Below are 72,089 nucleotides of genomic sequence, written 5' to 3' on the forward strand. Positions count from 1 at the left end.
TCTTGCCTCAGCTCCTGAGAAGCTGGGACTATAGGCGCCTACGACAACGCCTGGCTAGTTTTTCTATTTTTAGTAGAGAAGGGGTCTCACTCTTGCTCAGCCTAGTCTGGAACTCCTGAGCTCAGGCCATCTGCCTGCCTTGGCCTCCCAAAGTATTAGGATTACAAGCATGGGACTCTGCACCCAGCGTACAACTAGTCTTTAAATTGTCTGAGAAACATAAGATCTGGGGTGAGAAGAAATCAAGAAGCACCAATCTGCGTTAAATGGACTTACATAACAGATATTTACTTATATTCTTTCAACAGACTCAGGTGATAATATAAAATCACTAGGTAGATGAGAAAACATAGAGTCCAATAATAATCTTATTTTCTCAAGGTATCAATCTAGTATGTACCCAAGCCAGAAATCAAGTGAGTATGCTTTGGCCCAGACTCTTATACTTAACGTATGCTATCATTTTTACAATGATATTACTTAGGAGTGTGCCTTCTCCTAATCTTCAACAGGCTCTGCTCTGGTAAATGTCTAACTGTCCACGGGTTTGTTGAATTATTACAGGGAAGAGAAAGCGTAGGAACATTCTGGAATTGGAGTGATGACTGGTTCTACAACCAACGTATGGGTAATATCTTGGGGACCTGGGCTCACTTCAACTACATTAATTTACCATACATGAACAGTTTTTTTCCAAGAACATTACATTTACTCATATTCAGAATTATTTGCTTAAAGGCTTTTTCCCTAAAACATTTCAACATTAGGAGATTCTACATTAACGTTGGCACACTCAAGAAGTGATGCTGTTGCTAACAACAGTGTAATGTATCAAACTGTTAATCAGTGTAATTTTTGGATGTTATAACACAAAGAAAAAACTTTACAAAACGTTTAAGCATTGTGTCATTAATATTTGGCATTCTCTATTTAATTACATGCTGTGATTATGTTGCTCACAAAACCAGGTCAGTTTGATTCTCACTCAGAATTTAGAGATAGCCCTGAAGTCACTTTTTGAAAGCGTTGGAAAAGTTTCACAAACTCATGTCTAAGTTACAGAATCAAGAATCAGGAAAATAAGATGATGTGGAAAGTGCTGATATACATGAAAAGCCTAAAAATACCCACTGTTAGCAATGTCCTTTTCTCTTAAAACACTGCCCCCGAATTAGTCAATCCATGAAATATCTTTTCTGGGTACCTTTTTTTTAAATTTTGTGACTAGGGTCACACATACCTGCCATGAGAAATGATGTACCAAGGTCACTGCAGAGAAGACACGATGTCTGCTTGTTCAGGAAGAACCGGGTCAGAGCATTGGAGCTGAGCTGCATGTCAAGGAATCCTAACGTTGACCGCGAAAAAATTCAACATCGAAAGAGAAAGAAAAGTTTGTGTATTGAAATGATGCTCTTTAGTCATCTACTGGCGACATATGTTGGTATGGCACAGAGAAGCAGCAGCAAAGCAATCAAATTCTAAGTTTCACCTTGTTCCAGGAACTAAATCACAGGAAATCCTCACAGTACGTTTTTTTTTTTTCCACACTGCGTTTTATTGAGCAGGTAGTTGCAGTAGTGTTTCTGAGCTGCCTCACATTCCCCAGTCAGCTGGGGCCTAAGGTGGCTCACAGTACTTTTGTAATATCAACACCTTGGCCAGCACTAAAAAAGGTGAGAGGGAGATTTTTTCTTTTTTTAGTGTTTGAATATCAGAATCATCTTGAAATGTTACGTGAAAAATGGGGAGAAATGAGCAAACCAAAGGGATATTTATTGAGAATAACAAACTTCCACGTGGAATTTTCCTCTTTAAATAGTAACGAATGTTTGTTATCTACCTTGTGAACAACACAATTTAAAGCACTTGGCGTATGTCAGTTTATTTCTTAAAAATGGCTTCAGAATGAAGATGCATGGATGTGGAGGCAGTCTGGTTGAAACAGCTGCCACCCCACTGATCACCTGAGTTTATCTGGCTGACAGGTGTCCCCTTCCTCCCTCAATGCTCCAGGGGCATCCCTCTCGCAGCTGTGCACCTGTGTGCTGAGTGGAAAAGGATGACCTTCCCCAACACAGAATTCCAGACTCAAGTCAAAAACCGAGCACACCCTACACGTACATAAACACAAATGTAGCGCATGTGTAATTCTCTACATATAACCCCTCCCTTTCTTTCTGACCTGCTAAGCCTGGTTGATGCTCTGATTCCTTGTTGTTCCTAGGTAGGCGAATGGGTTTCACATTTCACACACAGTGTCCCTTCCACTCATCGGCGCCCTCAGGCAAGGTCATTATTGCCCTGCCCTTGTCCCTTGAAATACTGGCTGAACTGTGGACAACCAGTATCTGCATCCCTATCTACGGGACATTTTTCTCCTAGAATATTTTGCTTCTATTATACATGGCAGTCAAGAATTCTCTGAATATTGGTCAGCAGGATGGGCCTCTACCAAGGAATCTCAGGATGTAGTACTAGTATAATCCAGCAATTTCAGCCCTACAGGGAGGCAGTTCTAAACATTGTATTCTGCCCTATTTCCCAGAATCACTCAACAATGTTAAGCTCCAGCTGCCTACACTAAGTCAAGAAAACTTCTGTCACATACTGCCTTCCTTTCCCATATTAACACTCCCTTTCCTACCTTCATTCAGTACACATTCCAAACAAACATAACAGTCAAAACCATTCTCAGCATCTGCTTTAGAAACCAACCAGATTATTCCACCACCATGTTCAGCTTCACTTATATAAATTTACTTTTGAAAAGTTAGGTATTCGGGTGGTGCCTGTGGCTCAAGGAGTAGAGCGCCAGCCCCATATACCAGGGGTGGTGGGTTCAAGCCCAGCCCCCCCAAAACTGCAAAAAAAAAAAAAAAAGAAAAGAAAAGTTAGGTATTCATCCAAAAGAACATCTTCTCTTTACAGGGCCTCTCCTCCCACAGTGTCCACTGTGAACAACCACCCTCTTCCTTCCCTGTAATTACCAGTGCTCTTGTTCCAAGCAAGTGATGACTTTAACGGCTAAAACACCTTTTAAAACTGAGCAAAATGCTACAGAAAGAAACCGATATCCACTTAAGATATGAACAGTGAAGTCGTTTTTCTTATCTAGAAATTTGTAACTAAAATGTTGCAGAACATAATAACAATTGTTAATCATAGGTCATATAGGTTTTCCTTTAAAAAATATGGCTTTAAAATAAATAAATGGTAAGTTGCAAAAAAAAAATAAACAAAAAATGAGCTTTGTTACAATATTTTTTAAATAAGGAATCTAAGGTTAGACTTAAAGCCTCTTGAGCAAAGCCAAAGATTTAACTGCCTATAGATACCTATATGAACTGGGTTAATTCATTTTTTCTAGAGGTCCCAAAGTAACTTGTCAGGAAGTGATATTCTACTTACCGCACATCAGGAAATGTTACAGTTGAGGTATCAGGCCATATTATTCAAAGAGCTTTCATTAACCTTATGAAGTCAACCTGGTTCTTTAAAGCAGTTTGTTCCTTCCTGAAAATATACTATTATAGCATCTCCATATAGCATCCTTTTATAAAAAGGATATACAATAATATGATTAGTAATTAATAATATAATAATAAATATAATAATTAACAATACAATAATAGATAATACAATAATATTGTATTGTTAATACAATAATAAAATGTAATTACATTACATTACAGTATAATTACATTATATTGCTACAAAATTATTATTTTTAATTTTTTATCACTCATTCTTTTTTTATTTTATTTTTTTTGTACCGCCCTCGGGTAGAGTGCTGTGGCGTCACAGCTCACAGTAACCTCTAACTCTTGGGCTTATGCGATTCTCTTGCCTCAGCCTCCTGAGCAGCTGGGACTACAGGCACCCGCCACAACGCCCGGCTATTTTTCTGTTGCAGTTTGGCCGGGGCTGGGTTTGAACCCGCCACCCTCGGCATATGCGGCCCGCGCCCTACTCACTGAGCCCCAGGCGCCGCTGCCCACTCATTCTTTTTATTAGCAATCATTGGCATTCTTACCAGTACTGTCCTAATGTAGTCTTTTTTTCTTTCTTTTTTTTTATTGTTAAATCATAGCTGTGTACATTAGTGCAATCGCCTGTACCCATTCTAAGATGCACCATAGATGTGGCCCCACCCATTATGGGGCCCTCCCTTCCTCCACCAAGACCTCCCCCCTCCCTTTTTTTTTTTTTTGTCAAAACAGAATCTCACTTACCGCCCTCTGGTAGAGTGCGGTGGCGTCACACGGCTCAAGGCAACCTCTAACTCCTGGGCTTTCATGATTCTCTTGCCTTAGCCTCCCAGGCAGCTGGAACTACAAGTGCCCACCACAACGCCCGGCTATTTTTTTGTTGCAGTTTGGCTGGGGCTGGGTTTGAACCCGCCACCCTCGGCATATGGGGCCGGCGCCCTACTCACTGAGCCACAGGCGCCACCCGCCACAAAATTATTATTACATTATTACAAAATGTAATAATGATATGTATTAATTGTTCACAAATGTTGGAGAAATCAAGTAAAGGGAAAATTCGTATTTCTAATTGCTTACACGATTATACTTTACTAATTTCTTGTAAGGTGTAAATAGCTCAAAAGAAGGGGAAAAAGTTTTTTGACTTTTGGAAAATGAAATACCAAAAGAATCAGTAATGTTTAAGCAAAAGTCATAAAAATGTAGTTTAGATCCATGTTATTAATTTTTTTTCTACTTGAGGTTGGGTTAGTAATCCTCAGGAATGCATCACCTTTTAAATAAAGTCTTGGAAGTTTTCTTACTTCTCCTGGCATGATATCCTAAATTATTGTCTGCATGTGTATTTAAAGGAAACTGAAAAAGTCTTTTTCTATAAATTGCCTTAAAGGAGCAAATTTTAGATTGTAGTCAGTTAAAAATCACTTTTTCAGAGGAACTGAAGTAAAACAATAATTGTCTGTGGATGAGAAAAGTTTTAGAATTGTCATGGTTAAAGAGAAAACGGACAAAGAAATTTGGTTAAAAATTGGGGCAGGGCTGGAGCAGCACCTGTGGTTTAGTGGGTAGGGCTCCAGCCCCATATACTGAGGGTGGCGAGTTCAAACCCAGCCCTGGCCATACTGCAACAAAAAAATACCTGGGCGTTGTGGTGGGTGCCTATAGTCCTAGCTGCTCAGGAGGCTGAGGCAAGAGAATTGCCTAAGCCCAGGATTTGGAGGTTGCTGTGAGCTGTGACGCCATGACACTCTACCAAGTGCAATAAAATGAGACTCTGTCTCTAAAAAAAAAAAAAAAAATTGGGGGCAGGGCATATAACACTTTAACTTAAAAACCATAATTATTTTTGATAACATACATCAAAACATCATAATTTTAGGATTTCATACAATTTTGGAATACATATTAAAAATATGCTTATATAAACATAACTCAAAAACAATTAAACACCATTTCATATTTGACTATTTCCAATATAGTTTTAACATACCAAATAAGCTGTATATTCCTCTCTTAGACTTTCAATGGCTCTATTTTTTTAAAAAACCTAGTCTGAGGTCAAAAAGACTGAATTTAGAATTTTTATCTAGGGAAGTTTATCAAATATCAAAGGTCTAAACCACTTGTCATAAAACAAGATCATAAGTTTACTAAAAACAAATGTCATTTATTCAACCAAAGTAATAATTTAAATATTTTAAGGGCAAAAATTTTACTCTTTAACTGAGTTCCAGATAAGTAAGACCTCATAAAGACAAACTGAAAACAAACTAATAAAGGAAAAAAGAAAACTATCTCACCCTTTTTTTTTCAGTTTACTCAAAAGGATGAATAAATTTTTTACTATCTCCATTCATCTTACTCAAAAATTTTGTTTAAAAAAGAAAATCAATTTTCATTTTTGCAGTAGTGTATGCAATGTGAAGTCTAATTTTAATAAAAATTTACAAACAAATCCATTCAATCTTCATTAAACCATAGAATGAGATTTGTGTGAAGTTTTACAATTTTTCTCTACTTTTACATCTATTCACTTTTTCTATCATTTTATTCATTTAATTTGAACCTATTTTAAAAACTTCAAATTGGGCAAAATTATTTTTTCAATGAAAACAAATTTTTATGCTTTTGTAACCCTTGTTACCAAAACAAAATTTTATTTTCTTCATATGGTTTGTATATATAATTGTTTCTTGTATATCTAGTAGTTTTAATTACATATGTTAATTACCATGTCGACTCTTAGGAATCCTAATTTTGCTAAAAAAAAATTAGGAGGAAAATAATTTGACCTTCAGACAACCAACAGACTTATTTGAAGTACGTGATCAACAGGTTCAGCTGAAAATGTCTAAATAAAAAAAATTTTTAATTAATTCATTTTTTTATTGTTGAGGATTCATTGAGAGTACAGATAACCAGGTTATACTGATTGCATTCCTTAGGTAAAGTAAATAAAATTCTGAAAATGTTTTTAATCTTATTTTTCCAATGATTTTAAAATTAACTATATTTATTAAAGATTATTAAGGTCACATGAACTTGAAAATCATTGGGGCTAGATTTTTTTGTTTTTTAATGAGTACTCATTTATAAGTTAAGTTGGCCCCATTGAAACTGTTCATGCAGATTGATGAAGGGGTTCAAGGCAACAACTAGAATAAGGGCCACAAAATAACTCTGTACAGGCATAGGCTTAGCTGAAATAATGATAAAAATCTGCCATTGTCCCCTTGTTTACTTGATCACAGTTAGTCACTGTCCCCTTGTTTGCTTCTCTATAATTGCTACTCTAGGGGGCACAGCTGATAGTTACCATTCTTAACTTTTCTTTGTAGATAGCATCACATTTTGAAATGTTAAAGGTCGTTAGTTTACAAGATATTTTCCATGTCCCACATTCTAGTGCATTGGCTAACCTGACCAAGAAACAACCTCTACTTGAATCATGACCCCCACAAACTGAAGCAAAACAAGAAAATGATTTCCACACCACTGTAATTTTATCCCAAATTTAGCCAAATAGAAAATTCATTAATCCCCTGCCTATCAAACTATCCTTAAAAACCCTGTTTCCTGAATTCTTGGAGAGGTGGATGTGAGAAATTGCTCCCATTTCCTCCACTTAGTGCTATGTGGAATAAACTCTTTCTCTGCTGTAAACCTTGGTGTCTCTGGGTATTGGCTTTGTCTCTTGGGCAGTGGGCAGATGAATCTGGCTGGGTGGTAACACCATAAACAAGAGACAAGTATGTATGTATATACAAAGATAGAAACAAACATAATGAAGATTCAATAGTTTTGATTTTAAAACTCTAGCCATGGAAGGAAGTATGGAAAACTCTCAAAGAACTCAAATTAGACCTCCCTTTTGACCCTGCAATCCCATTACTAGGCATCTTATCCAGAAGAAGAAAGATCATTTTATCAGAAGGACATTTGCACTAGACTGTTACACTCAATTTATAGTCACTGAATTGTGGAAACAACCTAAATGCCCACCAACCCAGCAATGGATTAACAAGCTGTGGTATATCATGGAATACTATTCAGCCACTGAAAAAGATGGAGACGTTACATCTTTTATATTAACCTGGATTGAAGGGGAACACTCTTTTTTTTTTTTTTTTTTTTTTTTAGAGAGAGAGCCTCACTATGTAGCCCTGGGTAGAGTGCTGTCGCATCACAGCTCACAGCAACCTCATATTTTTAGGCTTAAGTGATTCTCTTGCCTCAGTCTCCCAAGTAGCTGGGACTACAGGCGCTCACACAACACCTGGCTATTTTTTTTTTTTTATTGCAGTTGTCATTGTTGATTTAGCTGGCCTGGGCTGGGTTCAAACCCGCCAGCCTTAGTGTACGTGGCCAGCACCCTACCCACTGAGCTACAGGCACCGCCAACACATTCTTCTTAGTAAATCATCACAAGAATGGAGAAGCAAGAATCCAGGGTACTTAATTCTGATATGAAGGCAGTAAATGATCTAATACAAAGTGGGGGGCAGAGGAATGAGGGAGCAAGGAGAGGGGGCGGGGAGGGGATGCAGGGTCACAGTATATGGCACACCTCTTGGGGGTGGGACACGATTGTAAAAGGAACTTTAACAAATGCAATCAGTGTAACCTAATTCTTTGTACCCTCAATGAATCCAAACTATAAAAAATAATAATAAAATAAATAAAACTCTAGGCATGAGACTGGCCAAACTCACCAGTCCAAAAGGGCAGCTGCATTGAAACCATGTCTTGAAAATAAAACAATTCAGAATGTACTTGTTTTACATGTAGCTCAAGTTCTTACAGAGAAAGCAGGGTGGCAATCTCTATTTCAAAACAGAGAGAGAGAGAAATCTAAGCCTGTTTATAAAGGAGATTGGGTATGTTAGAAGGAAGACAAAAATGGATGTTAGGAGATGAACTCTTAGTGATACCAGAATTTCGTTCTTCAGTATGTCCTTAGTCTCGGGGATTTGAAGAATGAACCCAAAGACCACAGATCAGTGGTAAGATAGGATTTTTATTGGAAGTTAGAAAGGAATACAGAAGAAGTAAAAAGCACCAGAGCTTCTGGAAGGAGGGAAAAACTAAACTAACTGGGGAGTCTTTATGTGGGCTCTTTTATCTAGGGGTATGAGCTCTTGAGAATTACATTTGGCCAGGACTTAGCAAATAGAAGCACGTTTTCAACGTTAATGAGTGTTATTGACCAAGTCCCTCCAGCTCAGGGCAAAAGGTCAGGGTGTTCCCTTCATGAACTTGCCCAAACCTAAGAAAACTGGGGTGCCCTGTCTAGCCTTGAATGGGGAGAACCCTGTATCAATAGGAATTTATCTTTGGACTTATAAAGAGACCAACTTTGTTTAGACAGGTAACATTGTATCTTGTGCCTCAAAAAGAAAGGGAAAGGGACAGGCAAAGGGAAAAGGAAAAGGAAGGAAGGGGAAGGGAGGGGAGGGCAGTGGAAGGGAAGGGAAGGGAAGAGAAGGGAAGGGAAGGGAAGGCAGTGGAAGGGAAGGGAAGGGAAGGGAGGGCAGTGGAAGGGAAGGGAGATGCCATGGGATCTCATCATGCAATGCTTTTGTAACATATTTTTTCACAAAGACATTACTCTAAGTATTTAAAACAGATATTATTTATGTATTTATTTATTTATTTGAGACAGAGTCTCACCATGTCGCCCTCAGTAGAGTGCCATGGCGTCACAGCTCACAGCAACCTCAAACTCTCGGGCTTAAGCAATTCTCTTGCCTCAGCCTCTCTAGTAGCTGGGACTACAACAACAGGTATTCACAACAATGCCTGGCTATTTTTTATTCCAATTGTCACTGTTGCTTTTTTAGCAGCCCCAACTACAGCTGCCTGCCACAATACCTGGCTACTTTTTTGTTGTAGTTGTCATTGTTGTTTAGCAGGCCTGGGCGGGTTTCGAAGCCACAACCCTCAGTGTATGTGGCTGGCACCATAATCACTGTGCTACAGGTGCCAAGCCAAAACACATCTTTTATATCCAGATGCACACAAAAAATAAACAATCCTCTACAGTTAAAACCATCTGCCATAAACAACTCTTGTTAATTGCCTTTAAAACTACATGGCTTTATTGGCGAATGTCTCCTCCAGCTTTTTTACAGTGAAACTGAAAGCACATGCAGTGAGAATAAGATGGAGTCAGGCAGGGCTAGGGCAGACATGACACAGCTGGTCAGGTGCTATAGGTCCTGCCTGACCTTCACCCCTGTCTCCTGTTCTCACTGTTTTGTAAATACAGCTCCGACCCTGAAGATGCCTTTGTTGAGTAGGTTAGGTGAATTGATTTAGGAGATTAACCATTGAATTGGAATGTTGTGATAGGTCACTGAAGTATGCAGATTATTATCTGGAATAAAGATTGGTGTGATCTTTGCTTTGAACTTTTAGGTATAAAACTGTAGTTCTGGGTTTAGCGCTCATAGCACAATGGTTATGGCGCCAGCCCCATACACCAAGGCTGATGGGTTTGAACCCCGCCTGGGCCAGATAAACAACAATGACAACTGCAACAACAACAAAAAATAGCCAGAACAGTTTGATGAGAATATTTCAGATTGTATATGAAACCAGCACGTTGTACCCCTTGATTGCACTAATGTACACAGCTATGATTTAACAATAAAAATAAAAATAAAAAATAAAAAAGTAGCTGGGCATTGTGGCAGGCACCTGTAGTTCCAGTTACTTGGGAGGCTGAGGCAAGAGAATTGCTTAAGCCCAAGAGTTTGAGGTTGCTGTGAGCTGTGACACCATGGCACTCTACCGAGACTGTGAGACTGTGTCAAAAAAAAAAAAAAAAGTTATTGGAATTGTGCTTTCTACCTCCCATCCCATCAAGGCTTGGTGGGCAAGAGGGTTCTATTCAGTCCTTAGGGGACTTAGGATTTTATTCTTAGTTTCACATAACATACATTCCAACAGCCCTAAATGCGTAATTTATTTTGATCCCACTGCTGGAAAATATGTGCATTCCCTGAGTGGAAAGAAAATAGCTAATATCATGCTGTAAATAAGTCCCTTTTTAAAAGAAAGAGAAGGCTCCCTGAACAAAAAAAAGAAAAGGATTTTGACCTGGTAAAATCTACCAGGAAATAGGCTAATAACAAATCTACTAGCAAACCCTTATGGGTTTTGCTTGCCAAAATCCTTTACGTATGGAATATTTTTAGTGAGATGTATTAGATTGTCTAATTTATTTAAGGTAAAAACAAAAAGTAACACCAGAATCTATTGCTTTACTGGGTAAATCTTCCTAAAAATGTCACATAAGGTATGTAATCATCTGAGTATAAAATGGAGATGTGTCATGACCAAACATATTTTTTTGTGTAAGCGATGCTGCCACAAACATCATTTAGAGACCTCATATGTTAATCTATTAATCTTGGCCAGAGCATGTCCTAACACAGTGGTTCTCAACCTTTCTAATGCCGCAGCACTTTCATACAGTTCCTGCGGGTCTTGACCCACAGGTTGAGAACCACTGTCCTAAGGGGAAATGAAGGAGACTGGAGTAACAGCCAAGGCAGGCCTGGACTTTTCACTGGTTTTGCTCTATTTTGCAATAACTGCAGCACAGAGATTATTAGCAAAGCCTGATACTGGGTGAAATCCCTGAAGATGTTTGTGAATCTGATTTGACGATTCGATTTGTGATAAATACTGGACAAACTGGTAAGTTTTGTGCACATGTATAATGAGAGGTATGCATACAGTGGCACATGTACTATCAAATCACTCAAACATATGAAAAACCTGTGTCTCGACTTACAGCAGGAGTTGCCAGTGCCCCTCTCATGCCCCTAGAAACCTCTGTTGTCCTTGGGCAAATTTCTGCACCTCTGTGACTGAGACCTTCTTATCCTCCTAGGGCTGATGGAAGCCTGGCTGCCCTCACATCACTGAATCTCAGGACTTGATATATAAATATCTCAGCTTCTTTTGCTTTTCTAATATGCAAGGGCTATTTGAGACCACTTCTTTAAAAAACGGAGGGCACCGTTGTAGCGCAGAACATGCCACTCCAAGACTGTAGGAAACCAGAACATGCCATCCCAAAATACTCTTCTTTGGCACATTTCAAGCTGCTTTATTGTGAGACACTATGGCACAGGGGCAGCTCATTTAAAAAAACTGCCTTACATGTATAAGATAAATCTACCTTGGCAAAATTATCTGAATCCCCAAGGGGGCTTCTCCTAGACAAATTTTATGGCCTACGAGATTCTTGCCTGCAAGAAAAAGGAAACCTTCATTCCCCGCGCATTTCCTGCCCTCCCCCTTCCACCCCTCGTCTCCCTTCCACTATTCCTCTCAGTAGCTCAGGATGCCTTAGAAACTTTAGCCCTTCTTGGAACCTCATGTTTCTGTGGGACCCTTGTGAGTACACACACATGATCAAACAGGCTTTCTTGCTGTTGATCTGCTTTATGCCAAAGAATAAGGAGAAGCCATTTCTTCTCCATGAGAAGCCATTTCTCTCTCCCTTACAATGTGAAAAGGTCGTTTCTCATCCCCAAGACTAGGAAAAACTCCGCTGATATGAGGGAAAGGAGAATAAGTATAAAAGCGTAATGGTGGCTGAGGGGCGTCAGGTAAAAGAGACGTCAGAGAAGCAGGACTGAGAGCCTCTGACAGAAAGGAACGTGCTGTGAGAAGAGAGGAGCCTTGGACGACGCATCTGCCACTCACACTGGGATTCCCTCCGCACTGTCCTGAATCACTGTGGGAGCTGAGTAACCAACTGAAGACCACCCAGCTCCAGACTATACGGATAAGCAGAGGCACACCTTGCTCTTTTGCACACCTCGCTCTGTTGCACACCTGGCTCTATTACACTCCACTTTGTTGAGCTTTGCACATAGAGTGTTTTTTACAAATTGAAGGTTGGGGTAACCCCGTTTGGAGCAAGTCTATAGATGCCATTTTCCTAATAACATCTGTTCACTTCATGTCTCTCTGTCACATTTGTAATTCTCACATTATTTCAGATGTTTTCATTGTTGCATCTGCTCTGGAGATCTGTGTGAAATTATACCCCCAGCCCACAGAAACAGTGGACTCGCTGGGACTAACCGAGGTGCTCAGTGTTTAAACAGAAGGAAGTGGCCATGGCTGGGTGAGAAAGTGGTCACTCACTCTGTGTTCTCAGAGAGATGCTGCAAAAGTTTCACAGGACCTCCCTTTCTACAACCAAGCCAAACTGGTTCCTGTTATTGGTTGACTGTAACTGGAAATTCCCCAAGCAACCACCAACAGACCACCTGGGGCCAAACAACCCACCATTTGGAACAAGCCAATTAAGAGTGACTGGTAAATTGGAGCTTTAATGTCATCCAGTCAGGACTCTGTTCCTCAGTCCCGACTCCCCTCTCCCTCCTATAATTTTCACCTTAGTAAACTCTAACTCAACAACTCCCTGGTGGAGAGCACATTTGTTTTACATGGAAGGCTGTGCCTCCCCAGTTTGCAGATTCCTTTTAGCTAATAAAGTTCCCTTTTGCCTCCGCAAATCTCACTCATCTTTTTTTTATTTATTTTTTATTAAGATTAAATCATAGTTGTGTACATTAATGCGATCATGGGGTACCATACACTGGTTTTATTAACAGTTTTTCACATGTTCATCACACTGGTTAACATAGCCTTCCTGGCATTTTCTTAGTTATTGTGTTAGACAATTATATTCTGCATTTACTGAGTTTCACATGTATCCTTGTAAGATGCACCGCAGGTGTAATCCCACCAATCACCCTCCTTCTGCCCATCTTCTCCCCTCCCTCCCCTCCCTCTGCCCCTTCCACATATTCTTAGTTTATAACTGGGTTATAACTTTCATATGAAAGTCATAAATTAGTTTCATAGTAGGGCTGAGTACATTGGATACTTTTTCTTCCATTCTTGAGATATTTTACTAAGAAGAATATGTTCCAGCTCCATCCATGTAAACATGAAAGAGGTAAAGTCTCCATCTTTCTTTTTTTTTTCTTATTAAATAATAGCTGTGTACATTGATATGATCATGGGGCATCATACACTAGTTTCATAGACCGTTTGACACATTTTTACCACAATGGTTAACATAGACTTCCTGGCATTTTCTTAATTATTGTGCTAAGACATTTACATTCCACATTTACTAAGTTTCGCATATAACCTTGTAAGATGCACCACAGATGTAATCCCACCAATCCCCCTCCCTCTACCCACCTGCCACCTTCCTCCCCTCCCCTTCCCCCTTCCCCCTATTCTTAGGTTGTAACTGGGTTATAGCTTTCATGTGAAAGCCATAAATAAGTTTCATAGTAGGGCTGAGTACATTGGGTACTTTTTCTTCCATTCTTGAGATACTTTACTAAGAAGAATATGTTCCAGCTTCATCCATGTAAACATGAAAGAGGTAAAGTCTCCATCTTTCTTTAAGGCTTCATAATATTCCATGGTGTACATATACCACAATTTATTGATCCGTTAGTGGATCGATGGGCACTTGGGCTTTTTCCATGACTTAGAAATTATGAATTGGGCTGCAATAAACATTCTGGTGCAAATATCTTTGTTATAATGTGATTTTTGGTCTTCTGGGTATATACCTATTAGAGGAATTATAGGATTGAATGGCAGATCTATTTTTAGATCTCTAAGTGTTCTCTGAACATCTTTCCAAAAGGAATGTATTAATTTGCATTCCCACCAGCAGTGTAGAAGTGTTCCCTTTTCTCCACATCACTGGTCTTTTGTTGACATCTGTAATCAGTGATCTTCGTAATTTGCTATTGTAATTGTTTTGAGATGCCACGAACGATACCCATAGAAGACGGTGCTGTGGATGTTCTGGCCTCTCCACTCACTGATCATTTCCCACCTCTCTCCTCCTCCTCAGGCCTGCCTATTCCCTGAGACACAGCAAGATTGAAATTAAGCCATGTAATAACCCTACAATGCCCTCTAGATATAGAAGTGAAAGAAAGAGTCACAAATTTTTAACTTTAAAGCAAAAGCTAGAAGTGACTAATCTTAGTGAGGAAGGCGAGTTAAAAACCTAGATAGGTTGAAAACTAGGCCCTTGGCACAAAACAACTAGCCATGTTGTAAATGTAAAATTCTTGAAGGAAATTGGAAGTGCTGTAATAAAGGCAAAAATGATAAGAAAGGAACACAGCTTCATTGTTGAGGTAGAGAAAGTTTTAATGGTCTGGAGGAATGATCAAACCAGATCAAAACAAGGCCCTAACGCTTCCATTTCCTGAAGGCTGAGAGAGGTGAGGAATCTGCAGAAGAAAGGCTGGAAGCTGGCAGAGGTTGGTGGTTCACAAGGTTTAAGGAAAAGAAGCATCTCCATAGCGTGCAAGTGAAGAGTGGAGCAGCAAGTGCTGAGAAGAGAATTGGAGCAAGTTACCCAGAAGATCTACTCCAATCATAGATAAAGGTGTCTACACTAAACAACACATCTGCAGTGTAGACCAAACAGCCTAAAACAGGAGAAGATGCCATCTAAGACTTTTCGTAGCTAGAGAGGAGAAATCAATGCCAGGCTTCAAAGCTGCAAAGGACACACTGACTCTCCTTTTAGGGGCTAATGCAACTGCTGACATAGGTTGAAGCCAATGCTCATTGACCACTCTTAAAATCCTAGGGCCTTACAAATTATGAGAAATATATTCTCCCTGTGTTCTGTAAATGGAACAACAAAGCCTGGATGACAGTTTAGCTGTTTACAGGAGGATTTACTAAATATTTAAGATCAATATTTAGACCTAGTGCTCAGGAAAAAAAAATATTTATTTTAAAATACTGTTGCTTATTTTTTATTGGTATTTTTAAATATATAAAGAAATGTATCATATCTAAATCTATGCATCAACATATAATAATTAATATGTAGATATTTATGCAAAAAACTATATTACTCCTAATGATTCACTTGGCCATCCATGAGGTCTAATCTCCATGGTATCTATAAGACATTAATGTTGTTACATGTGCTACCGCAACATTCACGCTGCAGCCCATGGGACAAGGATGTGTTTCACCTTCCAACTCATCATTTAATAAATACATGTTATAAGACTATAGCTGCCAGAGATAATTGATTCTTCAGATAGATCTAGGCAAAGTAAATTTTTTTTTTTTTTTTTTTTTTACTTTTAATCCCGGACCACATTAATTTGTTACATTCACTTCCCCAGCTTAAGGTATAGACAGTCCCCGAGTTACAAACAGGCAAAGTAAATTTAAAATCTTCTGGAAAGTTTTTACTGTTCTAGATGCCTTTAAGAATACTTGTAATTGGCTGAATGCCAGTATCTCACTGAGTAGGGTGCCAGCCATATACACCAAGGCTGGCAGTTTCAACCCTGGCCCATGCCTGCTATACAACAAGAACAACAACAACAACAAGAACAAAAGCTGGGCATTAGGACAGGCGCCTGTAGTCCCAGCTACTCGGGAGGCTGAGGCAAGAGAATCTCTTAAGCTTAAGAGTTTGAGGTTGCTCTTTCTGGAAGGAAGTATGGAGAAACCTCAAAGCACTCAAGCTAGAACTCCCGTTTGATCCTGCAATCCCATTACTGGGCATCTACCCAGAAGGAAAAAAATCCTTTTATCATAAGAACACTTGTACTAGAATATTTATTGCAGCTCAATTTACAATCGCCAAAATGTGGAAAGAGCCTAAATGCCCACCAACCCAGGAATGGATTAACAAGCTGTGGTATATGTATACCATGGAATACTATTCAGTTATTAAAAAAAATGGAGAGGGCGGCGCCTGTGGCTCAGTGAGTAGGGCGCCGGCCCCATATACCGAGGGTGGCGGGTTCGGACCCAGCCCCGGCCAAACTGCAACAGAAAAATAGCCGGGCGTTGTGGCGGGCGCCTGTAGTCCCAGCTGCTCGGGAGGCTGAGGCAGGAGAATCGCGTAAGCCCAAGAGTTAGAGGTTGCTGTGAGACATGTGACGCCACGGCACTCTACCCGAGGGTGGTACAATGAGACTCTGTCTCTACAAAAAAAAAAAAAAAAAAAATGGAGACTTCACATCCTTCGCATTAACCTGGATGGACATGGAAGACATTATTCTTAGTAAAGCATCACAAGAATGGAGAAGCATGAATCCTATGTACTCAATTTTGATATGAGAACAATTAATGACAATTAAGGTTATGGGGAGGGGGAGGAAAAGCAGAAAGAGGGACGGAGGGAGGGAGATGGGGCCTTGGTGTGTGTCACACATTATGGGGGCAAGACATGATTGCAAGAGGGACTTTACCTAACAATTGCAATCAGTGTAACCTGGATTATTGTACCCTCAATGAATCCCCAACAATAAAAAATAAAATAAAATAAAAAAGAGAGTTTGAGGTTGCTGTGAGCTGTGACACCACAGCATTCTACCAAGGGTGACATAGTGAGACTCTGTCTCAAAAAAAAAAAAAGAATACTTGTAATTCATGGGAAAAAATGAAAATACAAGTTGGAATAAGTTGATCTCAACCCTTATGAATGACTTTCAGGGGTTCAAGATTTCATGGAAGAAGTAAAATCAGATGTGGTGGAAATAGCAAGAAAACTACAATTAGAAGTGGAGCCTGAAGATGTGACTGAATTGCTGTAATCCCATGATAAAACTTGAATGAATGAGGAGTTGCTTTCTATGGATAAGCAAAGAGAGTGGTTTCTTAGCATGGAATCTACTGCTGAAGGTGCTGTGAATATTGTTAAAGTGACGGCAAAGAATTTAGTACATCACGTAAATTTAGTTAATAGCAGCATGGCTTGAGAGGACTGACTCCAATTTTGAAAAAGTTCTACTGTGGGTAAAATGCTATCAAATAGCATCACATGCTACAAAGAAATCTTTTGTGAAAAAGGAGATCATTGATGTGGTAAGCTTTATTGTTTTTTATTTTAAGAAATTGCTACACCCTCCCCTACCTTCAGTAGCTAAAACTTGCTCACTCAGCCACCATCGATACTGAAGCAAAACGCCCCACCAACAAAATAATTAAGATCTGCTGAACACTCATCTGATGTTAGCCTTTTTTGCTATTAAGTATTTTTAATTAAAGTATGTACATTGGTTCTGTTCTGTTAAGATGGAGTCTCACTTTGTTGCTCAGGCTAGAGTGCCATGACATCACCCTAGCTCACAGCAACCTCAAACTCCTGAGTTCAAGGGATCCTTCTGCCTCAGTCTCCCGAGTAGCTGAGACTACAGGCATGCGCCAAAATGCCTGGCTAATTTTTCTTTTCTCTCTCTCTTTTTTTTTTTTTTTACTAGCTATGGGGTCTCACTCTTACTCAAGAGGAATTTGAACTCCTGAACCCCTGGCTTCCTAGAGTGTTAAGATTACAGGCATGAGCCACTGTTCCGGCCTTGTCCTTTGGTTTTTTAATACATATGCTATTGTACATTTGTCCATAAAATAGTATAAATATAACTTTATGTACACTGGGAAACCAAAAAAAAAATTTGTTACTCACTTCATTTCAATAGTAGCTTTATTGCAATGTTCCACATCAGAGCCTGCAATATCTGTATGCCTGCGTTTTACATAAATAGAGTAGAATATCAAAACCAAGAAATTTGGCACTGTACGTAGAACTTAACATAGATTTCACTAGTTTCATAGGTATGCATTTACTTGTATGTGTTTACATTTGTTTATGTATGTAATTGTATGCAATGTATCACAGGTATAAGTTTACATAGCTCTCACCACATAACTTCTTAATTAACTTCTAGAAAATAATTGTCACAAATTATTTCATTACTCTGAAGTATGGTTATTAAAGAATGGGCAAGATAAATACTGAAACTTTTCATTTATTTACCAATTTTCCTTTTCACAAGTTTGTTCACTGGGGGAGAAATTTAACATTCACTGAGCACACATTACAATTCTAGTTATAGATATGTATGTCTCCTTTCAATATATGTATGAAGTGTGTATATCAGAAATTCTGTTATGTCTAATATTTTCTTAATGGTAAATAAGATCATCCAAATATACCTAGCAATGGGAACCATTTAGAGTTAAAGATCATGACATCATTTTAACTTAAGTATCCAGCTACTTACTGGTCATTCATTCCACCCATAGAACTTTTCTAAGAGTTGACTTTATGAATACTGCTCTGGCCTTTTCTAAGGAGTAGCAAGAACCACCTTACAGCTCTAATCCACGTGAGAAAACCTTTGCCATGGCAAAAAAGTTGACCTGCAGCTCTAATTCATCACACTGTTTTAGTTTGATCTGTGATATGTTATCCTATGTCTTTGCACTTGTATCGTGGGCTTTGAACATGGCCTTGTTGTTCTCACAAATGGTATCATTTTACAGTTGCAAATACAACTGATCTATGAGTGAGTTTGTAACTTTTGACAAGACAAAATTCCCCTTTTCTGCATCTGCATCAAGTTAAAAGTACCAAGAGTTGGCTCGGCGCCTATAGCACAGTGGTTATGGTGCCAGCCACGTACACCAAGGCTGGTGGGTTCGAACTCGGCCTGGGCCAGCTAAACAACAATGACAACTGCAACAAAAGAATAGCTGGGGATTGTGGTGGGCGCCTGTAGTCCCAGTTACTTGGGAGGCTGAGGCAAGAGAATTGCTTAAACCCAAGAGTTGGAGGTTGCTGTGAGCTGTGACGCCATGGCACTGTACCGAGAGTGACACAGTGAGGCGCCACTTAAAAAAAAAAAAAAGTACCAGGAGAACTACTTCTTATCAAAAGAAATAAACAGATAAGCAAACAATAAAACCAAAGTGGCAACAAATTCTGCATGTGGTTCAGAAATTGCTTATTCAGGCTCAAAAAGAAACAAGTGTGTTATGAATACACCTTACACATACATCTTTCATGGTACCTGACAATGTCTAATAATTATTTTACAAAACAGAGATGTCTACAATAAAAGAAGTGTCTGAAATGGTGGTGACATAGTGGTATCATATATTTTTAACAGATTTGGCAAACTGATTGTTTAAGGTCAAAAGAGGTTTGTAAAGCCAGATGGAAAAAAACATATAACTTGCTTCAAAGTTTCTTAATTTCAGCCCTTCCTGGACATCTTTTCTGAATAACAGGTTAATGCATCACATGGGATCTAAGCAAGGTGTAGGAACCTCATGAAAGCTCTGCAAAGAGCTCAGAGAGAGCTGTGGCTTGTAGCCGCAAACAGTTTCTGTGTGGTGAGCTGCTGGGTGGCCAGTGGGTTCTTATTCTAAAATAACATAGCAAAGGTGACAGATTGGTCACTTCTTGAAGTCCAAAGCCTGGGTAGCTTCACTAAAGGGCACTGAGGCTCTTTCTTGGCCTTTAGGCAAAACTATATGCATTGCAAAGCTCTGTGGTCAAAACCGGCTCCTATAATTTAGTATAAAGAAAAAGAGATGAAAGAAGTAAAAGGATGCTGTAATAACAATAAGACACATCAGTGCCCAGGCAGATGAAGAGTCAAAACAGTTAAAATCATCAGTCTAACCTACGCACCTTTTAGCTTCCATGACTGGTCTCTCATTTAGTGTGTATTAAACAATTTACACATTCCCAAGCCTTAGTAGCCTTAAAGAATCCTGAGAAAAAGAGTCATACACATGATCGTTGTTCCCTTTAATTCTTATTCATTTATTTATTTATTTATTTATTTATTTTTTAGAGATAGAGTCTTACTTTGTCACCCTTGGTAGAGTATCATGGCGTCACAGCTCACAGCAACCTCCAGCTTTTGGGCTTAAGCGATTCTCTTGCCTCAGTTTCCCCAGTAGCTGGGACTGCAGGCACCGGCCACAATGCCCAGCCTTTTTTTTTTTTTTTTTTTCTTTTTGGTTGCAGTTTGGCTGGGGCCAGTTTCGAACCTGCCATCCTCGGTATATGGGGCCGGCGCCTACTCACTGAACAACAGGCACCACCCATGTTTGATTATTTTGTAAGCTTTACCTCATCTAATCTTCTTAGCCACACAACATTGATATATCGTTTCTTAAATTTCATAGTTGAAGACACAGAGGATTATCAAGGAAACATGCTTAAAGCTAGCAATGACTGAGCTGAGTCTCACTGACCTCTGTCTACCTCTAATGGATTAAAATGTAGAGAGTCATTTTGCACAAGTGTAAGAAATTGCATGTTACTGTCTCCATTATCTTGGAAATTTTTAGTCTAATTAAATTTAGACACATAAATTACTACAGGTGTATTGAATATTTATTATACAGAATGGCCATAAAGTTCTTGTGCAATTTTAATTGCACACCATTTTAAATTGCACATGAACCTGATGGCCACCCTATATAATAAGAGCATGTATTTGTATATGTATACATATATAGGTATATATATATATATATATATACATGCACACACGCTTGACTGTGTACTATCTGATCTTTCTTACTGAAATACAATCCAGATTTAGACATATAATTAAGCTATGTTGTCACCATAATTTTGTATAATCTAGGGGTGGTTTTTAAAGCCCTAGTAAGTTTTTAGTTATATATTTTATTTCTTGGTTTCCCCTGTTCTCATGCCTTTTATCTTCTGAGAAGCATAATTTCATTTTTAAAAGTATCTGTCTATATGTACCAATATCTCTTTGTAAATTTTATGATACTTCTGGATATAAAACGATTTACTTGAAGAGGATATTGGAACCAAGGTAGATGGTCCTTTATAGAATTTAGAATTTAGAACTTCTTAGAATTTGTTTGAAGTTAGGTTTCATGAAGGAAAGTCACTCTGCCTTGCCCCTTCTTTTTATTATGTGTTTGTGTGTGTGGTGGAAGAAATGAGAAATCTTTAACCAAGAAAAGCAAATAAACATTACAATGGGACTGTAACCACTGAAGCATGTTTACTATTCATGTGGTTATGTTCACAATGTTCTAGGCAGACAATAAGGGATCGACTGACATGAATAAATGTTATCCCTTATTTTAAGATCTCTGTCTAATGAAAAAGTTTATTACATTTAAATTTATTAGCAACGTAAAGGAGAATACACACAACACGGTCACATTCCAAGACAGTAGAGTCCGGTACCGTGAGCCAGCTTCATGAGTTGAGAAAAACTTTGTCATTCTAAGTTTTATTTTATCCTGTTACCTTAGGATAGCCAAAAAAGTACATCCTAATGTGTGATTATTCTTCTTGGTTACCGGACTCTTCAGAGTCCTGACAAGTGAAAAAAGAATGAAAGGGAGGAGGAGGGAAATGGCCTGTCTCCTGTTTACTTTCTCCCACGTCTTAAATGTAGTCGGCTTTTTTACTCTTTCCAGAGACTTTCATGAGACAAAATGAGTTTGGCGTGATGTTATTCCACTATGGAAAACTGCAAGAATGTTTATCAACATGTGGAAGCCCCAAAGAAGGGTATCACATCTTTGCAATTTACTTGCTCCTGTCTCAAAAAAAAAAAAAAAAAAAGTAAAATGAAATACATAAATAAATAAAAATGATCTGAAGTCAGAATCAACACAACTGTCTCAGCAGTGCAATGACTATGTGGTCGGTGAGGGACTCTAATGAGGACCAAGCACACAGAAAACAAGAAAAATAGTAGCACAAATCAGTTTAAAATGATGATTCAAAGATAGGCTCTTTCGCATTCAAAACTAATTTCTAACCGGTTTTATCAGGTGATCATTTTTTTTCCCTTCCCCAACCTACTACATGCAAAGTGTCAAAACTTGGTAGTTTCAAGTATTTGATTCTGCTTATAGAAGATCTATAAATTGAAGTAGGTTACATAAGTGATTCATTTATATCACTGTAAAAAGGTAAAAATCTAACTAGTTTATTGGAAATATGTTGTGAAAATGGTTTAACGTTGTTTAACACCTAATGAATGCTCAAAAACGTGTCTGCATGTGTGTATGTGCGTGAATGTATGTGTGTTTTGGGGTTTTAGGGTATGGGTCATTAGTTATAGTAAATTTGGTGACTAAACTTTACACTTTAATAGAAATCTCTGGATCCTGACATGACCCCTGCCCACAGTTTGGTCACATCTCATCAGCTCAGTGCACTCTGTGTGTAAAAGTGTGGCTGACACATCACACTGTACAGTACAGAATTTCCAAGAACAGACTGGCTGCTCTTGAAATATCAGTTAACACCCACGCTAGCCCTGATGTGACCTCACCATGTTGAAGTAGGTGGGTAATGGGCAGAGGAGCAGTGTGTCTGATGAAAAGAAGGTGCTAAGACACTAGCACAGAGGATATTGAAAGTTAAAGCAGAAACAGAAGTTACAGCTTCAGGAGGAGAGGAGGCAACCAGCCCTGAGGTTTACAAGCATTATTTTTGTTATTCTGGCCAGCGTGACCACAGGAAACGACAGTAAACTCAGAGCCCTGGTGATATTTATCTATGAAGAGAAGGGAACAGAGAGGAAAGAGTCAAACATGAAGAAAAATAACATGAAGATCATAAAGCATTGACTGGACTACACACACTAGAACCATGTTTTCCATGAGATTATTTTTATCTAGGACTTTAGATTTAGGACTGATAGAGTACTTAACATATTTTGTAGATGAAAATGAACAGATAAAGACACAAAAGAAAAAACCCTTACTCTGCCATGGAGAAAGATGCCAAATAAGAATCATGGTGCCAATTGATACACAATGGCCTTTAAAAAAAAAAAAAAAACAGTTTGACCCTGAGCTGCTCTTAAGCCCTTATTATGAGAAAACAGTGATTGTAATGGAAAGCTATCAGAGTAGACAAAAAAATAATTCACATGAAGAAAAAGACAGCTAGCATAAGGCAAAAATAATTTTGACCTAAACAGCCATGACTTTTCAGAATGTTTTTAAAAGAAGCAATCATTCTTATCAGTAGCAAGACTCTGAATTTAAATGTCAGTTTTGGCATGAACACAATCTAAAGGGAAGAACTTATTGTACAAGTAGTAGTAAAGTATTTTTGAAAATAACGAAATAGAATTCTAATCCAGGTTAAAATGAGGCAATGCTAGCACAGTTCACTGGCAACACCAATGGAGACAGATCATGAAGAGAAATCAAACAAGTCCTAGGTTGTTCCTCTGTAAACAGTATTTTCTCATCATTCTTTGAAAAATTAAGAACTGAAAATTAAGTGATGTATAAGATACACATAGAATCCCTAATTCCTTATCTAAAATCTGTTTAGAGGTGGTGCCTGTAGCTCAGTGGGTAGGGCACCGGCTACATACACTGAGTCTGATGGATTTGAATCTGGCCCAGACCAGGTAAAACAACAATGACAACTGTAACAACAACAACAACAACAACAACAAAAATAGCCGGGTGTTCTGGCGGCCTCCTGTAGGCCCAGGTACTTGGGAGGCTGAGGCAAGAGAATTGCTTAAGCCCAAAAGTTTGAGGTTGCTGTGAGCTGTGACACCAGGGCACTCTTCCCAGGGTGACAGCTTGAGACTCTATCTCAAAAAAAAATTAAAAATAAATAAATAAAATCTGTTTGGAGATTTGTATGTATGTATATGAATATATTTAAAATATATTTCTACTGTATGTATATGAATATGTAAATATAAATACTAATGAATACTAATGAATACTATTCATATTCATATACATACAGTAGAACCTCTGTAAGTTGGCCACCCAAGGAACTGGAACAGAATAGTCAACATATGGAGGTGGTCAACATAAAGAACTAGGCCTACTAGGTCCATGAAAATAAGGTCAACTTCAGGAGGTGGTTAGGTAGGGTGGAGGCCAACTATAGAGGTTCTACTGTGTATGAATTAACAGTCTTCAGGGAATTTTATTATTCATCCTATAACTAAGCACTTTAATATTTCCACAGCAAAATGTGTAAAACAAAAGCTATAATCAGCTTAGTTCAGGTTTGGAACAAAATGAAAACATTTTGTTTATAGGTATTTTGTTTTCAGCATGTGGATAAGCAGTTGGGGACTTTTCCCATGTCACTATGTGGATTAGGTATACTTAATTCTTTTTTTTGTTTGTTTGTTTTGTTTTTTTGTTTTGTTATTTTATTTATTTATTTATTTATTTTTATTGTTGGGGATTCATTGAGGGTAGAATAAGCCAGGTTACACTGATTGCAATTGTTAGGTAAAGTCCCTCTTGCAATCATGTCTTGCCCCCATAAAGTGTGACACACACCAAGGCCCCACCCACCTCCCTCCTTCCCTCTTTCTGTTTCACCCCCATAAACATAATTGTCATTAATTGTCCTCATATCAAAATTGAGTACATAGGATTCATGCTTCTCCATTCTTGTGATGCTTTACTAAGAATAATGTCTTCCATGTCCATCCAGGTTAATACGAAGGATGTAAAGTCTCCATTTTTTTAATGGCTGAATAGTATTCCATGGTATACATATACCACAGCTTGTTAATCCATTCCTGGGTTGGTGGACATTTAGGCTGTTTCCACATTTTGGCAATTGTAAATTGAGCTGCAATAAACAGTCTAGTACAAGTGTCCTTATGATAAAAGGATTTCTTTCCTTCTGGGTAGATGCCCAGTAATGGGATTGCAGGATCAAATGGGAGGTCTAGCTTGAGTGCTTTGAGGTTTCTCCATACTTCCTTCCAGAAAGGTTGTACTAGTTTGCAGTCCCACCAGCAGTGTAAAAGTGTTCCCTTCTCTCCACATCCACGCCAGCATCTGCAGTTTTGAGATTTTGTGATGTGGGCCATTCTCACTGGGGTTAGATGATATCTCAGGGTTGTTTTGATTTGCATTTCTCTAATATATAGAGATGATGAACATTTTTTCATGTGTTTGTTAGCCATTCGTCTGTCGTCTTTAGAGAAAGTTCTATTCATGTCTCTTGCCCATTGATATAAGGGATGGTTGGCTTTTTTCATGTGGATTAATTTGAGTTCTCTATAGATCCTAGTTATCAAGCTTTTGTCTGATTGAAAATATGCAAATATCCTTTCCCATTGTGTAGGTTGTCTCTTTGCTTTGGTTATTGTCTCCTTAGCTGTACAGAAGCTTTTCAGTTTAATGAAGTCCCATTTGTTTATTTTTGTTGTTGTTGCAATTGCCATGGCAGTCTTCTTCATGAAGTCTTTCCCCAGGCCAAAATCTTCCAGTGTTTTTCCTATGCTTTCTTGGAGGATTTTTATTGTTTCATGCCTTAAGTTTAAGTCCTTTATCCATCTTGAATCAATTTTTGTGAGTGGGAAAAGTGTGGGTCCAGTTTCAGTCTTTTACATGGAGACATCCAGTTCTCCCAACACCATTTATTGAATAGGAAGTCTTTCCCCCAAGGTATGTTCTTGTTTGGTTTATCAAAGATTCGGTGGTTGTAAAATGTTAGTTTCATTTCTTGGTTTTCAATTCAATTCCAAGTGTCTATGTCTCTGTTTTTGTGCCAGTACCATGCTGTCTTGACCACTATGGCTTTGTAGTACAGACTAAAATCTGGTAGGCTGATGCCCCCAGCTTTATTTTTGTTACAGAGAACTGCCTTAGCTATACGGGGTTTTTTCCGGTTCCATACAAAACGCAGAATCATTTTTTCCAAATCTTGAAAGTATGATGTTGGTATTTTGATAGGAATGGCATTGAATAGGTAGATTGCTTTGGGAAGTATAGACATTTTAACAATGTTGATTCTTCCCGTCCATGAGCATGGTATGTTCTTCCATTTGTTAATATCCTCTGCTATTTCCTTTCTGAGGAGTTCATAGTTTTCTTTATAGAGGTCCTTCACCTCCTTCGTTAGGTATATTCCTAGGTATTTCATTTTCTTTGAGACTATGGTGAAGGGAGTTGTGTCCTTAATTAGCTTCTCATCTTGACTGTTATTGGTGTACAAAAAGGCTACTGACTTGTGGACATTGATTTTATATCCTGAAACATTACTGTATTTTTTGATGACTTCTCGGAGTCTTCTGGTTGAGTCTTTGGGGTTCTCTAAGTATAAGATCATGTCGTCAGCAAAGAGGGAGTTTGACCTCCTCTGCTCCCATTTGGATTCCCTTTATTTCCTTGTCTTGCCTAATTGTATTGGCTAGAACTTCCAGCACTATGTTGAATAGTAAAGGTGACAGAGGACAACCTTGTCTGGTTCCAGTTCTAAGAGGAAAAGCTTTCAGTTTTACTCCATTCAGTAAAATATTGGCTGTGGGTTTGTCATAGATAGCTTCAATCAGTTTTAGAAATGTGCCACCTATGCCTGTACTCCTCAGTGTTCTAATTAGAAAAGGATGCTGGATTTTATCAAATGCTTTTTCTGCATCTATTGAGAGGATCATGTGATCTTTATTTTTGCCTCTGTTAATATGGTGGATAACGTTTATAGACTTACGTATGTTAAACCAGCCTTGCATCCCTGGGATGAAGCCTACTTGATCATGATGAATGACTTTTTTGATGATAAGCTGTAATCTATTGGCTAGGATTTTATTGAGAATTTTTGCGTCTATGTTCATGAGTGAGATTGGTCTGAAATTCTCCTTTTTGTTTGGGTCCTTTCCTGGTTTTGGTATCAGGGTGATGTTTGCTTCATAGAATGTGTTGGGGAAGATTCCTTCTTCCTCAATTTTTTGGAATAATTTCTGCAATGGAGGAATAAGCTCTTCCTTGAAGGTTTGATAGAATTCTGGAGTGAAGCCATCTGGACCAGGGCATTTTTTGGTTGGAAGATTTTTTATTGTTTCTTTGATCTCAGTGCTTGAAATTGGTCTGTTCAGGAGCTCTGTTTCTTCCTGGCTGAGTCTAGGGAGAGGGTGTGATTCCAAATATTGATCCATTTCTTTCACATTGTCAAATTCTGGGCATAGAGTTTCTGGTAGTATTCAGAGATGATCTCTTGTATCTCTGTGGGATCAGTTGTTAGTTCCCCTTTATCATTTCTGATTGAGGTTACTACAGATTTTACTTTTCTATTCCTCGTTAGTCTGGCCAATGGTTTATCTATTTTATTTATTTTTTCAAAAAACCAATTCCTTGTTTCATTAATTTTCTGAATGATTCTTTTATTTTCAATTTCATTGATCTCTGATTTGATTTTGGATATTTCTTTTCTTCTACTGAGTTTAGGCTTAGATTGTTCTTCTTTTTCCAATTCCATAAGATCTCTTGTGACATTGTTGATGTGCTCTCTTTCTGTTTTTCGAATGTAGGCATCTAAATTTTCCTCTCAAAACTGCTTTTGCAGTATCCCACAGGTTTTGGTAGCTTATGTCTTCATTGTTGTTATGCTCAAGGAAGTTAATGATTTCCTGTTTTATTTCTTCCTTCACCCATCTGTTATTCAACAGAAGATTGTTTAGTTTCCATGCCTTTGGGTGGGGTCGAGCATTTTTGTTAGAGTTGAGTTCCACCTTTAGTGCCTTATGGTCTGAGAAGATAAAAGGTAAAATTTCAATTCTTTTGATTCTGTTGATATTCGTTTTGTGTCCCAGGATATGATCAATTTTGGAGAATGTTCCATGGGGTGATGAGAAGAATGTATATTCTTTATCTTTGGGATGGAGTGTTCTATATGCGTCTATCAAGCACAGTTGTTCTAGGGTCTCATTTAAGTCTCTTATATCCTTGTTTAATTTCTGTTTAGAGGATCTGTCCAGCTCTGTAAGAGGAGTGTTAAAGTCCCCTGTTATTATGGTATTATCAGATATCATATTGCTCAGACTGAGTAAGGTCTGTTTCAAGAAACTGGGAGCATTTAAATTGGGTGCATAGATATTTAGAATTGAAATGTCTTCTTATTGTATTTTTCCCTTGACCAATATAAAGTGACCATCTTTGTCTTTTTTGACTTTAGTTGCTTTAAATCCACATGTATCTGAAAATAAGATTGCAACTCTTCTTTTCTTCTGAATTCCATTTGCCTGAAAAATTGTCTTCCAACCCTTGACTCGGAGCTTTAATTTGTCTTTTGAAACCAGGTGTGTTTCTTGCAGACAGCAAATGGATGGCTTGTGTTTTTTAATCCAGTCAACCAATGTATGTCTCTTCAGTGGGGAATTCAAGCCATTAACATTTATTGAGATAATTGATAAGTGTGGTAGTATTCTATTCGTCTTATTTTGTGAGAGTCCATTGCTTAGTTTTATCTTTTGCATCAGTGTGGAGGTTTGGTTCTGTCCTTTGATTTCTGAGTTCTTACTTTGCTGCTGATCCATTGTGGTGGTCAGTGTGCAGAACAGGTTGAAGTATTTCCTGTAGAGCTGGTCTTGTTGTGGCAAATTTCCTCAATGTTTGTATATCCGTAAATGATTTGATTTCTCCATCAATTTTGAAGCTTAGCTTAGCAGGGTACAGAATTCTGGGCTGAAAATTGTTCTGTTTAAGTAGATTAAAGGTAGATGACCATTGTATTCTTGCTTGGAAAGTTTCATTAGAGAAATCTGCGGTCACTCTGATGGATTTGCCCCTGTAGGTCAACTGGCGCTTACTCCTGGCAGCTTGCAGAATCTTTTCTTTTGTCTTGACTTTGGACAGGTTCATCACAATGTGTCTTGGAGAAGCTCGGTTAGAGTTGAGGCGACCTGGGGTCCGATAGCCCTCTGAAAGCAGTGTGTCAGAATCCTTGGTGATATTTGGGAAATTTTCTTTTATAATATTCTCTAGTATGGCTTCCATTCCTCTAGGGCATTCTTCTTCCCCTTCTGGAATTCCTATAACTCGTATGTTGGAACGCTTCATAAAGTCCCATAATTCTGACAGTGAACGTTCTACTTTCTCTCTCTTCTTTTCTGCCTCTTTTACTATCTGAGTTATCTCAAAAACTTTGTCTTCTACCTCTGAAATTCTTTCTTCTGCATGGTCTAACCTGTTGCTGATACTTTCCATTGCATCTTTAAGTTCCCTGATTGACTGTTTCATTTCCTTCAGCTCTGCTCTCTGCTATATCCTTTTTATATTCTTCATATCGTTCATCTCTGATTTGATTCTGTTTTTGGATTTCCTTTTGGTTATTTTCCACTTTATTAGCAGTTTCCTTCATTGTTTCCATCATTTCTTTCATTGTTTTCAACATGTGTATTCTAAATTCCCTTTCTGTCATTCCTAACATTTCTGTATAGGTGGAATCCTCTGCAGTAGCTACCTCATGGTCCCTGGCGGGGTTGTTCTGGACTGGTTCTTCATGTTGCCTGGAGTTTTCTGCTGATTCTTCCTCATGGGTGATTTCTTTTATCTGTTTCCTTGCCCTAATTTTCCTTTCACTTCCTCTTGCTCTTTAAGTTCTCGTGCCTGTGGAAGTTGCAGGTGGATTTAGACGGATTGAACACACTCGACCACTTGCCGGTTTTCCACTGTTTTAGTCCTCCTCTTGGGGTCCAGAAGTCTCTCGCTGACTCCCTGTATCCTCTCAGGGGTGATGATAGGCAGATGCCACCAGCCAGAGATGCCTGGAGTCCTATATCTCCAGACTCACGGTGCCCAGATGCAAGGAAGCTGTTACTCGGCTGCCATCTTGCTCCACCTCCTCCTCTGTCTCGGTATATTTAATTCTTTCTTCAAAACACTTTTTTTTTCTAGAATCCCTTTCCCCTTTATTGAACGTTTCCATATGTAGCTCCATATTGATAATCTATTTAAGTATCTTACATGCTTAAAGGGATTGGACAAGATAAATTGAATTGCTTCACAGAATATTGTGTTATCAAATCTTGCCTCTGATTTGCCTTGGTAGATTTGGTTTCTTCCACTCTGGTCCACCCTTTCCCTTTATGGTGCCTGATCTTCCCCTTCTCATGTCTATGCCAGCAGCTGTTGTTTGGGGCCTTTTGATAAGAGCCATTCTCACTGGAGTTAGGTGCTATCTCATTTGATTTGCATTTCTCTAAGGACTAGAGATGCTGAACATTTTTAAATCTATTTTATGGCTATTTTCATTGGAAAAGTTTTTCTTCATATCTTTTGCCCATGCTTTAATGGGGTTGTTTGATTTCTTTTTTCCTTGCTGATTCACTTGAGTTCTTTGTAGATTCTGGTTATCAGCCCTTTATCTGATGCGTAACGTGCAAATATTTTCTCCCATTTTGTAGGTTGTCTATTTACTCTATTCATTGTTTCCTTGGCTGTACGGAAGCTTTTCAGTTTGACCTTTTTTCACTTCTCCTCCCCACGTCCATTCTCCACACTGGTTTGCTGCATCCTGCACCCCTGCAAGCTGAACTTTAACAACTATTTCATCACTCTCTACATACTTTTGAGACTGAACTCTAACAACTATTCCTATTTATTTATTTTTATTAACTCATAACTGTGTACATTGATGCATTTATGGGTTTCAGTGTACTGATTTGATATACAATGTGAAATGCTTACATTGAACTAAGTAGCACATCCATCACAATTATACTCTTTTCTTAATAGTTTTGAAATGTACCATTGCATCATGAACGTTAGGTGAGGTCCCCCCCACATCTCCCCTCTCTCTCATCTCCCCTTCTACTTTCTGGACTATAGTTATGTTTTACCATTCATATGAATGTGGGTAGGTCATTATATATTGATTTCATAGTGTATTGAGTACATTGGATACTTTTTTTCCCATTCTTGAGATACTTTACTAAGAAGGATATGTTCCAGTTCCATCCAGGTAAACATAAAAGATGTGAAGTCTCCATGTATTTTATGGCTGCATAGTATTCCATGGTGTAGGTATACCACAATTTGTTAATCCATTCACAGGCCAATGGGCACTTGGGATGTTTCCATGTCTTGCAATTATGAATTGGGCTGCAATAAACATTCTGGTGCAAATGTCTTTGTTGTAAAATAATTTTTGATCATGTGAGTATGTACGTAGTAGAGGAATTGCAGGATTGAATGGTAGATCTATCTTTAGTTCCTTGAGTATTCTCCAAACTTCTTTCCAAAAAGGCCAAGAAGTGTTCCCTTCTCTCCACATCCATGCCAACATCTGTAGTTTGGGGATTTTGTGATGTGGGCTAATCTTACAGGAGTTAGATAATATCTCAAAGTAGTTTTGATTTGCATTTCTCTGATGTTTAAGGATGATGAGCAGTTTTTCATGTGCTCATAGGCCATGTGCTCTGCTCTGTCCTCATCAGAGAAGTTTATGTTCAAGTCCCTTGCCCACATAGAAATGGGGTTATTTGTTCTTTTCTTATTGATTAGTTTGAGTTCTCTGTGGATTCTAGTTATCAGAACTTTCTCAGAAGCATTACCTGAAATAAATCTCCTCCCATTCTGAGGGTTGTCTATTTGCTTTACTTACTGTGCTCTTGACTGTGCAAAAGCTTTTTAGTTTGATCAAATTCCAGTAATGTACTTTTAGTGTGGCTTTAATTGCCTGGGGGTGTCCTCCTCATAAAATATTCTCCCAGGCCAATTTCTTCAAGTGTTTTCCCTGCACTCTCTTCTAGTATTTTTATAGTTTCATATCTAGGTTTAAATCTTTTATCCAGGGAGAATCAATTTTTGTTAATGGTGAAAAGTGGGGGTCTGGTTTCAGTCTTCTACAGGTCACCAGCCAGTTCACCCAGCACCATTTGTTAAATAGGGAGTCTTTCCCCCACTGAATATTTTTGATAAGCTTATCAAAGATCAGATGATGATAAGTAACTGGGTTCATCTCTTGGTTATCTATTCTCTTCCATAAATCTACCTTTCTGTTTTTGTGTCAGTACCAGGCTGTTTTGATCACTATAGATTTATAGTATAGTCTGAAGTCTGGTAACATGATACCTCCTGATTTGTTTTTATTACTGAGTAACTGATTTGCTATTTGAGTTTTTTTTCTGATTCCACATAGAATGAAGCACTATTTTTTCAAGCTCTTTAAAGTATTACCATGGAGAGAGATCGCATTAAATCTGTAGATTGCTTTGGGTAGTATGAACATTTTAACAATGTTGATTCTTCCCACCCATGAGCATGGTATGTTTTTCCATTTGTTAACATCCTCAGCTATTTCTTTTCTCAGAGTTCCATAGTTCTCTTTGTAGAGATATTTCACATCCTTTGTTAGGTAAATTCCCAGATATTTAATCTTCTTTGGCACTACTGTAAAGGGAATAGAATCCTTGACTATTTTCAGTTTGACTATTTTTGGCGTATATAAACACTACTGATCTGTAAGTATTGATTTTTGTATCCTGAGATGCTGCTATATTCCTTGATCACTTCTAAGAGTTTTATAGTTGAATCCCTGGGATTTTCTACATATAGGATCATATCATCAGCAAAGAGTGAGAGTTTGATCTCCTCTGACCCTATTTAGATATCCTTGATTGTCGTTTCTTGCCTGTGATGGCTAAGTCTTTCATTACTATGTTGAATAGCAGTGGAGACAGTGGGTATCTTTGCCTTGTTCCTGATCTGAGTGGAAATGTTTTCAATTGTGCACCATTCAATATGATATTGGCTGTGGGTTTGCTATAGATGGCCTCTATCAGTTTAAGAAATGTCCCTTGCATGCCAATTTTCTTAAGTGTTCTGATCATGAAAAGATGGTGGATATTATCAAAAGTTTTTTCTGCATCAATTGAGAGAATCATATGGTCTTTGTTTTATTTTATTCATGTGATGTATTATCTTTATAGATTTGTTTTATTTTATTGATGCGATGTATTATCTTTATTTGTTGAATCAACCATATAAACCTGGAATAAAACCAACCAACTTGGTCATGGAGTATAACTTTTTGGATGTGTTGTTGAATTCTGTTTGCTAAGATCTTATTGAATATTTTTGCATCAATATTCACTAAAGATATTGTTCTATAATTTTCTTTCTTTGTTGGATCCTTTCCTGGTTTGGGGATCAGGGTAACATTTGCTTCATAAAATGTGTTGGAAAGTAATCCTTCTTTTTCTATGCTTTGGAAAAGGTTGTATAATATAGACTAGTTCCTCTCAAAAGGTTTGATAGAATTCGGATGTGAAGCCATCTTGTCCCAGACTTTTCTTTTTTGGGAGATTTTGTATTGTTGATGCTATTTCAGTGATTGATATAGGTCTATTCAAGATTTCTAATTCTTTCTGGTTGAGTCTAGGAAGGTGGCGTGCTCCAGGTATTGGTCCATTTACTTCAGATTTTCATATTTCTGGGAATAGAGTTTTTGATAGTAATCGTTGAGGATTTTTTTAATTTCTGAGGTGTTTGTTGTTATTTCTCCTTTATCATGTCCGATATATGATATTAGAGATTTTACTGTTCTGTTTCTGGTTAGGTTGGGCAAAGTTTATCAATTTTATTAACCTTTTCAAAAAACCAACTTTTTGTTTTGTTGATCTTCTGAATAATACTTTAGTTTTCCAATTCATTTAATTCTGCCCTCATTTTGGTTATTTCTTTTCTTCTGCTGGGTTTGGGATTGGAATTTTCTTCCTTTTTCAGTTGCTTGAGATGATCCATTAAGTTGTTGGATTCCTCTCTTTCTGCTTTCTTGATGAAGGCTTCCAATGCTATAAATATCCCTCTTAGGACTGCCTTTGCAGTATCCCACAGGTTTTGATAATTTGTGTCTTCATTATTATTTCATTCCAAAAATTTGGTGATTTCCTTCTTAATCTTGTCTTTGACCCAGCTATCATTCAGCTTAAGATTATTTCGTTTCCATGACTTTTTTGAGTATGAAGATTCCTGTTGCTTTTGAGTTCAACTTTTATTTCATGGTGGTCTGAGATGATACAAGGAGTAATTTCTATTCTTTCAAATTTGCTGAGGTTAGACTCATGTCCTAAGATGTGATCAATTTTGGAGGATGATCCATGGGCTGATGAGAAGAATTTATTACATTGGCATGTTTTGTAGAGATCTGTTAAGTCCATTCGTTCTAGGGTAAATTTGAAGACTAATATTTCTTTGTTCAGTTTCTTCTTGGAGGATCTATCCAAGACTGTCAAAGGGGTGTTAATATCTCCCACTATGGTATGGGAACATATAAAGTATGTTCATATCCATTAGGGTTTGCTTTATAAATTGATGAGCATTCTGGTAGGGTGCATAAATGTTAATTATCAGAATCTCTTCATGTGGAGTGTTTCCCTTGACAAATATGTAGTAACCATTCTTATCTTTGTTGATATAAATCCAATTGTATCTGCAACTAAAATTTCAACCCCTGCTTTTTTCTGGTTTCCATTTGCCTGTATTATAGAAGTCCATCCCTTCATCCTGAATCTATATTTATCCTTTATGTAAGGTGAGATTTTTTTTTTTTTAACAAATCATCTCTCTTTTTTAGTTTAAAAAACTAAACTCATCAGTAGAGAGTAGAATGGTGATTACCAGGGGCTGGGGAAATGTTGATCAAAGAACACAAAATTTCAGTTAGATACAGAGGAGAAATAAGTTCAGGAGCGCTATTGTGTAACACGGTGATTATAGTTAATAATAATGTATTGTAATTCTTGAAAATCACTAAGAGAGTAGATCTTCAGTGTTTATATTTCAGACCATGAGAAAATGATATGTGAGTTAATGACTATGTTAATTAACTCAATGTGGCCACTCCATAATATATACATATTTCAAACCATCACATCAAGTTATGCATGATAAATATATGCAAATGTTACTTGTCAATTTAAAAATTAAATTACAAATATTATAGGATAACTTCCGCCTCTAAAATCCTTTGATTTGGACATAAAAACCTGCCCAAGATCTTCTCTCAGTTGGCAATTCTGTCCTCTAGGTTGGCAGTGGGTGTGTGGCTCCTCCTGTGTGATTACTTGGTTGTCTACAGTCAGGACTTCTCGACTAGGAGCTTCCTGATATTGGGGTGACATTGTATCCACTTTTACCTCCAGCACCTAGCTCATGCTTAAGGACTAAATAATTGCTTTTCTCTTACTCTAGTTTAAATAATTCCATCTCGATTGATAGAGGAAAATATCACTTGAAATTTGCTTCATTCCCCATTGTTTCCAAGTGGCTTATTTCTAGCTTGATAAACACAAAAAATTCATGTCCATCAGGATTTAGGTTGGAATCCCTTGTTGGAATGTTGCTAAAAGGGCTTCATAATTATTACATATCTATCCTTTCTTTTTTTTAATTTTTATTTATTTATTTTTTTATTGTTGGGGATTCATTGAGGGTACAATAAGCCAGTTACACTGATTGCAATTGTTAGGCAAAGTCGTAAGGTGAGATTCTTGTATTCATCAAACATTTGGTCTGCGTTTATGTTGCATGACCAGAGACGCAAAGGAACAGCAGCTTTGCCATGGGTGTAAACTCGCTCCTGTAATTATTAAGTCAAGAAACAGACTACATGTGATGAGATGGTGTGTAGTGAAGATCTTTATTTAGGGGGTTGATTTTATACCTTTCTAGTCATATACACCCTTAATCTATTATCTATTAGTTTCACTATTACCTCAATTTACCTATCTGAAATCAACTAAAAAGGAAATATCCTGTTACCACATCAACACAATCACTTTTGCAGTAAACATCTTCTTCTAAACACTGACTAATCTCTGGGCAGGTAAGTAAACAAAATCATAAAGAAGAAAGTAGCCACAGGAGAGTTAATGGAAGAATATCTTCAAGCATTCACTTAGTTTACTCAGTATGAAGTAATGACTGTGTCTTTTCTCAGGGCAGAGCACCTATAGACCTCTGGCAATATGTTGTTAACATACATCAACCCTCTGGCCCGTATCTCTGAGGAAGGGTGGCATGCCCTTTGATCTCAGACTTCACTAGGTGCACAGCTTCAGAGAAATGGCTTATGGAATTAACTCCAGGGAAGCCAACTCTGCGTGTATCCCAGGGGGGCCAGGTCCCTTAAGCCTCTGGAAGAAAAGCAAGTCATTTTAAACTCAAACTGAGTTCACTTTGTGTGCTTGAGGTAGGATATGTTTATTTCTAAATATTATCCTATGGTTTATGTATCCAGTCAGCCAAGCTGTGACACTTTAGAGGACAGTTTAAATCATTCACATGAATTGAAAGGATTCATAAGCCTGGTAGTGTTTTGGGTGTCATATTTTTCAAAAGTCTAGTGGACATTTTTAATCCTTTCACCACTGTGGAAGTTGGGTTTTGTTCAAAAATTTCTGAGTGAGTCTTCTTTGGTGGTAGAGCATTGTGCTGGTCATAGAGGAGGATGGGTCTGAAAATATCCTGGAGAGTGGAATTTAGTTATGAAAAATTTCTTCAACATGTATATGTTATTAAAATATTTCCTTTCTCCATCACAAATGAAACTCAGTTTTGCTGCATACACGATCCTGGATGTAAAGTTGTATTGTTTTAGGAGATTGATGGTCGATGACCATCCTCTTCTGTCTTGAAACATTTTGGCTGAGAGATCTGCAGTCATTCTGATATTTCTCCCTTTGTAAGTGAAGCTTTTCTTGTGTCTGACCACTTGTAGAAGATTTTCTTATGTCTGACCACTTGTAGAAGCTTTTCTTATGTCTGACCACTTGTAGAATTAACTCTTTCATCTTAACTTTGGCAAAGTTAATCACAATGTGTCTAGGAGATGCTTTATTTGGATTGAGTTTTGCTGGGGTTCAAAAGCTGTCTACTACCTGGATTTCTGTATCTCTTCCCATGCTTGGGGAACTCTCCTCCATAATCTCCTGGAATAGAGCATCTATACCTTTAGGACCATCCTCTTCTCCTTTAGGAATCCCTATTAGATGAATGCTTGACCTTTTGGAGTGATCCCACAACTCTCTTGGGGAATGATGGGTTTTGCTCTCCATTTGTCTGTCTCTTTGAGCATTTGGGAATGTTCAAAAGCTTTGTCTTCAATTTTAGAGATTCTTTCTTCTGCCTGGTCAACTCTATTACTGAGGGATTCTACTGTACTTTGGAGCTCCTTGAATAACTTTTTCATTGCCTTGAGCTCTGCTATCTCTTTTCTCATTATGTCCATATCTTTGGTGACTTTGTCTTTGAATTCATTAATTTCTTGAGACAACTTTAGAACTACGCTTTGGAATTCAATTTCTATCTTTTCTTCCATTCTATTTATCTTATTTACCATCCATATTCTGAATTCGATTTCTGACATTTCAGCCCTTTGTCTATGCATGGAATCTTCAGATGTATCTTCTTTGTCATTTTTGGGGGTGGTGGATTGATCTACTCTGATTATTCACATTGCCAGAGTTCTTCAGTTGGTTCCACCCCATGTTTATTTCCAAAAGTTTTGTTATTAGAACTGGTAGGATGAAATTGAGTTGGGGTTGCCAGGTAGTAGATATAATCAGCCCCTACCCAAAGTGCTAAGGTTTGTAACTGTGGCTTATCCCCTACCACTTTACAAAGGCCCCTTTCAGAGCTTTTGCCAGAGACTCTGAGGACCTACTTGGTGAGCTAGCACGAACTGGCTCTGTTTTAAAATCATCCAACCTCTACCCTATCCTAAGAAGCCATGGTATTAGGTTTAAATCTTGGCTGTGGAGAGGTACAGACAGCTGTGGCCCCCCACCCCTACTCTTCAGTTCTTTTCTGCTGCATAACTTCCACGGTCAACCTCAGATTGTCCCTGGGTGGACAACCCCAAATGCAAGTTCCAATCAAACTGTCTTGGGCAGTATAAACCCTGCTCAACACAGAGGGAACCAAGGGTCTCCAACAGCTCAGTTGGAGCCAGGGGTCCACAAGTTGGAAGATCTTAACAGCATGAAACTTAGTGAAAGAAAGCCAAACTCATACGAGGATTCTATGTATATAACTTCCTCAAAATGACAAAACTATAGAACTGGAGGACCGATTAGTGATTGCTAGCAGGGGCCCGGTAGAAGTCAGGATGGTGAAACACTCTACAGTAGTGATGGTAGCGATTACACCATAGTACACATGAGGTCAAACTGCAGAGAACACACACACACACAAAATGAATACATGTCAAAAATTTGAAAACTGAATAAGGTCTATAGTCTAGCAATAGTGCTCAGTGCCAATTCCATGGTTTTGATAATGTATTGCTGTTATATGAGGTGTCACCAATAGGAAAAGTTGAGTGGAAGACTCACCAACAGACTCTTTCTGCTTTTTACAACTTTAGGTGAATCTAGAATCATTTCAAATAAAAAGTTAAGAAGAAAAGTAGCAGCAAAAGATTGGAAACAGCCCAACATCTACCTATAGGGCGAGTCACTGAACCATAATACATCCCACTTTGCCCTGGTGGCAACCATGTAAACATAATAAGGACTGTGTCTATGTGGTTAAGGTTCCAGGCACTGGAGAGAAGGTACTTCCTACTATCTCAGAAAGAAGAGAAACAAGAACAGACCATAAACATGTATTTGCTTCTTTTTATAGTAAAAACAGGAAGGACAACTCAGAAGCTAAGGCAAATGGTTATCTCTACGGAATGAGTGGGAAGTTAAGAGACTAGATAAGAGAAAGACTGCATTGAGAAAGACTGGTTTTAAGTTCTTAACTGTGTAAATCCTGACATTATCAAAATCTTCAATTAAATTAAAAGAACAGAAACTCTAAAATGTAACACAAATAAATCTGAAGTATATCAATTTGATACTATAAACACACAGGAGATAATTAACTAACTTACAAACAAAATACTTTGACTATATTAATCGGTGATCTCTATCCTGACCGCCAAAACAAGTCCAAAGAAAACTGAATTTTCATATGATAATGGAGGAGCAGGATACTCAAGAGAAAGGCAAAGTATCACATTGAAATTTGCATACGGTCAGTCAAATTCATGAAAACACAACCCAATTTAAAAGTGGGCAAATTACTGAAACCTGCATCTTACCCCTAGGAGTCAAGCACTTTATAAATGTTCTCACTCACTTATCAACACAACTGTATAAGCCAGGCACTATTTTCATTCCATTTTCTCAGAGAAGAGTGAGGCAGAGGGTGGGTAAATGAATTCCCAAGGCCACACAGCTAAGGACAGAACCACGCAGTGCAGGGTGTGGAGTCTACCCACAGGTAGAACTCCTGTTCTTCTCACCTCTGACTACTCTGCAGAAACAGAGGGGAAGTGAGGAGAAGGTGGCCCAGCCCTGGGTGAAGGAAGAAGGAAGGGAGAAAGTCAGGCTGTTTAGATACTAGACCTGATCACCTTCCCTCAAAGCCCTACACCCAAGCTTCATCCTTCTTTCTGCCTCTTCTCCAATCCCAGACTGTTCTGTTCCCAACTGTTTGATTCTTGCTTCAAGGTTTTTGTTGTTGTTGTTGTTATTGTTATTTTTTCATTTCTGGTCTTTTTTATGATTGTGTTAGCATGTTAACTTCAATTTGCAGTGATTATCGCAGTCCTCATCAGTTTTATGGTTATTTCATTCTTGAGTGCGCACATTGTATAGCAAAACATATTTTTTTACATTCACTGAATTTTTAACAAGGTTTCATGTAGAGTGTATTGTTTTTTTCCTACTCTCATTTTTTCTTGTGGACAAGGTTTCTAGCTCGAGAGCTCCCGCTTCTGTCCATTCTGCCCAGTTTTGTGCAGATTCCTAAATAGGTGGTTTTGATGGTGGCTGAAGGATGTGGCAAAGGGTTGGAATGCCTTTATTCTCTTTGCTTTCTGCAAGATTCTTAAGTTCTTTAATTATTTGCTTTCATAGTTGCATTTCTTTTTTTCTTTTTTTTGTTTTTGTTCATAGTCGCATTTCTAAGAGGTGCCATCTCTCTTTATTATCTGCTTCTCCCACAAAAACAATTTTTTGGCAAGTTTCCCACATTTGATCTTACATTTTCAATGTTTTCCCAGTGTTGTGAACTACCAAGTCCTAAACCGTGTTCAGCATTCTGGCATTTATCGTTGCAGTTTTAGATTTATGTCTGAGTCAATTGATGCCCTTTATTCTTTTCTTTTTTCTTCTTTTTTTTAGAGACAGCATTTCATTTTGTCACCCTTGGTACATGCCATGGTATCACAACTCACAGCAACCTCCAGCTCCTCGGCTTAAACGACTCTGTTTCCTCAGCCTCCCGAGTAGCTGGGACTACAGGTGCCCGCCACAATGCCCTGCTATTTTTTGTTGCAGTTTGGCCGGGGCGGGGTTTGAACCCGCCACCCTCTGTGTATGGGGCCAGCTATCTACTCACTGAGCCACAGGCGCCGCCCCTATTCTTTTCTTTCTCACAGATGTTTTAAGGACTAATATCCTATCCTGCACCAGAAGTATTCAATGGTAGGCTGAAGCAAGAGTTCTGTTGAATTTTTTTTTGCCTCTATGTACAGGTAATTTGAGGTTTATGGTGCTCTGTGTCTCCTGGAGATGCTGAAAGCGCAGAGTATTGTGTGTATATACATAATGGAAAGTTATTCGGCCTTAAAAAATAAAATCCTAAAATACATAACAACACGGATGAACCTCAAGTTCGTTATGTTAAATGAAATTATCAAGTCACACGAGGATAAACACTGCATGATACCACTTATACAAGGTATATAAAGTTGTCAAGTTTGTGGAATTATAGCACAGAATGATGATCTGTTGAGGAGAGGTGAAAAATGGGAAGTAGCTAGACAAAAGGCATAAAGTCTCGATTATGCAAGCTAAACAAAATTTAAAGATCTATCATAATACATTGCACCTATCATTAATAATACTTATTCTATACTTCAAAATTATTAAGAGGGCAGTTTTCATGTTAAATGTTCTTACTATAATATAACTATTTTAAAATAGCCAATTGGGTGCAAAAATACATAAAAAGGACACATATCATGAACAACTGACATTTATCCCGATAATGGTTACTCAACATTAGAAAGTAAATCAACATATTTATAAACCATGGCAGTGAAAGGATGGGATCTCAATAGAGACAGAATAAAGCATTTGGTATAAATATATATCTACCCCGATAATATTTTCCATCAAATTATAAATAGAAGGAGTAGAGTGCCGCCCCCATATGCCGAGGGTGGCGGGTTCAAACCCAGCCCCAGCCTAGCTGCAACAAAAAAAATAGCCAGGCGTTGTGGCGGGCGCCTATAGTCCCAGCTGCTCAGGAGGTTGAGGCAAGAGAATCGCGTAAGCCCAAGAGTTAGAGGTTGCTGTGAGCCATGTGATGTCATGGCACTCTACCCGAGGGCGGTGCAGTGAGACTCTGTCTCTACAAAAAAAAAAAAAAAAGAAAAGAAATAGAAGAAGAAGAAAATAATAGAGCTAAGATTAAGTACAAAGATGACAAATTGCGTATTTATGCTATAAGATAAGTAGCAACACAAAGATGTCTGCGATTAAAATTGATATTCAAATTTCTATTGAATGTTCTAGTGACTGTGATTAGGCAAGAAAAAGAAAGAAAGGCATTCAGTTTTTTAAAAAAGGAAACAAAGCAGAGAATTCTCATCTTTGCAGAGAATCCAGTGGAATCTAAAATAAGTGAGTTTAGACAGGTTGCAAGATTAAAGATGTATAGGAAATCAATTGTAATTGCAAATAAAAAATTGAAACTGGAAATATGATTTATAATAACTAAAAAAATAGAATACTTGAGGAAATCTCATAAAAATGTAAACCTGAATACTAAAACCTGTAAAATATTGCTGAGTGTAATTTAAATATATTGAGGTACAAGACATATACTTTGGTTAAGGATAGAAAGACTCAGAAATAAAAAGGAATTAACTAGTTAATACACTTAACATGGATGAATATGAAAATAATTATGTCAAGTGAAAAATCCAAATGACAGATGTACACACTGTGTGACTTTGTATAAAACAGTAGAAAATAGGCAGCTATAGTAATAGAATACAGTGTACTACTTATCTATGGGTAATGAGGGAGCAAGAAGAAAGTATTACACAGAGGCAAAATGACACTTTGGGAAGTGACGTATGTTCTCCATATTGTTGAGGTGGTGGTTTCACATATAGGTAGATAAGGAATATCCCATATTTATCTTTTTTATTTATTTATTATTTTTTTTTTTTTTGCAGTTTTTGGCCGGGGCGTGGTTTGAACGCACCTCCTCTTATATATGGGGCTGGTACCCTACTCCTTTGAGCCATAGCACCGCCCCATATTTCTCTTTTTGTAGGAAACAGGGTCATGCTCTGTTCCCCAGGCTGAGGTGCAGTGGCACCATCATAGCTCACTGAAAGCTCCTTCTCCTGGGCTCAAGCACTCCTCCTGCTTCAACCTTCTAAGCAGCAGGGACTACAGGTGCACACCACCACGCCCAGCTAATTTTTCTTATTTCTTTCTTTATTTGTTTTCGAAATGTTGCTCTGTTGCCCAGGCTGACCTCTAATGATCCTCCCACATTGGCCCCCCAGAGTACTGGGATTACAGGCATAAGCTACCACATTCAGTGGTAGCTGAATGTAACTTTATTGTATGTCAGTTACACCACAACAAAGCTATTAAAAATAAATAATGTCTAAAAATCATAAAAACAAGCCCTACAGAGGAGAGGATATGAAAAATGAAGAAACAACAGGGAGAAGTATCATTAATCAGTAGAGAAATGGAAAATTAAATGCACAAATCCATACCATCTAGAAGGTCTTTAGACAAAAATAAACAATAATAATGTGTGCCGGGCAAGGATGTGTACTAACACACTCATATAAACCACTGGTGAGATTATAAACAAATTCTATATCTAAATTTTTTAAATTTTTAAATTATTATCTAAAGCAGTGGTTCTCAACCTGTGGGTCGCCACCCATAGGAACTGTATTAAAGAGTCGTGGCACTAGGAATGTTGAGAACCACTGATCTAAAGGAACTAAATATACTCCCACCTATGACTTAGAAATTCAACCCTTAGCTTCTGAACAGCTAACGACACAGTCAGCAAAGCAAACAGACAACCTTCAAAATGGGAGAAAATATTCACATGTTATACATTGGACAAGGGGGTAGTGATGAGAATATACAAAATTCAAGCAAATCAACAGTAAAAGAGCAAACAGCCCCATCAATCAATGGGCAAGCTGCATGAACAGAGCCTTTTTCCTAAAGACAGATGAATGGCCAACAAACAAATGAAAAAACATTCATCTCTAAAAATCAGAGAAATGCAAAGCAAAACCACTTTCAGCTATCACTTAACACCAATGCAAATAACCCACATCACAAGGTCCCAAAGCTGTAGATGTTGGCAGAGGAGTGGAGAGAGGGGTGTATTTACGTACTGTTGGTGGGATTGCAAACTAGTACAGCCTTTGGAAATAAGTATGGAGAAGTACAGAAAATATTAAAAGAACTAAAAGTGGACTTCCCATTTGATCCTGTAATCCCATTACTAGGTGAAGAAAAGAAAATCATTTTACCATAAAGTCATTTGCACCAGAATGTTTGTAGCAGCTCAGTTCACAATTGCAAAGATTGTGGAAACAACCAAGTGCCCATAAACCCTTCAGTGAATCAAAAACTGTGATATATGTATACCATGGAATACTTTTCAGTCATGGTAAATACTGGATGGATTTGGAGATCATTCTCCTAAGTCAAGCGTCTCAAGAATGGAAAAGCAAGGGTCCCATGTACTCAGTTCTAATCTGAAAATAGTAGATTAACAACTACAGGCCCACACAAGAGAAAAACACAATTAAAGTCAAGCAAGGGGAAGTGGGGAAGAGGGCTCCATAAGTTCCCCCCTATCAGGTAAAATGTAGGGTTATATAGCACACTTCCTGGATGAAGGACACAGCAGCAACTTAAACTTTGGACTATACCCTGCAACACAGATTATGTACCCTAATCATATGTACCTTGATACTAACCAGAAATTTAAAAAAAGAAAAGGTTTGAGGGCATGTTTCCAACAATGAGATATTAAAAAATGTTCATATTATTCTTATTAATAATAGTCAAAAAGTGGAAACAAACCAAATGTTGAACAACATGAGGATGGATAAGCAAACTGTGCTATGGTCATATGAATTCTACATGACAATAAAAATAATGAGCTACTGCTACATACAAAAAAATATGATGAATCTCAAAGACATACCCCCTAGTTTAGAAGCCATAGGCCAGGAGCAGTGGTTCATGCCTAAAATTCTAGCATACTGGGAGGCCAAAGAAGGAGGATAACTTGAGCCCAGCTGTTCAATATCAGCCTAAGAAAAAGTTGAAGGATTCACTGAATATGATGGTACACATCTGTTGTTTCAGCTACATAGAAAGGTGAGGCAGGAGGATCATTTGAGCCCAGGATTTTGAGGTTGTTGTGAGCTATGATGACACCATTGCATCCTAGACTGAGCAAAAGAGCAAGACCATTCCACACACACAAACACAAAAAATAGAAGCCACAAATATATATGCTAACCTTCCATTATACAAATTCAAAAACAAGCAAAACAAACTTATGTGAGTGGGGGTTTTCTTGGAAAAGGGAGACAGTGTCAATGAGAAAGAGCATGAGAGAGTCTTGGTGGACGTAGATGGTCTTTCAGTCTGGTGGTTATTGTATCAGTGTAGACATAGGTTAAAAATTAGATGTAAATTTCAGATAAGTATACTGTATTGTGTTTTCTCTCAATTATAAATATATAAAGAGATAAGCTATAACCAATGTTATATAAAGTTACATTATAATGTAACTTTAGGAGATGAATGAAGAGTAATTTCATGAGAATAGTTTATGAACCAGTCCAGTGAGGAGCCAGTTCAATAATAGCAGGTGGATAGAGGCCCCTGGAAGGATATTTTAAAGCAAAACAAAAATGACACCTATGGATTATACAATAGGATTGAGGACTTAAAAAAAAAACCTTCAATTTGACAGAAGAATTTGCTTTTTATTTCATAGTTGCAATAACAATAGAAACTCAAAGAAGGACATATAATTCTACTTTACCATTGGACTTTAAGACATCCTCTATTCATAGGGTCATGAAAATAAAATATCTTATATTGCCTAATTATCATACATAACAAATCAGTCTCAAATTTATTAACTGAAAACAACAAATATTTACCACATCACCCAATTTCTGAGGGTCAGGAAGTAGGAACAGGTGAGCAGGTGTTTGGGCTGAGGATTGCTCACCAGGTTGCCATCAAAATGTGAATTTGGGTTGTAGTTACCTGAAGGCTAAACCCTGGCTGGGAAGTCTGCTTCCAAGAAGGCTCACTCACATGTCTGTTGACTGCCTCAGGACAAGGCAACTTCTGGGAGGTGAGGTCATCTCAGGTCTATAATCACAAGAAACTAAATTCTGTAAACAACCTGAATATAAGATTGGAAGATGGACTTGAGTTTTGAATGAGAATGCAGCCTGGCCAAGACCTGATTCCCATCTTGTGAGACCCTACACAAAGAAACAGACCTACGCTATTACAGATTCTTGACCACTGAACCTGTGAGATAATGAACATGTGTTATTTTAAATCTGTAACTGTATGGTAATATGTTATGTAACAATACATAGAAACTATTGTATATATTTAGAATAATACATTCAAGTCTCAAGGTGAAATTAAGGAACTATAAACTGACTCTTGGTTATGTTTCTTGCTGATTTGCTCAAGTTCTTTGTAGATTCTGGTTATCATTTCTTTATCAGATATTTTCTCCCATTCTGTGGGTTGTCTATTTGCCCTTTTGTTTTGTCTCCTTGGCTTTGCAAAATCCAAATGGGACTTTGATCAGGTCCCATTTGCTTATTTTTGCTGTTGCTGAAATGCTTTTGGGGTCTTCACGAATTCTTCGCATAGGCTGATAGCTATAAGAGTTTTTCTAATATATTCTTCTAGGATTCTCATAGTTTCCCGACTTACATTTAAGTCTTTTATCCGTGGTGAGTTAATTTTTGTGAGTGGTGAGAGATGTGGATCCTGTTTAAGTCTTACATGTGGCTATCTAGTTTTCCTAGCACCATTTGTTGAACAGGGATTCTTTTTCTCACTGTAGGTTTTTATCTGTTTTGTCAAAAATCGGATGTTAATATGAGGATTATTTCACCTTAGGGTTCTCTGTTCTGATCCATAGGGGACAAAAGACATGAGCAGAAAATATCATTATGTCAGATGACATAGGATCAGAAAGGTTTTAAAAAGTACCAAACAACAGATGTGGGTAAGGATGTGGAAAGAAAAGAACTCTTATACACTGTTGGTGGGACGGCAAACAAGCGCAACATCTAGGCGGAGACCTCAGAGAACTTAAAGTAGACCTACAATTGGATAAACAATACCACTGCTAGATATATACCCAAAGGAAAAAATGTCATTCTATGAAAAGGGTACCTGCACTTGAATGTTTATAGCAGCACAATTCACAATAGAGACACATGGAAACAGCCCAAGCACCCACCAACACATGAAAGGATTAATGAAACGTGATATACGCAGCCTACAGACATATGAAAAAATGCTCATCATCTTTAATCATCAGAGAAATGCTATTCAAAACTACTTGAGATATCATCTAACTCCAGTAAGATTAGCCTATATCACAAAATCCCAAGACCAAAGATGTTGGCGTGGATGTGGAGAAAAGGGAACACTTCTACACTGCTGGTGGGAATGCAAATTAATACATTCCTTTTGGAAAGATGTTTGGAGAACACTTAGAGATCTAAAAATAGATCTGCCATTCAATCCTATAATTCCTCTACTAGGCATATACCCAGAAGACCAAAAATCACATCATAACAAAGATATTTGTACCAGAATGTTTATTGCAGCCCTATTCATAATTGCTAAGTCATGGAAAAATCCCAAGTGCCCATGGATCCACGAATGGATTAATAAATTCTGGTATATGTACACCATGGAATATGATGCAGCCTTAAAGAAAGATGGAGACTTTACCTCTTTCATGTTTGCGTGCTTGGAGCTGGAACATATTCTTCTTAGTAAAGTATCTCAAGAATGGAAGAAAAAGTATCCAATGTACTTAGCCCTACTATGAAACTAATTTATGGCTTTCACATGAAAACTATAACCCAGTTAGAACCTAAGAATAGGGGGAAGGAGGAAGGATGGGGAGGGAAGGGGGAGGGGAGCAGAGGGAGGGGGATTGGTGGGATTACACCTGAGGTGCCTTTTACAACGGTATATTGAAACTTAGTAAATGTGGAAAGTAAATGCCTTAGCACAATAACTAAGAAAATGCCAGGAAGGCTATGTTAACCAATGTGATGAAAATGTGTCAAACGTTCTATGAAACCAGTGTATGGTGCTCCATGATCACATTAATGTACACAGCTCTGATTTAACAAAAAATAAATAAATAAATAAATAAAATGTTATATATGTGTACTGTGGAGACTACACAACTATCCATAAAAAGAAAAATGGGGCTCAGTGCCTATAGCACAGTGATTATGGTGCTGGCCACATGCACTGGGGCTGATGGGTTTGAACTTAGGCCAGGCCAGCTAAACAACAATAACAACTGCAACAAAAAAATACCTGGGCATTGTGACAAGTGCCTGTAGTCCAGCTACTTTGGAGGCTGAGGCAAGAGAATCACTTAAGCCTAAGAGTTTGGGGTTGCTGTGAGCTGTGACATCACAGCACTTTACCCAGAGCAACCTAGTGAAATTCTGTCTCGATAAACTAAAAAAAAGGAAAAAAGAAAAATGGTGATCTAGTATTTTTTGTGGTAACCCAGAGGGAAGTGAAAAATCATTCTTCTAAGTGAAACGTCACAAGAATAGAGAAACAAACACATGTACTCAATACCAAGTTGGAACTAATTGATCAACACTTAAGTCCACATATGGAAGTAAATCTCAATGAATATCATTGAGAGGGAATAGGGTAGGAAGGATGGGTAAATTCACACCTATTGGGTGCACACTGGGTGAAGGGCATACCTGTAACTTTGACTCAATCTGTACAAAAACAAAGCATGTAAACAAAACATGTGTACCCCTAATACATTGAATTTCTTTATTGTTGGGGATTCATTGATGATACAAAGAATCAGGTTACATTGATTGCATTTGTAAGATAAAGACCTTCTTATAATTATGTCCCACCCCAAAAGGTATACTTTTAAAAATAGATTTTTTTAAAGTAAAAAAGTACAAAAATTAAGAATACATAAAAAAGGAAACGTAAATTGACTCTTGACATAACTATTTTGCTATTGTGTTGTATATTTACTTTTCCTTTCCTGTTCTATATCCAACATATAGGGTGTCATTCAACTAGATTCTTCCATGTGCATTAGCTAATTTCAGAAAGCAATAGAAAATTAATGTGTCTATCCCCAGAGAATATTTGGTACAAAGTCTTACAGATGAAAAAAAGTCTTTCCCATCCCCAAAACTACAAAGACATTTGCAGGATGAAGAAAGGCAGAATGCAGGTAAGACTGGGAGTGAGAATACTAAAAATGAAACAGATCAGAAGGGCCTGGACTGAGTGTGAATAATGGGTGGTACCAGGCTGTGAGAAAGACACAGCCTTGGATCACAGTATCCTCCATGCAAGCCGACACGTGTCAAAATGCCCTTAAATTATGTAGGAACTGAAAAATAACATATGGACTATAATTGGGAGGCAACAGAAATTTTATTCTCCCAATGGAAAATATTCTTGACCTAAATTTCTCTCCAAAATTAGACATCATTCATAATACTTAACACCTCCTGTTTGCTCCATACTCTTGAAACTGTAATCAATAGTTTCGAGTTAACAAGGGGAAAGGGGAAAATTGGACCCTGGAAGCCTCATGGGCTAATGATGTAAAAAATAGCAAATAGAACCTATCTATAGTTGTATGTATCTAAATGAAAATAGCTGAGATTCATTGTTGGCAAAAATGATAGAAGTTGAACAGCTTTGGTTCATTACAGAGAAAACCACTCCAAGTGTCAAAACCCAGACAGAAGAAATTCCCTTACAGGCAGAAAATAGGGAGACGAGCTAGGTGGTACCAAAAATTATTGATTTTCATTACAAACGTATCTATTATGTTTAAATTTTAATTAAAAATATATTATTTTTGTAATCACATGAAAAACAAAACCAAAGCATATCAAGTCTCCAGAAAGGGCAGCACGAAATGTCTTAGTCCTAGTTAAACACTTCAAAGTTATGTTCTATCCTGTATATTTCAGTATGTAACGTAAGCGCGTTTTTTCCTAAGTCAATCTTCATACAAGAATGTGAAGTGTTCAGTTCATAGTCCTATTTATATTTTGATAAATAAAATTTAGAAGGGCTTCTCCTCTTCTGGGTCTTTGTATGTTAAATATATATGAAACAGTTATAAAAGTTGATAGCTGTGAGGGCAGGAAAACCCCATCCGAGTAACAGGTAACCGTTGGAACTCATGGTTGTCCCTATCCCTCTTTCACAGGTTCCAAACCCCCTCAGTGAAGTCTAGTGCCCCCTCCCTCTATGAAAGGAATTTTTCAGTAGTAAACACATAACTTTTAGAAACAGAATGAGATCATTTTTGTACATGTCAATGACCCTTTTACTGATGCACAAGCTTACAAATGTGTTCCCCTCTGAAGCAAGATGATACAAGGAAATCGTCATCTGGCACTTTCAGTTCTGTATAAAAACATAGAGATATCAATAAAGAACATTAGCATTCCAGAAAGATAACTTCTGCAATTGCAACTTCCCAATTGAGTATGCCACACTAAGGACTGAAGTGAGGTTGATACATATTATTTACTGTGAATAAAATTTTATTTAAATTTTTGCCAAAAGAATTTTTATAAGAATGTAAGCAAAATCTCATAAATATGCAATAAAACTACACTGAATTTTATGTTAACCATATGCCTTACATCCAAATATTCATAAAATTCTTTATACTTTATAATTTCAGGTTTAGGTATACAAATTTCATCAATTTTTAAATAAATGCCTTCAAATGTATGAAAATGGTAGGAAAAGACAGTATGAAGCATTTTTACAGAGCTAAGAAATAGACAATTAGTAGTAATATGATGTAAAAGTACCATTCTTAGTAATCCTGGATCCCTAGTCCCCACTCTGTCTCAAGAAACAAATAAGCTGTCGTTTACAGATATAAAGATTTTCCACTTCACAAGACTCATCCATACCACTGTTTGTTGCACTATATATTATGCATTTCTTTGGATTTGGGCTTTTAATCAATGGAAATCTGTAATGCAGAAGAAGATATTCACATAAGGGAAAAGGAAGTGAGAATGCTCAGGGACTTTTTATTCTTATTAAAGCATAGAACCTTTTTCTTTTCGAGACAGGGTTTCATTATGTCACCCTTGGTAGAGTGCTGTGATATCGCAGCTCACAGCAACCTCAAACACTTGGACTTAAGTGATTCTCTTGCCTAAGCCTCCTGAGTATCTGGGACTACAGGCACATGCCACAACGCCCGGCTATTTTCTTTTTCTTTTTTTTTTTTTGGTTGGAGTTGTTGTTGTTTAGCAGGCCCAGGCCGGGCTCGAACCCGCCAGCCTCAGTGTATGTGGCTGGTGCCCTACTCACTGAGCTATGGGCACCGAGCCAAAGTATAGAACTTTTAAAAGCACTTAAATGAGATACTAACATATTGAGTTTTATTGTTCTTTCAATAACCACAATTTTCATGGTGCCAAGAATAAAATATTCCAAAACACTCCATTATTCCCTTACTAATCAGTAGCACTGAGGCCAGGGATTGTTTTAGTTTCACTGTTGTCATTAATGGTATTGATGTGTGCAATGCTTCATTTTCATTTTATTTAACATGTAGGAAAACAATCAGAGCATAAACTCTGATATTGTGTGATGCTGAATATCTCACATTTATGAGTGAAAATGAGATTCAGTCCGGGCACAGGGGCTCACGCCTGTAATCATAGGACTCTGGGAGGCTGAGGCAATTGGATGACTTGAGCTCATGAGTTGAAGACCAGCCTGATTAAAAGCAAGACCCTGTCTGTATTAAAAAGTAGAGAAGCTGAGGCAAGAGGATTGCCCGAGCCTGAGGTTGCTGTGAGCTATGATGCCACAACACTCTACCCAGGGTGACAGCTTGAGACTCTTGTCTCAAAAAATAAAACAGGAAAGAAAAGAAAATGAGATTTAAATATCATAAAAATATAGAAAATAAGCCCATAATATTTAACTGGGATGCTGAGAGGATCTGAGGATGCTGAGAATATTGTGCTCCAGAATAAAATATAATGGACATACCATTTTCTCTGGACTGCCCCTATGCTCGTGAGCACCTGTCTGTACATGCACATGTATCTCCAAGTGTTTTACTAAGACAAAACTAAAACTTATGTCGAAAGTTCTTTTATGATCACAACCACACTCATTTTCATGTCCTTGAACATAAACTTAGATATTATAGGGGAGCAAAAATCGTTCTCTGTTGCACCTTCTCTTTTTTCTGTATGCTCATGCACTAGGCAGGTAATTTTAGTTTCAGTGCTCCTAGATGCTACCTTCACTAGTCAAATCTAGAAATAAATTTCCAAAGGTCAAAAAAGCCCTTGACTATCAGAAACTTACAAATCCCGTGATAAAGGAGAGCCATCCTCCCAAAACCAGGCAGCACGTTCTTCATTGTAAGAGAGTCCAGTCCAGTAAAAGTGTTCATTGGAGGGCATAAAAGCCTGTTTAGAATCAGAGACAACCATATTAGCTGATTTGAATATTTTCTGGGTACAACGTCTTTTTAAGGACATCAGTGTTCAGAATAAGATTCAGCTTGTCCATCATACAAATTACTTTTAATTGCCAATTTAGAAAGTATAATCAGATGCCTGAAATTGCTCATTTATCAGGCTCATTTATTTATGGGAAAAAATACCATAAACTCTTATTTCTTGAAGGAATAAAAAACCTTAAAGGAAGATAGTTTTCATGGTAGCTTCCTTCACAGGGGATCCATGATCAAATTTGATCCCAAATTAACACTATCATGAAGGATGAATCCCATGGTTATAACCTACTCAACCCCAACTCAGCACAGACACTATATGAAACTGAAGACATTTTTCACTTTTTCTTAAGAAGTGGGTAATTTTTATGATTATCCTTTTTACACTTGTTACATAGAAGCTAGAAAAATGCCAAAAGGTATACAGTTACAAAAGAAATTATAAATTCTGTTAAAAAAACTAAAATTTGCAAAGTCCAAAATAATGACCTGCTGTTTCTTCTTTGAATTTTCCCTGAAAAGTTTCTCACACTTTATCTGTTACTTATCTTAATCTCTATCTCTAAGATGTAAATCTTTGAGGAATTTTATGTAGGTTTTACAAGGATCGTTTTAAGGTACATGGAATTGATAGGTCATTAGTTCTGTTTACTACAGAGAGTCCCTGAGCTACAAACATCCCGCTGACGTGCGGCTCACTTACAAATGGGGGTAATTGGTACCTGTTCCAACTTGCAACGGGTTCAACTAAGAACAAACTAACAGAACCTGTCTCGTTCATAACCTAGAGACCGCCTATAATATGACTAAAGACTTGAGTCAAAGAGTTTAACTTATTTAGATACTTTGATATCCAGATCAAAGAAAATACAGGAAGCTAGAATCAAGTACATGCCAGTTCATCTTTGTTTCGAAGCTGAAGCAAACTGGAATTCTGAGAAACGCAGAATTTCCTACTTTCTTCCCAAGTTTTCTCTTCAGTAGAAATGAAGTAACAGTTGCGTTGGTACCCAACCCACTTCTCTGGGCAATGACAGCAGTCAGAGGCTAAGAGAAAAAAAATCACAAATAATATTGGATATTTCAATTTTTATTAATATTTAATTATTTAAAAATAATTTTCTATTTATTTACTATTTCTATAATATTCTTTGAGAATCTACTATATATACTACTGTTCAGGCTTTTTTCCCTTTCTTCTTTTTTTTTTTTGGAGAGACAGAGTCTCACTTTATCGCCCTTTCATAGAGTGCTGTGGTGTCACACAGCTCACAGCAACCTCCAACTCCTGGACTTAGGCGATTCTCTTGCTTCAGCCTCCTGAGTAGCTGGAATACAGGTGCCCTCCACAACACCTGGCTATTTTTTTGTTGCCATTTGGCTAGAGCTGGGTTTGAATCCGCCACCCTCGGTATATGGGGCCGGCACCCTACCCACTGAGCCACAGGTGCCACCCTGTTCAGGCTCTTAATATGAACAGATTATATGATACTTTCTCCTCATGAAGATTATGTTTCAAGGATAGATTCAAAATTATATAATTTCCAATTATTTGTTAACTTAATTATAATGTAATTTAGGTGAGTTTACAAAAAATCGGTATGTTAAAACAGCACATGGTAGCATATCCAATAGGGGCATTTGAGGAAACTTTTTTGAAAGAAATGACCCAAAGCTGAGCACTGTCCTATAAATAGGAGTTAAACAAATGAAAGAAAGATTTAAAGGAGGAAAATATTTTAGAATAGTTCCTGTGTCAGAAAAGAATATTGTACAATGGAAGAATTCTGATACAGATTTGGACATTTTACTATTAAAAAAAAAGATAAGCCAATTAATCAGCTTAAGGTCTGATTTGACACTTTATCAGTGATGTCTTCATCACTACTTGTCCAGTGATACTAGCCATGACACTTGGCAGTCACTCAAATCTTTGCCTTGTAAGTGTTTGTGAGGTGTTGAGGTAAGATAAAAAATATAAATGAAGTTCTGTGGGGTCACCGAAGATGGTGAGAAAACATGTGGAGGATTGGGGGAAAATATACTTTAAAAATTGCACTTTGAGTTGCATTCACTGGATAAGAAAGGCTTAGAATTGCAGAAATCTGTGCATTGTATTCTGAGTCATTAAAGAAGCAAAAGAAAGTTAAAGAGATATGAAAGCAGAGGTTATACGCAGGTAATTAGGATAAGCTGTAATATTTACTGTAGATTTTTGTTTCTTAATCATGAGCACTTATATAGGAAACATAGCTGTCATTTCAGGCTACTTTTTTCTTATTAATTATATATTAATAATTATTTCCTTATTAATATATAAATGATGCACATTCAATGTAGTGTAATCATTCTTACAGTAGAAAACAATAAAATGAGGTTAATAGGAAAATGTATATTACCAAGTATAATATTTATTTCATCTTGCTCTTTCATGTAAAACACAAAAGACTATCAAACCTACCTTCCTGGAGTTCTTTGTTGGAGCCTGGAGACACGGTTGACTCATTATGTGGTTCAGTAAATGCTGTAGAAATGATGAGAAATTTTCTTAATTAGGTATATGTTTACGAAATAATAAAATAGTACATACTTAGTATTAATAAAGTGAAATTTTTATTATTAAATTATATCCTTAAACTTTAGATTTTTGCATAGACTTCTCTAGAAAAACTTACAATTGAACAAAATTCCCAAAGTAGCCACCAACAAAAGACATATTAGTCCTAAGGTCCCAGAAATCAACCTCCACGGAGTGGTCTGAAACACTGTAGAGAAAGACAAACAGAACAATGAATTAAAGGACAAACACAGGGGTGAAGTTCTCAAAAGCAGAACTCAGTGAGTAGCATCCAAAAAGTTCTTGCATTTGATAATAGCTATCTCATCAATAAAACTCTACAACATGAAGACGTTCCATCAGGACTTCACCCACTATCAACATTTTTCTGCCGTGTACCTTGTTCTTCAGTGTGATGATCCATACACTTTCTTCTGTCTCAGGCCTGCCTCAATAATGTAGATTTACCAACTTTCTTTTTTCTGAGACAGAATCGCACTCAGTTACCCTTGTACAGTGTCGTGGCCTCACATCTCACAGCAACCTCAAAATCTTGGGCTCAAGAGATCCTCTTGCCTCAGCTTCTGAGAAGCTGGGACTATAGGCGCCTAAGACAACACCTGGCTAGTTTTTCTATTTTTAGTAGAGAAGGGGTCTCACTCTTGCTCAGCCTAGTCTGGAACTCCTGAGCTCAGGCCATCTGCCTGCCTTGGCCTCCCAAAGTGCTAGGATTACAAGCATAGGCCTCTGTACCCAGCGTACAACTAGTTTTTAAATTGTCTGAGAAACATAAGATCTGGGGTGAGAAGAAATCAAGAAGCACCAATCTGCATTAAATGGACTTACATAACAGATATTTACTTATATTCTTTCAACAGAATCAGATGATAGTATAAAACCACTAGGTAGATGAGAACATAGAGTCCAATAATAATCTTATTTTCTCAAGGTATCAATCTAGTATGTATCCAAGCCAGAAATCAAGTGAGTATGCTTTGGCCCAGACTCTTACACTTAACATATGCTATCATTTTTACAATGATATTACTTAGGAGTGTGCCTTCTCCCAATCTTCAACAGGCTCTGCTCTGGTAAATGTCTAGCTGCCCAAGGGTTTGTTGAATTATTACAGGGAAGAGAAAGCGTAGGAACATTCTGGAATTGGAGTGATGACTGGTTCTACAACCAATGTATGGGTAATATCTTGGGGACCTGGGCTCACTTCAGACTACATTAACTTACGATACATAAACAGTTTTTTTCCAAGAACATTACATTTACTCATATTCAGAATTATTTGCTTAAAGGCTTTTTCCCTAAAACATTTCGACATTAGGAGATTCTACATTAACGTTAGCACACTCAAGAAGTGATGCTGTTGCTAACAACAGTGTAATGTATCAAACTGTTAATCAGTGTAATTTTTGGATGTCATAACAAAGAAAAAACTTTACAAAACTTTTAAGCATTGTGTCATTAATATTCGGCATTCTCTATTTATTTACATGCCGTGATTATGTTGCTCACAAAACCAGGTCACTTTGATTCTCACTCAGAATTTAGAGATAGCCCTGAAGTCACTTTTTGAAAGCGTTGGAAAAGTCTCACAAACTCATGTCTAACTTACAGAATCAAGAATCAGGAAAATAAGATGAATGTGGAAAGTGCTGATACACATGAAAAGCCTAAAAATACCCACTGTTAGCAATGTCCTTTTCTCTTAAAACACTGCCCCCGAATTAGTCAATCCATGAAATATCTTTTCTGGTTAACTTTTTTTAAATTTTGTGACTAGGGTCACACATACCTGCCATGAGAAATGATGTACCAAGGTCACTGCAGAGAAGACACGATGTCTGCTTGTTCAGGAAGAACCGGGTCAGAGCATTGGAGCTGAGCTGGATGTTAAGGAATCCTAACGTTGACCGCGAAAAAATTCAACATCGAAAGAGAAAGAAAAGTTTGTGTATTTAAATGATGCTCTTTAGTCATCTATTGGCGACATATGTTGGTATGGCACAGAGAAGCAGCAGCAAAGCAATCAAATTATAAGTTTCACCTTGTTCCAGGAACTAAATCACAGGAAATCCTCACAGTACGTTTTTTTTTTTTTTTTCCACACTGCGTTTTATTGAGCAGGTAGTTGCAGTAGTGTTTCTGAGCTGCCTCACATTCCCCAGTCAGCTGGGGCCTAAGGTGGCTCACAGTACTTTTGTAATATTAACACCTTGGGCAGCACTAAAAAAGGTGAGAGGGAGATTTTTTTTTTTTTAGTGTTTGAATATCAGAGTCATCTTGAAATGTTACGTGAAAAATGGGGAGAAATGAGCAAACCAAAGGTATATTTAATTAGTATAACAAACTTCCACGCGGAATTTTCCTCTTTAAATAGTAACGAATGTTTATTATCTACCTTGTGAACAACACAATTTAAAGCACTTGGCGTATGTCAGTTTATTTCTTAAAAATGGCTTCAGAATGAAGATGCATGGATGTGGAGGCAGTCTGGTTGAAACAGCTGCCACCCCACTGATCACCTGAGTTTATCTGGCTGACAGGTGTCCCCTGCCTCCCTCAATGCTCCAGGGGCATCCCTCTCGCAGCTGTGCACCTGTGCGCTCAGTGGAAAAGGACGACCTTCCCCAACACAGAATTCCAGACTCAAGTCAAAAACCGAGCACACCCGACACATACATAAACACAAATGTAGTGCATGTGTAATTCTCTACATATAACCCCTCCCTTTCTTTCTGAACTGCTAAGCCTGGTTGATGCTCTGATTCCTTTTTGTTCCTAGGTAGGCGAATGGGTTTCACATTTCACACACAGCGTCCCTTCCACTCATCTGCACCCTCAGGCAAGGTCATTATTGCCCTGACCTTGTCCCTTGAAATACTGGCTGAACTGTGGACAACCAGTATCTGCATCCCTATCTACGGGACATTTTTCTCCTAGAATATTTTGTTTCTATTATACATGGCAGTCAAGAATTCTCTGAATATTGGTCAGCAGGATGGGCCTCTACCAAGGAATCTCAGGATGTAGTACTAGTATAATCCAGCAATTTCAGCCCTACAGGGAGGCAGTTCTAAACATTGTATTCTGCCCTATTTCCCAGAATCACTCAACAATGTTAAGCTCCAGCTGCCTACACTAAGTCAAGAAAACTTCTGTCACATACTGCCTTCCTTTCCCATATTAACACTCCCTTTCCTACCTTCATTCAGTACACATTCCAAACAAACATGACAGTCAAAACCCTTCTCAGCATCTGCTTTAGAAACCAACCAGATTATTCCACCACCATGTTCAGCTTCACTTATATAAATTTACTTTTGAAAAGTTAGGTATTCGGGTGGTGCCTGTGGCTCAAGGAGTAGAGCGCCAGCCCCATGTACTAGGGGTGGTGGGTTCAAGCCCAGCCCCCCCCAAAACTGCAAAAGAAAAGAAAAGTTAGGTATTCATCCAAAAGAACATCTTCCCTTTACAGGGCCTCTCCTCCCCCAGTGTCCACTGTGAACAACCACCCTCTTCCTCCCCTGTAATTACCAGTGCGCTTGTTCCAAGCAAGTGATGACTTTAACGGCTAAAACACCTTTAAAACTGAGCAAAATGCTACAGAAAGAAACCAATATCCACTTAAGATATGAACAGTGAAGTCGTTTTTCTTATCTAGAAATTTGTAACTAAAATGTTGCAGAACATAATAACAATTGTTAATCATAGGTCATATAGGTTTTCCTTTAAAAAATATGGCTTTAAAATAAATAAATGGTAAGTTGCAAAAGAAAAAAATAAACAAAAAATGAGCTTTGTTACAATACTTTTTAAATAAGGAATCTAAGGTTAGACTTAAAGCCTCTTGAGCAAAGCCAAAGATTTAACTGCCTGTAGATACCTATATGAACTGGCTTAATTCATTTTTTCTAGAGGTCCCAAAGTAACTTGTCAGGAAGTGATATTCTACTTACCGCACATCAGGAAATGTTACAGTTGAGGTATCAGGCCAAATTATTCAGAGAGCTTTCATGAACCTTATGAAGTCGACCTGGTTCTTTAAAGCAGTTTGTTCCTTCCTGAAAATATACTATTATAGCATCTCCATATAGCATCCTTTTATAAAACAGGATATACAATAATATGATTAGTAATTAATAATATAATAATAAATATAGTAATTAACAATACAATAATAGATAATACAATAATATTGTATTGTTAATACAATAATAAAATGTAATTACATTACATTACAGTATAATTACATTATATTGCCACAAAATTATTATTTTTATTTTTTTATCACTCATTCTTTTTATTAGCAATCATTGGTATTCTTACCAGTACTGTCCTAATGTAGTCTTTTTTTTCTTTCTTTTTTTTTACTGTTAAATCATAGCTGTGTACATTAGTGCAATCGCCTGTACCTATTCTAAGATGCACCATAGATGTGGTCCTACTCATTACCCTCCCTCCACCAAGACCTCCCCCCTCCCTTTTTTTTTTTTTTTTTGTAGAGACAGAGTCTCACTGTACTGCCCTCGGGTAGAGTGCCGTGGTGTCACATGGCTCACAGCAACCTCTAACTCCTGGGCTTTCATGATTCTCTTGCCTCAGCCACCCAGGCAGCTGGCACTTCAGGCACCTGCCACAACGCCCGGCTATTTTTTTGTTGCAGTTTGGCTGGGGCTGGGTTTGAACCCGCCACCCTCGGCATATGGGGCCGGTGCCCTACTCACTGAGCCACAGGCACCACCCACCACAAAATTATTATTATATTATTACAAAATGTAATAATGATATGTATTAATTGTTCACAAATGTTGGAGAAATCAAGTAAAGGGAAAATTCGTATTTCTAATTGCTTACATAATTATACTTTAGCAATTTCTTGTAAGGTGTGAATAGCTCAAAAGAAGGGGAAAAAGTTTTTTGACTTCTGGAAAATGAAATACCAAAACAATCAGTAATGTTTAAGCAAAAGTCATAAAAATGTAGTTTAGATCCATGTTATTAATTTTTTTTCTACTTGAGGTTGGGTTAGTAATCCTCAGGAATGCATCAACTTTTAAATAAAGTCTTGGAAGTTTTCTTACTTCTCCTGGCATGATATCCTAAATTATTGTCTGCATGTGTATTTAAAGGAACCTGCAAAAGTGTTTTTCTATAAATTTCCTTAAAGAAGCAAATTTTAGATTGTAGTCATTTAAAAATCACTTTTTGAGAGGAACTGAAGTAAAACAATAATTGTCTGTGGATGAGAAAAGTTTTAGAATTGTCATGGTTAAAGAGAAAACGGACAAAGAAATTTGGTTAAAAATTGGGGCAGGGCTAGAGCAGCACCTGTGGGTCAGTGGGTGGGGCGCCAGCCCCACATACTGAGGGTGGTGAGTTCAAACCCAGCCCCGGCCAAACTGCAGCAAAAAAATACCTGGGCGTTGTGGTGGGTGCCTGTAGTCCTAGCTGCTCAGGAGGCTGAGGCAAGAGAATTGCCTAAGCCCAGGAGTTGGAGGTTGCTGTGAGCTGTGACGCCATGGCACTCTACCAAGTGCAATAACGTGAGACTCTGTCTCTAAAAAAAAAAAAAATTGGGGCAGGGCATATAACACTTTAACTTAATAACCATGATTATTTTTGATAAATTACATCAAAGCATCATAATTTTAGGAATCTCATACAATTTTGGAATACATATTAAAAATATGCTTATATAAACATAACTCAAAAACAATTAAACACCATTTCATATTTGACTATTTCCAATATAGTTTTAACATACCAAATAAGCTGTATATTCCTCTCTTAGACTTTCAATGGCTCTATTTTTTTAAAAACCCTAGTCTGAGGTCAAAAAGACTGAATTTAGAATTTTTATCTAGGGAAGTTTGTCAAATATCAAAGGTCTAAACCACTTGTCATAAAACAAGATCATAAGTTTACTATAAAACAAATGTCATTTATTCAACCAAAGTAATAATTTAAATATTTTAAGGGCAAAAATTTTACTCTTTAACTGAGTTCCAGATAAGTAAGACCTCATAAAGACAAACTGAAAACAAACCAATAAAGGAAAAAAAAAAAACTATCTCACCCTTTTTTTTTTCAGTTTACTCAAAATGATGAATAAATTTTTTACTATCTCCATTCATCTTACTCAAAAATTTTGTTTAAAAAAGAAAATCAATTTTCATTTTTGCAGTAGTGTATGCAATGTGAAGTCTAATTTTAATAAAAATTTACAAACAAATCCATTTAATCTTCATTAAACCGTAGAATGAGATTTGTATGAAGTTTTACAATTTTTCTCTACTTTTATATCTATTCACTTTTTCTATCATTTTATTCATTTAATTTGAACCTATTTTAAAAACTTTAAATTGGGCAAAATTATTTTTTCAACGAAAACAAATTTTTATGTTTTTGTAACCCTTGTTACCAAAACAAAATTTTATTTTCTTCATATGGTTTGTATATATAATTGTTTCTTTTATATCTAGTAGTTTTAATTACATATGTTAATTACCCTGTCGACTCTTAGGAATCCTAATTTTGCTAAAAAAAAATTAGGAGGAAAACAATTGGACCTTCAGACAAAATAATTTGACCAAGAGATTTATTTGAACTACATGATCAACAGGTTCAGCTCAAAATGTCTAAATAAAAAAAAAATTTTAATTAATTTATTTTTTTATTGTTGAGGATTCATTGAGAGTACAGATAACCAGGTTACACTGATTGCATTCCTTAGGTAAAGTAAATAAAATTTTGAACATGTTTTTAATCTTATTTTTCCAATGATTTTAAAATTAACTATATTTATTAAAGATTATTAAGGTCACATGAACTTGAAAATCATTGGGGCCAGATTTTTTTTTTTTAATGAGTACTCATTTATAAGTTAAGTTGGCCCCATTGAAACTGTTCATGCAGATTGATGAAGGGGTTCAAGGCAACAACTAGAATAAGGGCCACAAAATAACTCTGTACAGGCGTAGGCTTAGCTGAAATAATGATAAAAATCTGCCATTGTCCCCTTGTTTACTTGATTACAGTTAGTCACTGTCCCCTTGTTTGCTTCTCTATAATTGCTACTCTAGGGGGCACAGCTGATAGTTACCATTCTTAACTTTTCTTTGTAGATAACATCACCTTTTGAAATGTTAAAGGTCATTAGTTTACAAGATATTTTCCATGTCCCACATTCTAGTGCATTGGCTAACCTGACCAAGAAATCTACTTGAATCTTGATTCTACTTGAATCATGACCCTCACAAACTGAAGCAAAACAAGATGATTTGCAGACCACTGTAATTTTGCCCCAAACTTAGCAAAATAGAAAATTTGTTAACCCCCTGGCTATCAAACTTTTCTTAAAACCCCTGCCTTCTGAATTCTTGGAGAGGTGGATTTGAGACATTCCTCCCATTTCCTCCACTTAGTGCTATGTGGAATAAACTCTTTCTCTGCTGTAAACCTTGGTGTCTCTGGGTATTGGCTTTGTCTCTTGGGCAGTGGGCAGATGAATCTGGCTGGGTGGTAACACCATAAACAAGAGACAAGTATGTATGTATATAAAAAGATAGAAACAAACATAATGAAGATTCAATAGTTTTGATTTTAAAACTCTAGCCATGGAAGGAAGTATGGAGAACTCTCAAAGAACTCAAATTAGACCTCCCTTTTGACCCTGCAATCCCATTACTAGGCATCTTATCCAGAAGAAGAAAGATCATTTTATCAGAAGGACATTTGCTCTAGATTGTTTGTTACACTCAATTTATAGTCACCGAATTGTGGAAACGACCTAAATGCCCACCAACCCAGCAATGGATTAACAAGCAGTGGTATATCATGGAATACTATTCAGCCACTAAAAAAGATGGAGACTTTACATCTTTTATATTAACCTGGATTGAAGGGGAACACTTTGTTTTTTTTTCTTTTTTTTTAGAGACAGAGCCTCACTATGTAGCCCTGGGTAGAGTGCTGTCGCATCACAGCTCACAACAACCTCATATTTTTAGGCTTAAGTGATTCTCTTGCCTTAGTCTCCCAAGTAGCTGAGACTACAGGCGCTTACCACAACACCTGGCTTTTTTTTTTTTTTTTTATTGCAGTTGTCATTGTTGATTTAGCTGGCCCGGGCTGGGTTCGAACCCGCCAGCTTTAGTGTATGTGGCCAGCACCCTACCCACTGAGCTACAGGCACCACCAACACATTCTTCTTAGTAAATCATCACAAGAATGGAGAAGCAAGAATCCAGTGTACTTAATTCTGATATGAAGGCAGTAAATGATCTAATACAAAGTGGGGGGTAGAGGAATGAAGGAGCAAGGAGAGGGGGTGGGGAGGGGATGCAGGGTCACAGTATATGGCACACCTCTTGGGGGTGGGACACGATTGTAAAAGGAACTTTAACAAATGCAATCAGTGTAACCTAATTCTTTGTACCCTCAATGAATCCAAACTATAAAAAATAATAATAAAATAAAACTCTAGGCATGAGACTGGCCAAACTCACCAGTCCAAAAGGGCAGCTGCATTGAAACCATGTCTTGAAAATAAAACAATTCAGAATGTACTTGTTTTACATGTAGCTCAAGTTCTTACAGAGAAAACAGGGTGGCAATCTCTATTTCAAAACAGAGAGAGAGAGAGAAAGAAATCTAAGCCTGTTTATAAAGGAGATTGGGTATGTTAGAAGGAAGACAAAAATGGATGTTAGGAGATAAACTCTTAGTGATACCAGAATTTTGTTCTTCAGTAGGTCCTTAGTCTCGGGGATTTGAAGAATGAACCCAAAGACCACAGATCAGTGGTAAGATAGGATTTTTATTGGAAGTTAGAAAGGAATACAGAAGAAGTAAAAAGCACCAGAGCTTCTAGAAAGGGGGAAAAAGTAAACTAACTGGGGAGTCTTTATGTGGGCTCTTTTATCTAGGGGTATGAGCTCTTGAGAATTACATTTGGCCAGGACTTAGCAAATAGAAGCACGTTTTCAACGTTAATGAGTGTTATTGACCAAGTCCCTCCAGCTCAGGGCAAAAGGTCAGGGTGTTCCCTTCATGAACTTTCCCAAACCTAAGAAAACTGGGGTCCCCTGTCTAGCCTTGAATGGGGAGAACCCTGTATCAATAGGAATTTATCTTTGGACTTATAAAGAGACCAACTTTGTTTAGATAGGTAACATTGTATCTTGTGCCTCAAAAAGAAAGGGAAAGGGACAGGCAAAGGGAAAAGGAAAAGGAAGGAAGGGAAAGGGAAGGGAGGGAAGTGGAAGGGAAGGGAAGGGAGGGGAGGGCAGTGGAAGGGAAGGGAAGGGAAGGAGGAGAGGGGAAGGGAAGGGAAGGGAGGGGAAGGGAAGGGAAGGGAAGGGAGGGCAGTGGAAGTGAAGGGAAGGGAAGGAGGAGAGGGGAAGGGAAGGGAGGGAAGTGGAAGGGAAGGGAAGGGAAGGGAGGGCAGTGGAAGTGAAGGGAAGGGAAGGAGGGGAGGGGAAGGGAAGGGAAGGGAAGGGAAGGGAAGGGAGGGAAGTGGAAGGGGAGGGAAGGGAGGGGAGGGCAGTGGAAGGGAAGGGAAGGGAAGGAGGGGAGGGGAAGGGAAGGGAAGGGAGGGAAGTGGAAGGGGAGGGAAGGGAGGGGAGGGGAAGGAAGGGGAGGGGAAGGGAGATGCCATGGGATCTCATCATGCAATGCTTTTATAACACATTTTTTCACAAAGACATTACTCTAAGTATTTAAAACACATATTATTTATAGATTTATTTATTTATTTGAGACAGAGTCTCACCATGTCGCCCTCAGTAGAGTGCCATGGCGTCACAGCTCACAGCAACCTCAAACTCTCAGGCTTAAGCAATTCTCTTGCCTCAGCCTCTCTAGTAGCTGGGACTACAACAACAGGTATTCACAACAATGCCTGGCTATTTTTTATTCCAATTGTCATTGTTGCTTTTTTAGGAGCCCCAACTACAGCTGCCTGCCACAATACCTGGCTACTTTTTTGTTGTAGTTGTCATTGTTGTTTAGCAGGCCTGGGCGGGTTTTGAACCCACAACCCTCAGTGTATGTGGCTGGCACCATAATCACTGTGCTACAGGTGCCGAGCCAAAACACATCTTTTATATCCAGATGCACACAAAAAATAAACAATCCTCTACAGTTAAAACCATCTGCCATAAACAACTCTTGTTAATTGCCTTTAAAACTACATGGCTTTATTGGCGACTATCTCCTCCAGCTTTTTCACAGTGAAACTGAAAGCACATGCAGTGAGAATAAGATGGAGTCAGGCAGGGCTAAGGCAGACATGACACAGCTGGTCAGGTGCTGTAGGTCCTGCCTGACCTTCACCCCTGTCTCCTGTTCTTACTGTTTTGTAAATACAGCTCCCACCCTGAAGATGCCTTTGTTGAGTAGTTTAGGTGAATTGATTTAGGAGATTAACCATTGAATTGGAATGTTGTGATAGGTCACTGAAGTATGCAGATTATTATCTGGAATAGAGATTGGTGTGATCTTTGCTTTGAACTTTTAGGTATAAAACTGTAGCTCTGGGTTTAGCGCTCATAGCACAATGGTTATGGCACCAGCCCCATACACCAAGGCTGATGGGTTTGAACCCCACCTGGGCCAGATAAACAACAATGACAACTGCAACAACAAAAAAATAGCCAGAACAGTTTGATGAGAATATTTCAGATTGTATATGAAACCAGCACATTGTACCCCTTGATTGCACTAATGTACACAGCTATGATTTAACAATAAAAATAAAAATAAAAAATAAAAAAAGTAGCCGGGCATTGTGGCAGGCACCTGTAGTTCCAGCTACTTGGGAGGCTGAGGCAAGAGAATTGCTTAAGCCCAAGAGTTTGAGGTTGCTGTGAGCTGTGACACCAGGCAGTCTACCAAGAGCAACATAGTAAGACTGTGTCCAAAAAAGTTATTGGAATTGTGCTTTCTACCTCCCATCCCATCAAGGCTTGGTGGGCAAGAGGGTTCTATTCAGTCCTTAGGGGACTTAGGATTTTATTCTTAGTTTCACATAATATACATTCCAACAGCCCTAAATGCGTAATTTATTTTGATCCCACTGCTGGAAAATATGTGCATTCCCTGAGTGGAAAGAAAATAGCTAACATCATGCTGTAAATAAGTCCCTTTTTAAAAGAAAGAGAAGGCTCCCTGAACAAAAAAAAGAACAGGATTTTGACCTGGTAAAATCTCCCAGGAAATAGGCTAATAACAAATCTACTAGCAAACCCTTATGGGTTTTGCTTGCCAAAATCCTTTACGTATGGAATATTTTTAGTGAGATGTATTAGATTGTCTAATTTATTTAAAGTAAAAACAAAAAATAACACCAGAATCTATTGCTCTACTGGGTAAATCTTCCTAAAAATGTCACATAAGGTATGTAATCATCTGAGTATAAAATGGAGATGTGTCATGACCAAACATATTTTTTTGTGTAAGCGATGCTGCCACAAACATCATTTAGAGACCTCATATGTTAATCTATTAATCTTGGCCAGAGCATGTCCTAACACAGTGGTTCTCAACCTTTCTAATGCCGCAGCCGTTTCATACAGTTCCTGCGGGTCTTGACCCACAGGTTGAGAACCACTGTCCTAAGGGGAAATGAAGGAGACTGGAGTAACAGCCAAGGCAGGCCTGGACTTTTCACTGGTTTTGCTCTATTTTGCAATAACTGCAGCACAGAGATTATTAGCAAAGCCTGATACTGGGTGAAATCCCTGAAGATGTTTGTGAATCTGATTTGACGATTCGATTTGTGATAAATACTGGACAAACTGGTAAGTTTTGTGCACATGTATAATGAGAGGTATGCATACAGTGGCACATGTACTATCAAATCACTCAAACATATGAAAAACCTGCGTCTCGACTTACAGCAGGAGTTGCCAGTGCCCCTCTCATGCCCCTAGAAACCTCTGTTGTCCTTGGGCAAATTTCTGCACCTCTGTGACTGAGACCTTCTTATCTTCCTAGGGCTGATGGAAGCTTGGCTGCCCTCACATCAGTGAATCTCAGGACTTGATATATAAATATCTCAGCTTCTTTTGCTTTTCTAATATGCAAGGGCTATTTGAGACCGCTTCTTTAAAAAATGGAGGGCACTGTTGTAGCGCAGAACATGCCACTCCAAGACTGTAGGAAACCAGAACATGCCATCCCAAAATACTCTTCTTTGGCACATTTCAAGCTGCTTTATTGTGAGACACTATGGCACAGGGGCAGCTCATTTAAAAAAACTGCCATACATGTATAAGAGAAATCTACCTTGGCAAAATTATCTGAATCCCCAAGGGGGCTTCTCCTAGACAAATTTTATGGCCTACGAGTTTCTTGCCTGCAAGAAAAAGGAAACCTTCATTCCCCGCACATTTCCTGGCCTCCCCCTTCCACCCCTCGTCTCCCTTCCACTATTCCTCTCAGTAGCTCAGGATGCCTTAGAAACTTTAGCCCTTCTTGGAACCTCATGTTTCTGTGGGACCCTTGTGAGTACACACACATGATCAAACATGGCTTTCTTGCTGTTGATCTGCTTTATGCCAAAGAATAAGGAGAAGCCATTTCTTCTCCATGAGAAGCCATTTCTCTCTCCCTTACAATGTGAAAAGGTCGTTTCTCATCCCCAAGACTAGGAAAAACTCCACTGATATGAGGGAAAGGAGAATAAGTATAAAAGTGTAATGGAGGCTGAGGGGCGTCAGGTAAAAGAGACATCAGAGAAGCAGGACTGAGAGCCTCTGACAGAAAGGAACGTGCTGTGAGAAGAGAGGAGCCTTGGACGACGCATCTGCCACTCACACTGGGATTCCCTCTGCACTGTCCTGAATCACTGTGGGAGCTGAGTAACCACCTGAAGACCACCCAGCTCCAGACTATACGGATAAGCAGAGGCACACCTTGCTCTTTTGCACACCTTGCTCTGTTGCACACCTGGCTCTATTACACTCCACTTTGTTGAGCTTTGCACATAGAGTGTTTTTTACAAATTGAAGGTTGGGGCAACCCCGTATGGAGCAAGTCTATAGATGCCATTTTCCTAATAACATCTGTTCACTTCATGTCTCTCTGTCACATTTGTAATTCTCACATTATTTCAGATGTTTTCATTGTTGCATCTGCTCTGGAGATCTGTGTGAAATTATACCCCCAGCCCACAGAAACAGTGGACTCGCTGGGACTAACCGAGGTGCTCAGTGTTTAAACAGAAGGAAGTGGCCATGGCTGGGTGAGAAAGTGGTCACTCACTCTGTGTTCTCAGAGAGATGCTGCAAAAGTTTCACAGGACCTCCCTTTCTACAACCAAGCCAAACTGGTTCCTGTTATTGGTTGACTGTAACTGGAAATTCCCCCAGCAACCACCAACAGACCACCTGGTGCCAAACAACCCACCATTTGGAACAAGCCAATTAAGAGTGACTGGTAAATTGGAGCTTTAATGTCATCCAGTCAGGACTCTGTTCCTCAGTTCCGACTCCCCTCTCCCTCCTATAATTTTCACCTTAGTAAACTCAAACTCAACAACTCCCTCGTGGAGAGCACATTTGTTTTACATGGAAGGCTGTGCCTCCCCAGTTTGCAGATTCCTTTTAGCTAATAAAGTTCCCTTTTGCCTCCGCAAATCTCACTCATCTTTTTTTTATTTTTTTTTATTAAGATTAAATTATAGTTGTGTACATTAATGCGATCATGGGGTACCATACACTGGTTTTATTAACAGTTTTTCACATTTTCATCACACTGGTTAACATAGCCTTCCTGGCATTTTCTTAGTTATTGTGTTAGACAATTATATTCTGCATTTACTAAGTTTCACATGTACCCTTGTAAAATGCACCGCAGGTGTAATCCCACCAATCACCCTCCTTCTGCCCATCTTCTCCCCTCCCTCCCCTCCCTCTGCCCCTTCCACATATTCTTAGTTTATAACTGGGTTATAACTTTCATATGAAAGTCATAAATTAGTTTCATAGTAGGGCTGAGTACATTGGATACTTTTTCTTCCATTCTTGAGATATTTTACTAAGAAGAATATGTTCCAGCTCCATCCATGTAAACATGAAAGAGGTAAAGTCTCCATCTTTCTTTTTTTTTTCTTATTAAATAATAGCTGTGTACATTGATATGATCATGGGGCATCATACACTAGTTTCATAGACCGTTTGACACATTTTTACCACAATGGTTAACATAGACTTCCTGGCATTTTCTTAATTATTGTGCTAAGATATTTACATTCCACATTTACTAAGTTTCGCATATAACCTTGTAAGATGCACCACAGATGTAATCCCACCAATCCCCCTCCCTCTACCCACCTGCCCCCTTCCTCCCCTCCCCTTCCCCCTTCCCCCTATTCTTAGGTTGTAACTGGGTTATAGCTTTCATGTGAAAGCCATAAATAAGTTTCATAGTAGGGCTGAGTACATTGGGTACTTTTTCTTCCATTCTTGAGATACTTTACTAAGAAGAATATGTTCCAGCTTCATCCATGTAAACATGAAAGAGGTAAAGTCTCCATCTTTCTTTAAGGCTTCATAATATTCCATGGTGTACATATACCACAATTTATTGATCCGTTAGTGGATCGATGGGAACTTGGGCTTTTTCCATGACTTAGAAATTATGAATTGGGCTGCAATAAACATTCTGGTGCAAATATCTTTGTTATAATGTGATTTTTGGTCTTCTGGGTATATACCTATTAGAGGAATTATAGGATTGAATGGCAGATCTATTTTTAGATCTCTAAGTGTTCTCTGAACATCTTTCCAAAAGGAATGTATTAATTTGCATTCCCACCAGCAGTGTAGAAGTGTTCCCTTTTCTCCACATCACTGGTCTTTTGTTGACATCTGTAATCAGTGATCTTCGTAATTTGCTATTGTAATTGTTTTGAGATGCCACGAACGATACCCATAGAAGACGGTGCTGTGGATGTTCTGGCCTCTCCACTGACTGATCATTCCCCGCCTCGCTCCCCCTCCTCAGGCCTGCCTATTCCCTGAGACACAGCAAGATTGAAATTAAGCCATGTAATAACCCTACAATGCCCTCTAGATATAGAAGTGAAAGAAAGAGTCACAAATTTTTAACTTTAAAACAAAAGCTAGAAGTGACTAATCTTAGTGAGGAAGGCAAGTTAAAAACCTAGATAGGTTGAAAACTAGGCCCTTGGCACAAAACAACTAGCCATGTTGTAAATGTAAAATTCTTGAAGGAAATTGGAAGTGCTGTAATAAAGGCAAAAATGATAAGAAAGGAACACAGCTTCATTGCTGAGGTAGAGAAAGTTTTAATGGTCTGGAGGAATGATCAAACCAGATCAAAACAAGGCCCTAACGCTTCCATTTCCTGAAGGCTGAGAGAGGTGAGGAATCTGCAGAAGAAAGGCTGGAAGCTGGCAGAGGTTGGTGGTTCACAAGGTTTAAGGAAAAGAAGCATCTCCGTAGCGTGCAAGTGAAGAGTGGAGCAGCAGGTGCTGAGAAGAGAATTGGAGCAAGTTACCTAGAAGAACTACTGCAATCATAGATAAAGGTGTCTACACTAAACAACACATCTGCAGTGTAGACCAAACAGCCTAAAACAGGAGAAGATGCCATCTAAGACTTTTCATAGCTAGAGAGGAGAAATCAATGCCAGGCTTCAAAGCTTCGAAGGACAGACTGACTCTCTTAGTTAGGGGCTAATGCAACTGCTGACATAGGTTGAAGGCAATGCTCATTGACCACTCTTAAAATCCTAGGGCCTTACAAATTATGAGAAATATATTCTGCCTGTGTTCTATAAAAGGAACAACAAAGCCTGGATGACAGTTTAGCTGTCATTTAGGATTTACTAAATATTTAAGATCAATATTTAGACCTAGTGCTCAGGAAAAAAAAATATTTATTTTAAAATACTGTTGCTTATTTTTTATTGGTATTTTTAAATATATGAAGAAATGTATCATATCTAAATCTATGCATCAACATATAATAATTAATATGTAGATATTTATGCAAAAAACTATATTACTCCTCATTAATGATTCACTTGGCCATCCATGAGGTCTAATCTCCATGGTATCTATAAGACATTAATGTTGTTACATGTGCTACCGCAACATTCACGCTGCAGCCCATGGGACAAGGATGTGTTTCACCTTCCAACTCATCATTTAATAAATACATGTTATAAGACTATAGCTGCCAGAGATAATTGGTTCTTCAGATAGATCTAGGCAAAGTAAATTTTTTTTTTTTTTTTACTTTTAATCCCGGACCACATTAATTTGTTACATTCACTTCCCCAACTTAAGGTATAGACAGTCCCCGAGTTACAAACAGGCAAAGTAAATTTAAAATCTTCTGGAAAGATTTTACTGTTCTAGATGCCTTTAAGAATACTTGTAATTGGCTGAATGCCAGTATCTCACTGAGTAGGGTGCCAGCCATATACACCAAGGCTGGCAGTTTCAACCCAGCCCATGCCTGCTATACAACAAGAACAACAACAAGAAGAACAAAAGCCGGGCACTGTGACAGGCGCCTGTAGTCCCAGCTACTCGGGAGGCTGAGGCAAGAGAATCTCTTAAGCTTAAGAGTTTGAGGTTGCTCTTTCTGGAAGGAAGTATGGAGAAACCTCAAAGCACTCAAGCTAGACCTCCCATTTGATCCTGCAATCCCATTACTGGGCATCTACCCAGAAGGAAAAAAATCCTTTTATCATAAGGACACTTGTACTAGAATATTTATTGCAGCTCAATTTACAATCGCCAAAATGTGGAAACAGCCTAAATGCCCACCAACCCAGGAATGGATTAACAAGCTGTGGTATATGTATACCATGGAATACTATTCAGTTATTAAAAAAAATGGAGACTTCACATCCTTCGCATTAACCTGGATGGAAGTGGAAGACATTATTCTTAGTAAAGCATCACAAGAATGGAGAAGCATGAATCCTATGTACTCAATTTTGATATGAGGACAATTAATGACAATTAAGGTTATGGGGAGGGGGAGGAAAAGCAGAAAGAGGGACGGAGGGAGGGAGATGGGGCCTTGGTGTGTGTCACACATTATGGGGGCAAGACATGATTGCAAGAGAGACTTTACCTAACAATTGCAATCAGTGTAACCTGGATTATTGTACCCTCAATGAATCCTCAACAATAAAAAATAAAATAAAATAAAAAAGAGAGTTTGAGGTTGCTGTGAGCTGTGACACCATGGCACTCTACCAAGGGTGACATAGTGAGACTCTGTCTCAAAAAAAAAAAAAAGAATACTTGTAATTCATGGGAAAAAATGAAAATACAAGTTGGAATAAGTTGATCTCAACCCTTATGAATGACTTTCAGGGGTTCAAGATTTCATGGAAGAAGTAAAATCAGATGTGGTGGAAATAGCAAGAAAACTACAATTAGAAGTGGAGCCTGAAGATGTGACTGAATTGCTGTAATCCCATGATAAAACTTGAATGAATGAGGAGTTGCTTTCTATGGATGAGCAAAGAGAGTG

The 72,089-nt window shown here is 38.0% G+C and overlaps 2 protein-coding genes across 3 annotated transcripts in view; both read right to left on the reverse strand.

Annotated features, from left to right (window-relative positions):
* Positions 1 to 1,648, reverse strand: part of LOC128562682 (natural killer cells antigen CD94-like) — a 7,267-nt gene extending 5,619 nt beyond the window's left edge. Inside the window, exons 1-2 of one of the 2 annotated variants that reach the window (XM_053557898.1) lie at positions 1,493 to 1,648; positions 1,241 to 1,348 (exon numbers count right to left, since the gene is read on the reverse strand). In XM_053557898.1, the coding sequence (XP_053413873.1) occupies positions 1,241 to 1,337 (97 nt within the window). In that variant the 5' untranslated portion in view covers positions 1,338 to 1,348; positions 1,493 to 1,648. Of the gene's footprint in view, positions 1 to 1,240; positions 1,416 to 1,492 lie in introns of those variants that run through there. The other variant, XM_053557897.1, reaches the window with a different exon arrangement.
* A 48,400-nt stretch (positions 1,649 to 50,048) lies between these two features.
* Positions 50,049 to 56,765, reverse strand: LOC128561744 (natural killer cells antigen CD94-like). Its single transcript, XM_053556304.1, has 6 exons — positions 56,360 to 56,765; positions 54,671 to 54,760; positions 54,457 to 54,519; positions 52,891 to 53,042; positions 51,845 to 51,948; positions 50,049 to 50,483 (listed from the first exon to the last, which is right to left on the reverse strand). Exons 1-6 carry the CDS (start codon positions 56,364 to 56,366, stop codon positions 50,339 to 50,341), a joined length of 561 nt encoding a protein of 186 aa, XP_053412279.1. The 5' UTR covers positions 56,367 to 56,765; the 3' UTR covers positions 50,049 to 50,338.
* Positions 56,766 to 72,089: the final 15,324 nt, after the last annotated feature.

The sequence above is a fragment of the Nycticebus coucang genome, chromosome 12 (assembly GCF_027406575.1).
Source record: "Nycticebus coucang isolate mNycCou1 chromosome 12, mNycCou1.pri, whole genome shotgun sequence".
In the NCBI taxonomy this organism is placed as follows: Eukaryota; Metazoa; Chordata; class Mammalia; order Primates; family Lorisidae; genus Nycticebus; species Nycticebus coucang.

Excerpts from the sequence above, each read along its gene's own strand:
- LOC128561744 (XM_053556304.1), bottom strand. Across the intron at positions 53,043-54,456 it reads CAACAAAGAACTCCAGGAAG|CCTCTGACTGCTGTCATTGC; the intron begins GTAGGTTTGATA and ends TTTTTCTCTTAG. Across the intron at positions 51,949-52,890 it reads TTCGAAACAAAGATGAACTG|GCTTTTATGCCCTCCAATGA; the intron begins GCATGTACTTGA and ends GATTCTAAACAG.